The sequence below is a fragment of the Nicotiana attenuata genome, chromosome 6, assembly GCF_001879085.1.
Source record: "Nicotiana attenuata strain UT chromosome 6, NIATTr2, whole genome shotgun sequence".
Classification (NCBI taxonomy): domain Eukaryota; kingdom Viridiplantae; phylum Streptophyta; class Magnoliopsida; order Solanales; family Solanaceae; genus Nicotiana; species Nicotiana attenuata.
Genome location: NC_031994.1, coordinates 34,653,545 through 34,725,633, shown reverse-complemented (window position 1 = coordinate 34,725,633; position 72,089 = coordinate 34,653,545). Strand labels below are relative to the sequence as shown.

The following is a 72,089-nucleotide window of genomic DNA, read 5'->3' as shown; positions in this document are numbered from 1 at the left end:
TGCCTCAGGAGGCTGACCTCTCCACTGAACACGGACAGAAGGAAAACTCTTGGATCTCAACTACGAATCTGCCGGTCCAGAATTGCTACCGGCTCCTCCTCATAGGATAAGTCCTTGTCCAACTGGACAGTACTGCCATCTAACACGTGGGTAGGATCGCCGTGATACCTCCGAAGCATGGATACATGGAAAACTGGATGCACGGCTGATAAGCTGGGCGGCAACGCAAGTCTATAAGCCACCTCTCCCACTCGATCAAGAATCTCAAACGGACCAATGTACCTAGGGCTAAGCTTGCCCTTCTTCCCAAATCTGATCACGCCCTTCATAGGCGACATTCGAAGCAATACCCGCTCACCAACCATGAAAGCTACATCTCGAACCTTACGATCTGCATAACTCTTCTGCCTAGACTGAGCTGAACGAAGCCTCTCCTGAATGATCTTGACCTTGTCCAACGCCTCCTGAACCAAATCCGTACCTATCAATCGAGCCTCTCCCGGCTCAAACCATCCAACCGGAGACCGACATCGCCTACCATATAAAGCCTCATAAGGAGCCATCTGGATGCTCGACTGGTAGCTGTTGTTGTAAGCAAACTCCGCCAAAGGCAAGAACTGATCCCACGAACCTCCAAAATCAATAACACAAGCTCGGAGCATATCCTCCAAAATCTGAATAGTTCGCTCGGACTGACCGTCCGTCTGGGGATGAAATGCTGTGCTCAAGTCTACCCTTGTGCCCAACTCTCGCTTAACTGCTCTCCAGAAGCGTGAGGTAAACTGCGTACCCCGATCCGAAATGATAGACACGGGCACACCATGAAGTCGAACAATCTCCCGAATATAGATCTCAGCGAACCCCTCAGAAGAATAAGAGACTGCCACAGGAATGAAATGTGCTGACTTGGTCAGCCTATCAACAATAACCCATATCGCATCAAACTTCTTCCGGGTCAACGGAAGTCCAGTAACAAAGTCCATAGCAATTCGCTCCCATTTCCACTCGGGAAGCTCAATCCCCTGATGTAAACCACTAGGCCTCTGATGCTCGTACTTAACCTGCTGACAATTCAAACAACGAGCCACATATGTCATGATATCCTTCTTCATCCTACGCCACCAATAATTCTGCCGCAAGTCCTGATACATCTTCGCGGCGCCCGGGTGAATAGAGTACCTAGAGCTATGGGCCTCCTCTAAAATCAACTCTCGAAGCCCATCCACATTGGGCACACAAACTCGCCCCTGCAATCTTAAAACTCCATCCATATCTAAGGTAACCTACTTGGCACCTCCTCGCTGCACCGTGTCTCTAAGGACACATAAATGGGGATCATCAAACTGCCGATCACGGATACGCTCCAATAACGAAGAACGAGCAACCGTGCAAGCTAACACACGACTGGGCTCAGAAACATCCAGTCTCACGAACTGATTGGCTAAAGCCTGAACGTCCAAAGCAAGCGGCCTCTGACTGACTGGAATATAAGCAAGACTGCCCATATTGGCTGACTTCCTACTCCAAGCATCGGCCACCACATTGGCCTTCCCCGGATGATATAAAATAGTGACATCATAATCCTTCAAAAACTCAAACCACCTCCTCTGTCTCAAATTCAGCTCCTTCTGCTTGAACAAGTACTGAAGACTCTTGTGGTCAGTGAACACCTCACATGCCACGCCATACAAATAGTGCCTCCAAATCTTCAAGGCGTGGACAATAGCCGCCAACTCTAAATCATGCACTGGATAGTTTTTCTCATGAATCTTCAACTGCCTCGAAGCATAGGCTATAACCTTGCCATCCTGCATCAATACTGCACCAAGTCCAATACGGGAAGCATCAATAGATCCGAGGAATGAATTTTTACGTGAAATTGTTTTCTAAAAATAATTAAAGAATTGGAAAGTGTTATTTGTTTAGAAAACTGTGCTGTTGGGCTCGTCTTTTGGTTCTGACGCCCGGCACAAGTCTTAAATATGAGTTAAGCAATTGCTGTGAAGTTTGGTTAGATTTGGACGTCATTTGACGTGTTTTGAGCTAGAAGCAGTAAATTTGATGGAAATTGGAAGGAATCCTGGGGCTTGAGGCCTAATTTGATGATTTTGATGTTGTTTGGGCGATTTGATCGCACGGATGAGTCCGTAGGATGTTTTTGAGCTTATATGTATGTTCGGTTTGGAGCCCCGGGGGCTCGGGTGAGTTTTGAGTAGGTCCCAAGAGGTCTTAGGCTAGAAAAATAGCAGATGATTGCAGGCCCCCAGCGCGACCGCGGTCATTTCCGCGCGACCCGCGCTGGAAGCCGCGCGGCCGCAGTGCATTTCTGCGCGGTCCGCGTGGGTAGGTTTAGAGGGCCAGTGAATTCTAGGTCGACCAGCGCGGCCGCGCACCAAATCAGTGCGGGGGTTATGCCGACATCAACTAGGGAGTGGGACCCTATATTGGGAAAGTCATCGGGTTATGTCGGCATCAACTAGGGAGTGGGACCCTATGTTGCAAAAGTCATCGGGTTATGCGGGCATCAACTAGGGAGTGGGACCCTATGTTGGAAAAGTCATTGGGTTATGCCGGCATCAACTAGGGAGTGTGACCCTATGTTTGAAAAGTCGTCGGGTTATGCCGGCATCAACTAAGGAGTGAGACCCTTTGTTGAAAAAGTTATCGGGTTATGCCATCATAAACTAGGGAGTGGGACCCTATGTTGGAAAAGTCATCGGGTTATGCCGGCATCAACTAGGGAGTGGGCCCTATGTTGGAAAAGCCATCAGGTTATGCCGGCATCAACTAGGGAGTGGGACCCTATGTTGGAAAAGTCATCGGGTTATCCCGGCATCAACTAGGGAGTGGGAATCTATGTTGGAAAAGTCATCGGGTTATCCCAGCATCAACTAGAGAGTGGGGCCCTATGTTGGGAAAGTCATCGGGTTATGCCGGCATCAACTATGGAGTGGCACCCTATGTTGGAAAAGACGCAGCTACGAATTGGAGACCCTATACTACCATGATTTTGAAATTTCTTCTTTTCATTTCTTTTGATTTCACTTTTAATTTTATTTAGGAGAATGAATAAAAGTTTGGCGGGGACTTCCCTTCTTGGGTTAACTTTTGCTGAAGAACCGTTTTGGTCTCTGCGTACTTTGCTTTTATCGCACCTGCTTCTTGTAAGGTTATTTTGGATTTCACCTGTTTTCCCCTGTTTTTTCAAACAAAGAACAATTTGTGAGTTTGAAACGGTGGTTGGTTTTGTGGCCTTGATTGTTTCAATCGTTTGATCTTGGCCCTACTCTTCCAGTAAGGATCTTCAGCGCTTGCTTGCTCTTTCTGGGAGTCGGCTTCATCTCTAAAACCCGGAGATCTTGACAAATTCCACATGATGATTAACTCGTGTGGGGCTTGGCCTTTTCCATTTTATTTTGCCTTTATGGGCACTTGACTTTGAATTCCTTTCTTCTCAAGAGTTTTGACTCTGGAGCATCGGCCATCATGGCCAGTCGAGGTCGACTTGATGCACCTGCTGAGGCTGGGTGTTTTCTTGAATATTAGTTTTGTCAAACAAAACCCTGTAAGACCAATCTTGCCATCTTTTCTTTGTATTAGTTTCGGAGGATAATTAGACCGAAAGGGATTCAAAGAAAAGTAAACAACGGACAGGATAATGAATTTAAACGAGAAGTGTCCCTTTTGGGGAAAGGAAAGAAGGACTTATCTGGAGTGCATGCAGACTTCAATAGACATGACATACTTCTTAGACTGGATACCCGATCTGTGCAAACCATACAACTATCATAAACCCATCATAACCCCTACCTCAAAACCGAGAAACCTTGCCAGGACTCTATCAGTACCGATGGTTGTAAGGGATCCTTTTTTCGATCAATGGCGCCCTTTGCGGGTTTTCACCACCTGACCTCTCTCATTTCTCTTCTCACCGTCTTCTTATAGTGCTCTTTGAGAGTTTTCACTAACAAGACTCTCTCATTTTCGATTTCTCAGCTTACCATCGCGCTATGGTGCCCGTGTGGGTTTTCACCAATAAGACTCTCTCATTTTACTTCTCTCAGTCAGATCGAAGTAACCATATCCTCCAATTTTGAACATCTTTACCGATTGATCGAAAGGAATTGAACAGGATTTGGGGTAAAAAGAGTTTGGATTGAATTACAACTTTGGAACCTTTTAGACGAACCATCGCCGAACCATTATTACTTCTGCAGCAGTTTCAACTTTTGGGAAATGTGGATTTTTGTTTTGGTGTGACTGAAACCCTGAGAGAGGTTGCCTACGTATCCTTTCAAAATCAAGTCGAACATAGTTCAAGGAACTTTGTCTTTTATTTTCTTTTGTTTTTATTAACAACATTTTCGGGTTCCAAAGAGGGTAATCAAAGAAAGGTAACCGACTCAAAGGGTTTGCAAAGGGTTAGCAGTGTTTGGGTAGCGAGAATGAAAGCCTTCGTCATCCCAATCGGAGAATATCAGTACCGCAGAAGGGTTAAACGTAATACCTTTTGACCGCATCCGCATTGACAACTGTTTTAGGGTCATTTCCTTCAATGTCTCCTAAGTACAATGCCCCTTTCGACAACAATTTCCTTATAATGTACGGACCTTTCCAATTTGGAGCGAATTTTCCTTTTGCTTCCTTATGATGCGGGATAATACGTCTCAAGACGAGTTGCCCCACTTCAAATTTTCTGGGCCGCACGCGGGCCGTTCTTTGTTGATACAACTGCCTGTGGCAAACATCGGCCGTCCGCTTTTCATCAATCAGGGTTAACTGTTCTAGACGGGTCTTGACCCATTCATTGTCCTCAATCTCATCTTGGACGATGATTCGAAGAGAGGGAATTTAAACCTCTACGGGTATTATGGATTCAATTCCATAGACCAATAGATAGGGTGTTGCTCCAACTGATGTGCGCACAGTTGTGCGGTATCCCAATAATGTAAAAGGCAGCTTTTCATGCCANTCTGAGTCTTTGCAAACTCCCGTTTAAGAGAACTACTGGCGAGTCTTCTAATGGTCTCTTTGATCTCGCTGGCTTGTTCGGATATTCCCTTGATTTCAAGAATCTTTTGATATCATGATACCATGGCTGAACATCCGGTTCCATCTCAACTATATTACAATAACCATGTCTTTCTCGAATTTGGATTTCTAGTGGGTCAATGTGGACATTGCCTGGATACGGCAGCATCGAGGCCAAAGTAGCTAGTGCATCGGCTAACTCATTGTGAAACTGAGGAATGTACCTGAACTCGACGGATTTGAACCGCTTGCTAAGATCTTCTACATGTTTCCTGTATGAGATAAGCTTGATATCTCGGGTTTCCCATTCACCTTGAGCTTGTCGAATAATCAGGTTAGAATCTCCCATGATTAACAATTCTTCCACATCCTGATCGACTTCCATGTTCATGCCCATAATGCAGGCTTCATACTCGGCAGTGTTGTTCGTAAAGAAAAACCGAAGCCGGGCTGTGGCCGGATAGTGCTGACAGTGGGCGAAATCAAAATTGCCCCAATCCGGACATCTTTTGCATTCACAGCTCCGTCGAAGAACATTTTCCAAGCATTGGTGTCTTCTGAAATTACCTCAACTGAATTTACCTCCTCGTCCGGAAAGTAAGTACTCAAGGATTGATATTCATCATCAATAGGATTCTCAACTAGGTGATCCGCCAAGGCTTTAGCTTTCATTGCCGTGAGGGTGACATAGACTACGTCAAACTCGGCGAGCAGGATTTGCCATTTTGCTAACCTCCCGGTGGGCATAGACTTTTGGAATATGTATTTTAAAGGATCCAGCCTGGTGATGAGATAGGTGGTATAAGCCAACAAGTAATGCCTGAGCTTCTGAGCGACCCAAGTTAAGGCGCAACAAGTTCTTTCCAACAAAGTGTACTTGGCTTCATAACTAGTGAACTTCTTGCTCAAATAGCATATGGTTTGTTCTTTCTTCCCAGTCACATCATGTTGCCCGAGAACACATCCAAAAGAATTCTCCAACACTGTCAAGTACAATAACAAAGGCCTTACAGGTTCGGGTGGGACCAACACTGGCAGATTCGACAGATATTCTTTGATTTTGTCGAAAGCTTCTTGACACTCATCTATCCATCTAATCACCGTATCTTTCTTCAATAGCTTAAATATGGGCTCACACGTGGAAGTCAACTGAGCAATGAACCTGCTAATGTAATTCAACCTGCCCAACAGACTCATCACCTCTTTCTTGGTTCTCGGAGGGGGAAAATCCCGAATAGACTTTATCTTTGTCGGATCCAGCTCGATGCCCCTCCGACTGAATATAAACCCCAAAAGTTTCCCAGATGGAACTATGAATGCACATTTTGTTGGATTTAACTTCAAGTCATACTTACGCAGACGTTCAAAGAACTTTCTCAGATCCCGCACATGGTCGTCTTGCGTTCTGGATTTAATGATCACATCATCTACATATACCTCGATTTCCTGGTGCATCATGTCATGAAAGATGGCAGTCATAGCTCTCACGTAAGTTGCCCCGGCATTCTTCAAACCGAATGGCATGACCCTGTAACATTAAGTACCCAAGGGTGTGGTGAAAGCCGTCTTTTCTACGTATTCTTCATCCATTAGAACCTGGTGATACCCAGCATAGCAATCCACAAAAGACTGTATCTCATGTTTGGCACAATTGTCAACAAGGATGTGGATGTTTGGTAATGGAAAGTTATCCTTGGGGCTTGCTTTGTTAAAATACCGATAATCAAAACACACTCGGGTTTTACCATCTTTCTTTGGCACTGGGACTACATTAGCCAACCATGTGGTGTATCGGACCACTCGGATCACACCCGCTTTCAACTGTTTGGTGACTTCTTCTTTGATCTTGTCACTAAATGCGTTTTGCTGTGGGGTACTCTGTTGAGTATTCGGTTAGCTGTAAGGATAGCTTCCCCCCACAAACTCTGCGGTAATCCGGAACTTATTAATAAAGAATTCATCATTTTTTTAATGTCCGATTTTCCTTTTCGCAATTCCGTTGGATTGAGGTGTGTAAGGTGCAGTAGTTTGATGGATAATTCCATATTCCGAACTATATTTCTGCAAACGGTGATTCATATTCTCCACCTCGATCACTTCTAATCATTTTGNTTTAAGTCCGCAATATTAGAACTGAAAAGAGAGATAAGAAAAAATAACAAAAATCAGAAAGAATAAAGAAAGAGATTCATAGTCGATGAAATATTGATTTCATTTCATTGAATTTGAAGAAAGGAGGGTTTACATTGGAGTTTTAGAAGACAATAAACTAAAAACATTCGAGTTACACCTTTAAATAACTCGAAATGCAGAAAAGATGGCAAGACTGAACTACCGGGATTCCCGCCTGACTGGGAATGGAGTAGCCTTCCAATTTTGAAGCTTGCATTTGGCCCCACATATTGCACCTCAGCAGTGCTTGAGCCTTCACCCGGTTGTACTATATGAGCCTCATATAGCATTTGCCTCATCGCCTGTAGATGTCCTCAATTTCTTCGGCCGTGAAAGCCTCATCTTCTTCTTCTATGTACCTTGGCTTAACAAACGTTTTGGCGAGATGCGGGACCGGCTGAGGCAGGACCCACCCATTACTCTTACGTTCATTAGCCCATTTTATGTCGGCTTCTGTGGCTCGGAAGCCTACACCGAAAAATTTCTCACTGGCAGTCAAAGTGATGGGCTCTGTAATGCCTTGAAAAGATGCCCCGAGCCCTTTCCCGGGCTTGTAGCCATGTTTGATCATTTCACTGGCAACCATGATTGACGCATTTGACAAGAAGGGTTGAGGACACGGGGTTCCTTCCTCACACTGGTCCACGACCACGATCTCAAAAGCTTGGTATACTATGTGCTCACTACCTTGCTTAGCCTCCAGACATGGGACTGACGGGTCCCTGTAGATTGGTTGCTCATCTTCTCCGTGGACCCCGATTTCTTGGTCTTCATGTTCAAACTTAACCATTTGGTGTAGAGTAGAGGGTAAGACTCCTGCAGCATGGATCCAAGTGTCACGCCCCAACCTTGGGAGGCGTGGCTGGCACCCGGTGCCGCACTGGCCCGAGCGAACCACTCTGCAACTCTTTATTATTTTTTTCTTTCTTTGAAACTATCATGGGCCAACATGGCCACAATTTGTAATGTATAACTATAAGTGGACAACACTGTATCACTGAATTATTTTTGTTAAATCATAAATACATATAGGCCTTCAAGGCCCCTGACACACTGTACAAAATGAACCTCTGTCTACAAAGCCTCTAAGATTATTTGACATCAAATGGGACAGGGTACCGGCCTACCCATAAATCTGTAGCAAAATTCTGACACGATGACTCATAGACTCGGCTGCACTCCGAATGAGGTGGAGTCTTATCGATCCTTCGCTGAATGCCAGTCTCGTCTACTATGAGGGCTCGTGAAACTGATTATCTATACCTGCAGGCATGAATGCAGCGTCCCCAACAAAAGGACGCCAGTACGAATAATGTACAGAGTATATAAGGTAGAACTGAAATATAATAATAAGTCAACATTAATTAAAGACATATATGAATCAACCTGAATCTGTGAAATGCCACCTTATCTGCATACTTATCATACTTACATATATAATGCTTCTCTTTGAGACTATTTTTATTATCCATATCGTATGATGCATGACTGCCCAATGATCAATGGTAATTGCCCGACCGGCCGTAGCGCGGTGGTAAATACGTAACTGCCCAACCGGCCGTAGCTCGGTGGTAAATATGTAACTGCCCAACCGACCGTAGCTTGGTGGTAAATATGTAACTGCCCAACCGGCCGTAGCTCGATGGTAAATATGTAATTGCCCAACCGGCCGTAGCTCGGTGGTAAATGCATGAGGATGCATGTACATGTATCACTATATTATAAACATTAACATTTCTATCATATACCTCAATAGGGACTAGATACATGCTTAGACATGCTTGAATATCACTTTACAGGAATGAATAACATGGACATCCTTAACTGCTAAGAGTAGAATCATTTATGGAATATCATTACGTTTACGTATCGTTACTTGGATCATGCCAAAAGAAGAAGGGATAGCCTTAACATACCTGAGCCGGTTCTCCGGACAATCCCTCTAACACACGACAAAACACGTGACGGCAAGACCGGAGTAGGAACAAAAAATCCGCATGATATTCTTGAAAGAGGTTGCACCGTACTCCTCTCTCAACTTAATACCCTCGTCAACATTAACTTCCTTGCAATATCCACATATCAACATTTTAAAAGTACTGACAATATCAGGATTTAAGCCTTTATGATGCATTTCATTAATTAATCCAGACACCACTTCTCATACCAAGCAAACAAAATCCTTTGGCAAGGACGTTATAAGTCACCACATTAGGCGCTAAACGGTGTTTCTCCATATCACCTTTGAACTCCAAGGCTTCTTCCATTGCACCCGCCATGCTTAACCCATGAATGAGAATATTTTAACTATATACATTGAGATGTAATCCATACTTAAACATCATACAAAAGAATGACTTTGCGACATCTATGTAACCCATTTTACAGGAACTTGACATAAGATTATTGAAAGACACAACACAAGGCCCAAGCTCTCTAATTCAGCCCCTCGATGAAACTCAACAGCTTCTTGCATCAAGAACTGTTTGCATAGGCCATCTATAAGAATGGAATTAGTATACTCACTCGGGTTTATCCCACTGGCTTTGATGTCATCATAGACATCCCGGATGATATCAGTGTCCCTCAACTTATACAACAAATTATTATATAAAATTATCGAAGCCCGGATATTGAAATCTTTCATCTTTGCAAAAACAAAGAGAGCATCGAGAACCATCTGACAACGAGAATAAGCAGAAGCTAGCATATCCCAGACAACATGATTAGAATCCCATTTCTGAAAGCGACTCGAAAGCAGCTCACTTAGCAAAGAAGCTGAACCCCGAGCTTGATGGAAATCAAAACAAATCTATATTAACAACAAAAATGAGCAAAGAAAGAAGTACTACACCTGTGACTGTAAAATTGTGTCCACGTCCACCTACTACATGGTGACTAGTCATCCTAGCTTCTTACATGTGGATTAATATACACACAATTAAAAATTATCCCAAATATACTTAAAATACTACTCACTTTTAGCACACTTTATATATCTTACCATCATGGTCATATGATACCATATAAAATTAATAATACACTTATTATTTCATTAAAATATCCATGTAAAAATACACATATTTTCTTAACTTATAATTTTCCTAATCTCATATAAAGAGTAAAAATTGACGTACGCTTAATTTTAAAATGGCAAAAATATAACCTTCTTTTCTTGTGAAAAAAATAATTCATATCTTTACAATAAAGAAAATCTCATAAACTTTCTCATATTAGGTGTATAATTTATCATATCTGAAAATAGTAATAATGGTAACTATCAAAAATTATACTTTTCAAACCTTTTTTTTTTTTTTTTATAAAAATGTTCAACTCTGATAATCAATTTATAAAGTGTTTCTTCATGTGTATGTAAGATTCAACCAAAAAAGACTTGACATAATTGGCGATTAACTTCATTATGAAGACAAAACGTCCTTCAGATGTAATTACATTTCATTGATTTACAACAATAAAACTTTCTCTTCGAAATGTACCCGTAGACTACCTCTATATCTAAAAAGCTTACCCTAGCCTTGGTGCTAATAAGTTATGCATAAATTCTTCAAAACTGAAACTGTATTTTTACTCCATTTAATAATCGTGTTACAAGCATGAAATTTACATAAATCAGTCTAAAATATTATCCCTTCCCTTTTGAAACCGCAAATATTGATTTTGATTTTGAGGCAATAGGAAATAGAGTCAAGAAGAACGTAAATCTTTCAACATAGAAGTTACAACCTAACAGGGTCTCATAATAATAATGTCTTAAACCCTCTATAACCTCCTAATAGACATAATCCCTTCGAACTCATGTGGATTTACTACGGCACATCATGATGCTAAGGTACGGGATGTAACACCAAGGCCTTCCTAGGAGAAAATTGTAGGAGGTGTCCATGTCCAAAACCTGAAATGCTACTTCAAAATCCACAGGGCCGATGGTTAGGATCAAATCAATCTCCCCTGTCGTATCCCTCTTGACGCCGTCAAAAATGCGTACGCAAACATTGTTGGGTCTAATCCTTTCAATCGCAATTTCCATTCTCTGTAAGGTCGAGCGAGGGAAGATGTCAACCCCAGATCCGCCATCCAACATAACTCTTTTCACGTAGTATCCTTCACATTTAACGGTCAAATGAAGAGCTTTGTTGTGGGCAGCCCCTTCCGGAGGCAAGTCATTTCGGTTGAATGAGATCCAGCTGACTTCAAAAAATCGTTCCCCCATTCTTTCCAATTGTTCAACAGTGGTCTCAACCGGAACATAAGCCTCATTAAGCGTCTTTAACAACACTTTCTGATGCTCATTCGAGCTTATCAGCAGGGACAAAAGTGAGACATGAGAGGGGGACTTTCTGAGTTGATCAATCACGGCGTAGTCCGAGGTTTTCATCTTTCAGAAGAATTCCTCTGCCTCTTCAGCACTGACTGGCTTTTTAAGCGGAAAACGCTTCTGTTTGGTCTTGTTCAATTCTTCTAAGTTGAGGTACTTCCCAGACGGGTTCGTTTCATTCACCTTCCCCATGATTTCCTTTCCCTTGTATGTCACCACTACTTTATTGTAGTTCCAGGGGACGGCAGTGGGAACCTTCATGGGTATCTATGGTGCGCGGCTGATAACCACGGGCTCAGTCAGCCTGGGTGAAATTATCGGCCGCCACGCCACATAAGTCCCCTTTGGTACGTACATCTTTGGTACCTTCAGCGTAACCTTGTTTTTCCCAAACCCTTTGGGGGGACTCAACACGAATTGTTCCTTTCTGAGCGTCGTGGGAACATAGAGAACGACATCTTTAGGAGGTAGTATCCCTGTCTTAGTTTCCACAACCTTTTCTATGCTTTGAGGAGTGGAGTTGCTCTTCTTCTCATCCTTAGCTTGCTTTGCTGCCTCTTTGGGTTTCTTTTCAAGGTCGACAATAGCAATGATAGCCTTCAAAGCCGGATCAAACTCTTTGTCCTCACAGATCATCCCAATAACTGGCCCGTTGTTGTGAGCCAGCAATGGGTTGTTGGTTACATTGGGGAATTCCTCATCCCTCAAGACTACTCGCTTCTGTTCTATCAGGATCTCGATCGTCCTCTTAAGGGTCCAGCAATCCTCAGTGTCGTGCCCTTCTTCCCCTGAATGATAAGCACATCGGGTACCTGGTCGGTGGGAGGGTGACTCTGTGTTTTGCCTGTTTGGAGGTACGGGCTGTAACAAACCCATTTGGACCAATTTTGGGAAAAGGCTGGAATATGATTCACGTTTTTCGGGGTAGTTCACGGGGATAGGCGTTATATGGAAAATTATTCTGTGATGGACGTAGATTATATGGGGCTTGGTGAGGAGGGTTGTTTCTTGGAGGTGGAGCTCGGTTGTGATTGTAATGTTGTTGCAGCCGAGCATATGGCTGGGCGTTCATTACTGCATAAGGCTGAGGAGTCATGGCATATGCCGCATCTTGGTGAGGGTAGTAATGTTGCGGGGTGTTGGAAGAGGAACCAAAGTAACCTCGGGGTTGGCGGGATTTCTCAGACTTGAGGCCATCATTGCTACCTCTTCTTTCTTCTTACGGTTTGCTACACCCCCGACCCACTCTAGATTGCTTGAGAAGCGGCTCTTATAGCTGATTGGCTTATGGTGCGACCCGTTTTCAAACCATTTTCCACCATTTCCCCAATCTTTATGGCTTCTACGGCTTGCCCATGGCGGACATTATGTTCTAGAAATAATCCACCTCTTGGGCTTGTAGGAAGACACTGACCATCTCGGTCTCATCCATTGGGGGTTTTACCTTGGCCGCTTGCTCGCGCCATTTGATAGCGTACTCTCGGAAGCTTTCTAAAGACTTTTTTTTGAGATTGGACAAAGAGTTTCTATCTGGAGCTATGTCCACATTGTACTGGAACTGTCTAACAAAGTCCCGGGCCAAGTCATCCCATATGTGCTAGTGGGAGATGTCTTGGTCCATATAACATTCTGATGCGATTCCAGTCAAGCTCTCTCTTAAGTAAGCCATCAATAGTTCTTCCTTTCCGCCGCCGTTCTTAACTGATTACAGTATCTTTTCAAATGGGCAATCGAGTCTCCATGCCTGTCATACTTTTTGAATTTTGGCGTCTTAAAGCCGATGAGCAGATGAATATGAGGAAACATGCATAGGTTGGCGTAGGAACCACTCTTTTGGACACTCGGGCCTTGCATGATCTTGAGACTCTATTCGATACTTTTCATTTTCCGAGTTATCTCTTCTTGCTCGGGGTTTTTCATAATTTTTTCTTGTTCCATGGCAGACTCATACCGAGGGTGCTGTGGGTAAGTGTTCGGGGTGACATGAGTCGTGTCTAGCTGAAATTGTGGTACTTGAAAAGTAAAGGCCGACGGCTCAAAACATGGACTGGGCAGTGTTGGCTATGCAGTAGCAGAAGTTAGTGGTGCGGTGAATATTGTAGAAGATACTCCAGAAAACAGTGCCTGGGGGCGAACCTCAGAAGGCGTTCCGATGAGATGAGTTGACCTAGGGGGTATCCGAATAGGGTGAACGGATTGGTTATAGGGACGTTGGAGGTTCCACCGGTCCTGGGAATCAGTTCGGGAAATCCAGGGATTGCACTTGGTGGTTCTCTACCGTTAGACCAGGCGTCCCATATTTCCAACACGTGGAGAGGCAGCATTCTGTTTTCTTCAGCCGCTGCTGACTCTGAGGTCGGGATAACTGACGCCGGGCTATCCTCTGAGGGGTTAATGATTGGTAGGTGACTCTCGGATGTAATTTCAACACTCCCTTTAGATCTCGTGAAGTAAGGGTGCGAAGCCAGGTTACCACAAAACCAACCACCTAAAACAGAACCTATTCTCAACAGCATACACAACAGACCGGTTAGTTTGAGACATTTAACTCATTGGGAATCGCACGTTGGGGGAATGCAATGCACCTAGATAGTTAAGCATTTTTCTACATGTTTTGCAACGGTTGCGTGTCTCATCCCGGCTTTTCTTACCTCCCAGATCTTTGAATCTTTTTCTTTTCTTCACGCTTTTTCATTATTTTCCCTCTTTTCTTTGCGTTCTCTCTTTTGCATTGTTTTCTCTCTTTCTCTTGTGCCCTCTTTTCATCATTTTCTCTCTTATTTGAGTTATCTAAAGCTATGACCGTATCCGATGGGGACAATCTACGTATCACGACGCCGCGTGAATCAGATCATTACGTAGTTCAGGGGATAAATGCGAAATAAAAGGAATTTGTTTTTTGGTTTTTTCAAACTTTCATTAAATAAAAACTTCTACTTTTGCTCTATTACAAAGACTCCAGTATACAGACTTTAGAAATAAAAAGAAAAAGTAGACTCAAAGTAGACTAACAGACTCTAAAAGAAAATTGAAATACAGACTCGAAAAGAAAAATCAGGAATACATAAGTGCCTCCAATACTACTCCATGGGCCCGCAGGACATCAGTCGGTCTCGACGCGGGCCTACGCGCAATATCTTCTTGAAGGCGATCCAGTTCGTCCATTATCTGGCGAACAAAAGTCATCACAGCGGCGAAGAAAGTGGATCTAGTCATATCCTCGCACTCATGGCATTTCATGACGATATAATCAGTAATTCCTCTAATCCTTTCTCTAATGATGCCCTTCTCTTGGAGTAGGCGTCCAATTTGTTGAGATCTAGCTTCCAGAACTTGGGTGTCCGTATAGTTTTGCTCCTGAAACTGTTGCATGTCCTCTTCCAGTCGAGACATCAATGCATAACAATGCTCTCTTTCTGCTTTGAAGTTCTTCGTTTGTTGAGCCATTTCATTCTCAAGGGTAGTTTGTTTCCTCTTTAAACTTGTGACTTCTTTGTCATATTTCCCTTTTAGATGTTGAACAAACCCCGCCCGTCCTTCTGCGTTCTTTACCAACTTTGCCCGGGCTTTTGCCAATTCATCTTCGGCTTTTTCTAAATCTGCCCCATAATAACACACTTTCCGCCTAAGACCGTTTATAAGTTTTCCATCTGTTCTGCTTCTTCCGGGGTTTTCAGCAGCTATCTTCATCCTCTGAATCTGGTCTTCATTTTCTCGGGCCAACTTTTTCTTCTCTCCTTTATCAGCAGCGGCCTGCAAACCACTATCAAATTTAATGTCTCTGATTTGACCTTCTAGCTTGCTTATGGTAGCCTATAATCATTCTCTTTGATCAACCAAGCCCAGTGTTCTTGTGATGCGTCAACAAACTCTTGGATGTGGGGCCTTTTGGTTGGCCTTTCAGATTCATCATTGGCCACGATTCTCTTCCCATACCAAGCAAGATAACCTGGTGAAACCTCACCCCTGGATAAATCACGCACTCGGGTTTTTGTCCCTAGATACTGGAATTCGCTCCAAATTTGGCGAACCACTTCTTCAGGAAATTGAGCCTCGGAGCGGATTTCAACTACATGAATACTAAGGTCTTCGTCTTTAGGGATTATCTGGCATCTTCCAAGTTGTCTCAGAACCCGGCATGGGGCATAGGGTTGGATGCTTCAGAGACCCATTAGCAGGAAGTAAGGACCGGTGGCAGGCATGTACACAATCTCATCAACGGGAAGCCAACCCAGTGTCCACTCTATCTAATCCGCAATTATGGAACAAAGGTGGGATATCCAATCTTTAACTCCTTCTGGTATTTCAAATCCAGTCACCCAGGTACCAAACTCTTCAATGCAGCTTTTTCCCGTAGACCCGTAGTTCATGTATCGGGGACGGTGATAAAGGTGTTCAATCATCCACATTTATAACAGCAGATTGCACCCCTCAAAAACTCTGTTCCGACCTTACAGACTGTGAGAACTCGGAATATTTTTGCTACGATCATGGGTGCGAGGGTGCTCTTGGCATTGGTAATCAAAACTTTGACGACTCCAGCTACTCGCAAATCAATATTCCCGTCCTTCCTTGGAAACACTAAAAGGCCTCGAAATGCCACCATGAAAACAAAGCATCTATGTATTTCCCACTTTGATCTGTCTCCCTTACTGCAAAGTCCACTTTCTGGGTCATCCAATCCTCTTAAATGCCCATACCGCTTGTACAGAAAGTGTAAGGTGGAAAATCCCTCTGTCATATATGCATTCTGGACTTGCCTGGTTATTTTTAATAAGTCCAGAAATTTGTGGGGAGTAACGGCCCTTGGAGCTATCAAGTATTTGTGTCTTAATCCCTCTGTACTCCCAATATAACCCGCCATTTCCTCCAAGGTAGGTGTAAGCTCAAAATCCGAGAAATGCACAACGTTGTGAGCAGGGTCCCAGATTGTTACTAATGCCCCTATTACATCACTCCTAGGCTTAATCTTCAATAATCCAGTGAGCGCCCCCAGGTACTGGTTGACCTTGTCTCGCCCTTGTTTTCCCAAATCCTCCCACCACATGTGGAGGTCCAACGGAATCTAAGTCATAACCTTTACCGGTGAATTTTTAATCGTGCTCATTCTGCACATTTAGATTAGGGTGATTGGTTTAAAACAAAAATGGGTTTTATTTAAAAACTAATAAAAAATGAAAAAAAGGTGTGTCTTTGCAAAATTCAGATAAATCATCGCTACTTTTGCAAATACGGCCCTTCAGCACTTCAGAAGGGAAGATTTTAGGGCTGTGCTTGTTAGGTGGCCAAAAATTAACAAAGAGACCGTCGGTGGCTATTCCCGCAAAAACAGCCTTCCGGCGTCCTGTGGGGACATATATGGCTATTTAGACAAAAACGACATCACCCACTTCATTTACAACAAAAATGACGACATTTCAATATTTTTGGTTGTTTTTTGCAAAAGCGGGGCTGGACCCGACGAGGGTTGCCTACGTATCCCACATCCGGTCACAATCAAACCCGCGTAGTTCGGTCAGTTTTTGACATAATTGGAAAATATGACTCATTTCGAAATGGTTTTTCCTCTTCTCTGTTAAAAAAAAATTTCGGTAGAGTTTCGGGATATTTTGAACACCAGGTTTTTCAGAAACGGGTGATTTCCTCTCTCACCTCAATTTTGGTTTTTCTTGATTTTCCTTCCCTATTCTAGAAACCGGTCAACATGAAAATCGAAGCAAATGATTGTACAAGTAGCACGTAAAAATGCATCAGGATGGTGTTTTGATTTTTGGGTACACCTGTCCTAGACGGACCCAACCCCTGTGTTGAGTCCCCAAAGTCAAATGCACGTGATGCAAACAAGCGTTCCTACTAGGGATCCGGCATGAGGCCGTGTTATTCTAGGGTTAAAACCTGGGTGTATTGTTCTAGATCTGGCTTACCCGAGCGGACAACTCGAGCCGAGGGGGGCAACGTACCGGTAACCAAAAGGCCATCCGGCTTTGTAACTGATCCGATCCTCGTTATAAATTAGGGTGTGACTCCAGCAGAAAATAAGTCGCGCCAGCGTGCACTTCCCAGAAGATTTAGAAGACAGATAGAAGAAGGGTTTTGTAATAATTTATACAGTTCAAACAATATCAAAGCGGTAAAAAGCGACATTTCGCACATTAGGCTCAAACAGGTAATAAACTCATATAATAAATAAAAATCCAAGTATAACAGTTATTCTAAGCTCGAATTCTTGAACCCTAAACCAGAGATTCTGGGTTCTATTCCCCAGCAGAGTCGCCAGAGCTGTCACACCTCCCTTTTTACCCAAGGGCGGATATAAGGTATTTTTTCCAATTTAAGTGACATTAATCGAAATGAGATTATTTTATTTATTTAGAGTCGCCACTTGAAATAATTATTTGGTGTCCCAAGTCACCGGTTTATTTTAAATCCCAAATCGAGAGAATTTTGACTTTATTTAAAAGTCAAAGAAACAAGAAAATCTAGGTAAGGAATTCTGTTAACCCGGAAGAAGGTGTTAGGCATTCTCGGGTTTCGTGGTTCTAGCACGGTCGCTTAACTATTAATAATTGGCCTAATTATCTGATTTACTATATTTTTCAAACCTATTGTGCATTTTTAACTTTATAATCGCTTTTAATTATTTTAACCAATGTTTTTAGGATTTATGAAATTATTTCTTGAACAAGTTACGATTATCGTACACTTGCCGTTTTGGAACACATTTCAAACCACGCTACATTAAATGGACCCGCGATTTGCAACATGTTTATCTTATTATTGTTCAAATTTGTTATGATCGGGTCACATGAAATGCACACCCGAATTTGGGAATTAGATATCATAATTATGTCACGGGAACCGTACCCATAATCACGTTGATTTAATTACGCGCCTAAAGCAAACTACGGTGTTCAAATGTTGTTCATCTCCTTCATTAGAGATTATGTGCAAGGTTATGGACTATGGAATATACCGTGGAAGAATGTGGGCAGAATGTCTAAAGCAATGCTTGAAAATCCCAAGCTTATGATTAACGTCTAATAAAACTTGTTGGTTCATGAGAATTCTGAAGTTGATAATAAAAGTCAAATTCACACAATCACCACTTGATTCATACGTTCCACTAAAACTATTTTTTTATAACACTGAAACTACCAAATCAACTAAACAACGGTGCTTCAATCTTAACATCACATAATGAATTAGTAACATTTAAGCAAGGGAAGCTCTCACTTTAAACCCAGACGAGAACATTGGTGATTTTAAATTGCAAAATACAACACAAGGTATATATGTTGTTCTTTTCCTAATGGTGTAGCAGAAGAATCACATATCCATCTCAGTTCAAAATTTAGGCCAAAGACCTGGGCCTCCTAAATGGATCCGGCAATATTAACTGTTAAATATTTACATACCAAAATTAATTAACAATCTAAATTGACAGAAAGGCAAAAGAAAATTTTCATCATGCACTTGGCTAGCCTTAACGTAAATTACATTACTCCATTAGCACAAATCCAAACTCTATGCTTTCTGTGTACGGTAGAAATCGACGGTTCGATTTCATGAGCATCAAGGCGTCTTTGGGGTTTCCTGTGTCGACTCCGAGAATTCTCGGTGGTTGACTTCGAGATAGTATAAGTACTGGCCGGCCCTGAGGCAATGTAAACTAGTAGTCTTGGAGGACCGAGGTGAAGTTCCCAAGGCGCGCACATATAGCTTGTCAGGTCTAGTGGGCTAGTAAAAAGGCGAATCAAGGGATTAAATGGCTATGTCAGCCCATATCTTTGTAAGTAATGCTTTTGTACTATATTGGAATTCCCCCTCATATATTAACGGGATCGTTATCATTTTGTAAATGGCTGTTGTTCAATACTAATTACACAAGAACATTCTCTCTGCTCTCTAACACATTCTCTTGAGTTCATTACTCCATGTATTGCTTACATTCATTGTGTTCTATTTATTGTTCATCATTTATTGCTTATTATTGGCCATAAAGAGCCGTCATTAATTTTATTCTAACTGTTAGTCACCCATCGATTACCCTCCATAGCTCTCAGCCGAGCTTCAGACTCGACCCCGAGGCCCTCGAATAAGCAAGCTCAAGGCCCCAACTATTACTCATTCAGTTTGGTTATCACCTTGTTCTCTAACTCCCATCTCGTTTCTAAGTCTTTCACATAGCATCAACTGCATAACAACTAGCATAAAAATGGATCACGTATTTTTAGAATCCCATAATCAAATTTAATTTTTATTACCATTTTCACGGTAAACAGTTTGGCGCCCACCGTGGGGCTAAAAATAATAGTGATTATTTTCTTGCTGGTTTAATCACGTAACGCAAGTTATCTTTCACACTTTTTCTTGTCCAAGATCTTTGATTTCAAGTAAAAATGTCTAACTCAGTAAACGCACGCAAAAACATCAACCTTGAAGACCATGGAGAAAATGGTGTTGACGTCCCAGGTGTGTTGGTGTACCACCATGAAACCCTTAGGACGCACCGGAACCGATTCCCGTGGACGCGATTTCACGCGACGCTCAACACATCGAAATAAGCTCCCACACCAACAGGAACATACACCAAGTCGACCAACAAGAAGCCCAGAAAACCCCAGCTCGGGAAGAAGGGGAGGTTAGACTTCATGTTACTTTGAAATGTTGCAGGCACAACAACTGGCTATTGCTCAGCTGCAAAGTCACCAAAAAACTCCTAGCACGGTAGCGTCGGGGACGGCTCCACCAGCCGAGCAGGTACTAGAGAGATCAAGCAACAACGGGTCGGCAGCCGACCCCGCCATCGTAAAGATGCTCGAGGACCTCACGAGGAGGATTGAATCGGGCGAGAAGAAGATAGAAGGCAACAACAAAAAGGTCGAGACCTACAATTCCAGGGCCGACTAGATTCCGGGAGCACCCTCGATCCTGAAAGGTGTGGATAAAAGAAGTTCGTGCAAAAGTCGTTCCCACAGGAAGCGGCTTCGAAACCCATTCCGAAGAAGTTCAAAATGCCAGACCTTCCGAAGTACAATGGAACCTCGGACCCCAATGAGCACGTTACTGCTTACACCTGTGCGGTGAAAGGCAACGACCTGAGGGACGATGAGATCGAGTCCGTCCTGCTGAAGAAGTTCAGGGAAACGCTTTCTAAAGAGGCAATGATGTGGTATCACAACCTGACCCCAAACTCAATAGGTTCATTTGCCATGCTGGCGGATTTTTCATTAAGGCACATGCTGGTGCCATCAAAGTAGTAAAGAGGAAATCCGACGTCTTCAAAATTAAGCAGAGGGAGAATGAGATGCTGCGAGAGTTCGTATCTAGCTTTCAAATGAAACGAATGGAACTACCACCAGTCTCCGACGACTGGGCAGTGCAGGCCTTCACTCAAGGTCTGAATGAACGAAGCTCGGTGGCTTCGAAGCAGCTAAAACAGAATCTGGTTGAATATCCTGCCGTGACCTGGTCGGACGTTCACAACAGATACCAGTCAAAAATCAGGGTCGAAGATAACCAACTAGGAGCCCCCTCGGGCTCGGTATACCTATGCAGGCTTCCGGTGAAGGAACCGAAGCCAAACAAAGAAAGGTACCAGCCATACACTGAAGACAGGAGAGACGCCCCGAGGCGCAACATAACCTGTAACGATCAAAGGATGAACCGAGGACAGAATCCTCGGGGAAGAGGCGACAGAGCCGGATTTGATGGGAACACAGGGCCAACAGAGGCACCTCGCTTGTCAGAATACAACTTCAACATCGACGTATCAGACATCATGTTCGCTATCAGTAAAATCAGAGACGCCAGGTGGCCTAGGCCCGTACAATCAGACCCATCACAAAGGAACCATAACTTAGTATGTGAATTTCACAACACGCACAGGCACAGGACCGAAGATTGCCGACAACTCCGGGAAAAAGTGGCCTGATTACTCAGCAAAGGTCACCTGCGGGAATTCTTCAGCGATCGAGCCAAAAATCAGTTCCGGGAAAGAGAGGTGACCAAAAAGAACGAAGTCGATGAGCCGCAACACATCATCCATACGATCTTTTGAGGTATTGGCGCCCTGCAGGAACCCGCGGCCAGGAAAGCAAAAACATTCCTCAACAAGGAAAAGCAAACTCGAGGCCCTATCTCGACTCTGCTACGGCGCACTGGTAACTTCTTTTCTTGTAAACACATTTCGAATCAGACATATGCTTGTGAATCCAGGTTGCTCGGCCAATATTATCAGGTCGAAGGTGACAGAGCAGCTTGGGCTACTTAACCAAATTATGCCTGCCTTTCGAAGTCCTGAACGGACCCAACTGGGCAAACAAAACAACTAAAGTGGAAACTGCCATACCAGTCAATATGGCCGACACAGCCCAAAACACTAGTATCCCAACCGTCAAGGGGGCTGAAGGATGAACAAATAGTGAAATAGCGATAGCAAACTACATCTTCGGTTAAGCCCGACCAAACAAAGCAAAAGACCGTACCGCATCCTCATCACAAGCAACTGAAACATATCAGGGCTCGAAACATCGCCGACACATTCTACACTAAGTTACGACCGTCTCCTTTCTCTTTTAATTACATTCTATACTGATCCAAGTGCAGGTATCCGATCGAAACGGCCAAAGCACTCTCCAACTCGAAGGCCCTAGGTTTCAAAAGCATGCGTTGCACTTTTTTCCTTCGACCGAGTTTTTATCTCAATAAGGGTTTACTGACTAGATTTTTAATGAGGCAACGCCCATATGCTACCTAAGGAAAACTCAATGAGTATTCAAGGTTTCTCTTACAATTAACCTCGAATACTGGGGGGCATCCCCCCCGAAGATCACCTTCTCGGAGAAGCTAAGATATGTTGAACAGGGCCTCGATAGAAAAAAGCAATGTACCGGGCCAAACGGTCGAACGAACCATGCCCGCATAGGATAACCGAGCCCTCAACAACAAAGATATGTATGCTCGCACCAAGCAATCGAAGAATAATTTCAAAAAGCATTTTGCGTTTCAAAGAAACTTGGTATTTTCGCAAAAACGGCTCCTTTGTCAAAATGTCCCGTACAATCGGGGACTGGCGTCAACAACTCAAAACAATGCGACCCTCGCGTCGGAGTTCCTAACTCATAAGCCCTCAATGAGGCGACATCTTGGTCACAAAATAGCTCCTGAGCCAAAAATATCCCGAACACTCGGGGACTGGCATCGAAAACACAAAGCCACATGACCTCCGGGTCGGAGACTCCGGAATTGTAAGCCCTCAATGAGGCAATACGAAGCTTGCAAGTAATGGCTCCCGAGCTGAGAAATCCTCGATAACTCGGAGATTGCCGTCAATCGCCATCTCCATTGCAATGGCTCCCGAGCTGTAAAATCATTGATAACTCGGGGACTGCCGTCAATTGCCACCTCCATCGCAATGGCTCCCGAGCTGAAAAATCCTTAATAACTCGGGGACTGCCATCAATTTCCACCTCGTGATCATATTCGCTCGGACACAATCGTTCGCACGAGCGTTTTGAATTTGCACTTCGAGGGCAGAAGCCTTAGCCAAGGCATCCTCCTTGGCCGCAACTTGGGCATCTACCTGAGCCTTTAACTCATTGAACTTACGCTTGACCCGGCCAACTTCGCCCCAAAGTCGCTCCAGCTCCTCCGTTTTGCTCTCCAACTAAAATATTGAAACGTTAATCTCCAAAAATGAAAGGGGGAGCATACAACAACAAGAAAGGAAGGTTACCTGTCTTTCGAGACGGCTCTCGCGGTTCCGACTACGATTTGCCTCACACCGCAGATACACCAGCTCACCTTCCTTTCTCGTACAGAGGATTCTAAGGGATTTCTCCCTATCCAAAGCTTTCCGCAGCCTGGCCTCATGGCGAAGCAGCTCGGACTTAAGCTTGTCAAAGGCATACAAAAGAAAACTCAATAAGAAAGAGAGGGCGCGAAACCGAGATAAGCCCATACTGGCTACCAAAGCTTACCATAAAGCCTAGGCGCTGAGCCTCACCAAAGGCCGAGCCAACGTCCGATGGCCTAGCATTCCCCGAAGTGCCTTCGGTAGGAATAAAGGAAGGTGACGCATGACCCTTGTCCCTCGAAGTACCTTCGACGGGAGCAGGAAATGTTCTTTCAAAAACAGGGGCCTCCGAAGCCTGAAGATTGGACGACTCGCCTCTTTTGAACCTCAGAAAAGGACTCGCCCCGCCGCGAGCATTCTCACACCTCGGAGATTCTTTCCATTTTTTATCAACTCTCGACCCCGAGGTGGACAATCTCTCCTCCTCCCCCAGGGGGCACGGCCTCATCTCGGGAAAACCTCCAACACCTGCAGCAACAGAGTTAGTGTGCTAAAAAGAAAGTACCTTTTTGAGGAAATAAGCCACTAAAACACCTACCGTGATGCTTTTCCTCCCATCTCCCCTTGGACAGGTCTTGCCACTTGCGTTTGCCATAGGTCGAACAAACTGCCAGCTTATGGGACCACGCAGCCAGATCAGGGACCTCGTTCGGTAACCAAGGAATCGCTACAAAGAATGAAATAGAAAGATGCCTTTATGGAGCCCGCTTCCACTATGGACAAAGCGATAAAAATGCAGGTATGCCACTTACGTATGAAATTCCACTTCTCATGAAATGGCAAAAACTCTCCAGGGATAATATCGACTGTCCGCGCTCGAACGTACAGGCTCATCCACCCTCAGTCCTTGTCCTCTTCATTGTTAACGGCAGGGGACCGAGTGGATCGATGCTGCAGAGTAATCAAGACCCGGTAATGCAGATGCCGATATAACTTAACGATATGGCTGAGGGTGAATTCGAGTTCGGCCTTATCCGCAAAGTACCTTATCGTCAGCACTATCTTCCAAAGGGATGGGTGACCCTACGCCAGGGTAACCTGATATCTCCTACAGAATACAAGCACGACACTGTCGGGGGGACCCGACGTAAAAGGATACGTATACATGCTCAAAAACCCCTCAACATGAGTCATGATGCTCTCCTCCGGGGAAGGTACCTGCAGTACCACTCCTCCCCATCTGCAGTCTTTTCTAATCATCTCGAGTTGTTCCTCCCTTATTGAAAAGATGAACCTCGATGCATGCTCCTGATGCCCTTGGACGTTGAGAGGCTTCTCCAGCGTAAAATCTCTCCTCGAGACAAAGCACCTCGAGACTCGCTCATCGGGTGCCGTCGGTGTACCACCGATCGGACACAGAATAGAGGCAGAACTCCCCTCTCCTCGATGGGCGGATGCCGACATAGCATCCATGGCTACGGTATATAGGGATATGAGGATGAAGACCTGGGCGAAGGCTTTGAGTTGAAACGACGGGAGAACTAGCACAAAGAGCAAAGTTCTATGAAAAAAATAATTACTCAAAGTAGCAGAATCTCCATTTGAGAACTAAGCAAGTGAATATATAGTGGCAAGCAGCGACTGCTCGCCTACCCAGAAGACCAATTAATCCTGGCCATGACAGCGTCACCCTTTTTGGGAAATGTACTGGTAGGACCACCTCGGGGGTTCCACTATCAGGTCGCATGAATGCTGCTATCACGCAAAGTTCGGGAGGAATTCGGACCCCGAGGGTCCCTGCTATCATAAGCATCGGCCCCAAAAGATCTTTCGGCCTAATTGCGAGATGGTACCCGATCTCGAAGGCCCCGATTACTCCAAGTATGGGCTCCAAAGAGCCAACATCAAAATTCAAAGATTAACTCTGCATGAACGCTGGAATATAAAGAATGGCAAGACTTGAAGCAGGAAAAAATCTTTTGCATTGCCAAAAAATATATTTACAAGGGGGCGTCTTCACAAGACTTGTTTCTCAGGGAATACGTACACAAAAAGAAAAAAGAGAAGCAAAGGCGGAACATGCCTACTCTTCATCTCCGCTATCCTCCGAACTATCTCTGGGACCTTCGTCCAAAGCAACTAAGAACGCCTTTTCTTCCTCCGACTCTCGAGCCTCTTCGATCTCAGCTGAGAGATCGACACCTTTAGCACAAGCTTTCTCTAAGGCTTGCCTCCTCGCCTTTGCACTAGCATGAGCAACAGCCCGAACCAGTTTTTGCTCAGCCTCCACCTATATATATCGGGCTATTTGATTCGCAGTGGTCGACCTACTTCACTTTATAAATAATTTGGACACCTATTTGTTTTCTCAATTTTGACTCAACATTGTCTCCAAACTTATTATTATCCTCCTAAACAGATGCCATAAGGTTTTGAAGTGATTCCAAACTGATTACACCATATTTCAACATCAAAAGTTAGTTCTACTGAAGAACAACACCTCTTTGAGGTTGTGTTGTCATTAAGGATAGTTGTGGGCTGTGTTTGGCCGAATTTTCAAGTGGTTGCTGCTGGTTAGTATGCATGATACTTTAATACATGTTCTTAAAGTTGTTTGTATGTTAGTTGCATTATTTGAGCAAGATACTACAAGAGAAGACTTGAAAGAGTTTGAGATGTTATTGTTCTTAATGAAATGTTTTGGGAAGGTTGTTTCCCTGAATTATAAATGGTTGGAAACCTTCGGGAATGACTTGTTTATGTTGTTATTTTCATGAATATATTGTCTACATATCGAACTTGATATTGGTATTGTGAATAAGAAGATAAAGGACAATATAACAATGGAAAGTTGTACTTGTTGTTGTTATTAGATTGTTGGGTTGTTTGAATGTGGATCAGGTGATTAAGAGGAGGTTGTAAGTCCTTCGGTTTTACTTGATATCATTCTGGACATGTTTTTAAGTTAACTAATGTATGATGATGGGGTTGAAGGGAGAAAAAGGGATTCAATTCGAGCTTCCCGCTCGTCGTGATATGTTGATGACTTGTTAATAAAATATTTTGAACCCTATTGTTGATGTTGTTCTTATTGTATTGCTCTGGTTGTTGTTGTTGGTATATGGTATTGGAGGAGCCCTTGTTATAGGGGAGATGCTGCCTAAATTTACATAAACGAGCTACTAGTGTAAGTTGTGGCTTAGCCTTTACTCAACACTGATTTTGAATCTCCTTATGCTATGGTAGATTTAGTTGAGTTGTTTGAAGAATTGCTTGGAAGGTATCAAGGACTCAACGGAGTTAAGGTTTGTTAAGGCTATCCCTTCTTTCTTTTTGGCATGATTCATATTGTCACACCTCATTTTTTACCCGAGGGCGATATAAGGGAGTTTTTTCAATTTAAGTGACATTAACCGAAATGGGATTATTTTATTTATTTAGGGTCACCACTTGAATTATTTTATTTAGTGTCCCAAGTCACCGATTTATTTTAAATCCCAAATCGAGGAGAATTTTGACTTTATTTAAAAGTCTGAGAGACCAGAAAAACTAGGTAAGGGATTATGTTTACCCGCGAGAAGGTGTTAGGCATTCCCGAGTTCCGTCGTTCTAGCACGGTCGCTTAACTATTAACAATTGGCCTAATTATCTGATTTACTACATGTTTCAAACCTATTGTGCATTTTTATGTTTACAACCGCTTTTAATTATTTTAACCGCTTTTTTTTAGGATTTATGGAATTATATCTTGAACAAGTTACGATTATCGTACACTTGCCATTTTGGAACACATTGCAAACCACGCTACATGAAATGCACCCGCGATTTGCAACATGTTTATCTTATTATTGTTCAAAGTTGTTATGATCGGGTCACATGAAATGCACACCCGAATTAGGGAATTAGATATCACAACTATATCACGCGAACCCTACCCATAGTCAGGATGATTTAATTACGCGCCTGAAGCAAACTACGATGTTCAAATGTTGTTCATCTCCTACGTTTGAGATTATGTGCAAAGTCATGGACTATGGAATATACCGCGGAAGAATGTGGGCAGAATGTCTAAAGAATGCTTGAAAATCCCAAGCTTATGATTAACGTCTAAAAAAACTTGTTGGTTCATGAGAATTCTGAAGTTGATAATAAAAGTCAAATTCACACAATCAACAATTGATTCATACATTCCACTAAAACTATTTTTTTAATTACACCGAAACTACTAAATCAACTAAACAATAGTGCTTCAAACGTAACATCACATAATCAATTAGTAACATTTAAGCAAGGGAAGCTCTCACTTTAAACCAGACGAGTACATTGGTGATTTTAAATTGCAAAGTACAACACAAGGTATACATGTTGTTCTTTTTCTAATGGTGTAGCAGCAGTATCACACATCCATCTTAGTTCAAAATTTAGGCACCTGGGCCTCCTAAATGGATCCGGCAATATTAACTGCTAAATATTTACATACCAAAATTAATTAACAATCCAAATTGATAGAAAGGCAAAAGCATACACTTGGCTAGCTGTAACATAAATTACATTGCTCCATTAGCACAAATCCAAACTCTATGCTTTCCCTTTTTGTTCGAATCTCCAGGACAGAAGCCACCTCTAATGGTGTAATACTTCTTTCTCAAAGCCCCTGTTTGATTTACAAGGATATAGCCACTGGGATATCCTTGAAAATTAACTTGGCTGTATCCACAGACATACTATAACATATTAATAAAAAAAGCACTTTAAAGCATGAATTCCATTTTTAAGCAAGTAGACCATGGTTTAGAACAAACAAACTTAAGCAACATTCAAGATATTATCTCCAGTAACCTATTATGGAGAAACAATTTCAAACAGATTCAACAACTAACATATTGTATGTATGAAATCAATCACTAAGAGAGCATGAACCAAATTCAGATTTCACTATTAAACTCAAAATAAAGCAAAGTAAATTTGAATCTACCTACCTAACAGCAGAAATAACTGAACAACAGCTGAATAAAGTATGGAGAGTGGAAGACGAGTCTTAACAGCAATACAAAATCAGTAGAGAAATCAGGAACTTCTTAACCCAAACAACTTTGAAAAAAACTTTAGAACTTATGCAGTAACTAATAAAATCAGAAACCACTTTTAATCTTTTTGTTTTTGTTTTTCTGTGAGAAAACAATGAAGATGAAAGGATATGCCTGAGAAATGCCGAGAAAAAATAAGTGTGTGTTCTCTGAAGGAATGCAGGAATTTTTGTGTCCCTGAGATTGAGTGAAGGTCTATCCTTTTATAGGGTAGACAAAAACAGCATCAAAAAGAATATTTTACCCTAAATTCCCTAAATGTCAGATAGTACAACATATTTGAACAGCTGTCTGTCCCTTTTTAGCCTAATTTCAGCATTTTTCATGTTAAAAATAAGGACAACTGTACAATGCTAGAACATTCTGATATTTTACCCATTAGAAATTCCAATTTTACCCTTTTAAATTCTGCTTATTGCATTCTTAACCCAGTCTGACCTAAATTCTGATTGTTTGTTACCATTAACCCCTCCTAGAAGCTTCTGATATCAAACCTCTATTTCATTTTCCAATTGGCCCCTTTTAGGTTCTTGTTATTACCTCTTTAACCTCCTAATTCCTAATTGCTATTCAAAACTCTAAACTTAAATAATTTAAAGCATAAATCAGAGATAAAACCAAGTAAAAATCTGAAACAGAAACTAACCATGAACTAATCTACCAGGACTGACTTAATTAACCTAAGCGCATGAAATTAACTAAATACCTATTTTACTGAAATTTAAACAAGTCAATCAAGCAGACCAAACAAGACTGGCACCTAAATGGTGATTCAAAAAAATAATAAAAAAAATAAAAAAGAAACGAAGAGATAAGAGGAGGAAAATATACTGATTTTGGCCATGAAAGAGTGGAGAAGAAGCGATGACAGTGACGAATCTTTGGCCAGTCAGTGGGGACACTGCCGGAATCCGGTGCACTTCGAAATGGGCCAAAAATGATATTAATCGATTGTTCTTACTGAGAACAATAGATTGGTATAAATTTCAACACGAATCGAACCTTTTTAACTATTGAAATCAGAAAGAGGAAAAAGTTAGGGTTTCTATTTTCTTAGATCCGTGATTCGAGGAAATCAACAGGGAATTTAGGGAAAATGGTGGTAGGATGGTGGTGAAGGAAGGATAGGGGTTGTTTGGTATGATTTTGGGTTTTTCAGGCGGCTTAGGGTTTGGGTGAAATCTCAGATTTGAGATTGACGGAGATTGATGGGAATTTCGGTAGAATTGTTGATGGATTTGCACTTAAGGGAGTGTGGGGTGTGAGTTTGGGGTGGTTTGGAGGTGCTCCGCCTCCGTAGTGCGATTTTCGGGCGGCGGAGAAAGGCGGAGACGGTGAGGCATAGAAGGGCGGCTGGGGTTTGGTATCTTTGAGAGAGATGATACAGAATGAGAGAAGGTGGGGGGGGGGGGGGTCTATGGGGGTGTGTCTCGTTCAGACACTTTTAAAGGGGGGAGGGGAGGTTAGTTTAGGGCCGTTAGATCAAGATGATCCAATGGATGGGGTGAAGGAAAGATGAAACGACGCCGTTTCATCTATTGGGGGGGGGGAACAGATTTTTTTAAAAGGAATTGGGCTGGACCAGGCGGATTTGGGCATTATTTTTGGGCTAATTAAAATTTTGGCCCAATTTCGAGCACTTCTTTAATTCCCCCTTCTTCTTTTTTTTTTTGTATTTTCTTCTTCTTCTTCTTCTTCTTCTTCTTCTTCTTTTATTTTAAAAATCCTAAATTAATTTAAAAAACCTAGATTTGGTCCTAAATCAAATCTAAATTATGAAATAAATCTAATTAACTATTTCTAATTTTTGAACAATCAATTTTAAAACTAATGAAATTACTAATATAAAGCTAAGGCTAAAATGTAACATGACCAAATTTTTTGTGATGTTCTGTTTAACAAACAATAACCAACAAATTAATCCTAAAATATGAACACAAAACCTAATATGCAATGCATGAAATTTTGACATTTTTAAGGGCATTTTTCATGATTTTAACAAAATTAAACGTGCACAAAAATACAAACAATTAACAAAATCCTATAAAATTAAAAATAATTTGGAAAAAAACCTATTTTCTTTAATTTTGTAGGAGTATTTTTAGTAGGGCAAAAATACATGCTCACAATATGATACAACGAAACGAGCAAGCTCGCAACTTTCACAAATGATTCTATTCTTAGAAGTACTAGAGTTGCCTATGTTCTTGATTCCCCATATGTCCTACTATCATATCGTCTGTTCACAGGTCTCATGACATCCCAAGAGATCTTATTGACTTACTTCATTATGCATTGCATTCATTTATACATGTATATTGACCCATGACCAGATGGCGTTATATATATATATATATATATATATATACGCACTACCACCTAATACTCTGGTATACGTTGATGGTTTTGCCCATAGAGGCCGAGATGATATGATGGGATGTCATCAGAGGCTTGATGATGTTATGTACGCATATTCCTATGCATGGTATGACATTATACTCATATGCATGCCATTATAAATGTGCTATGATTCACAAAGTTGTTCAGACTTACAAGTTGAGTCCTTTACTCCATGTTTCTTTCATGTCTTTTGTATACTACTTTTCATGCCATACGGTACATTATTTGTACTGACGTCCCTTTTGCTTGGGGACATTGTGTTTCATGTCTGTAGGTCCTGATAGACATGTTAACAGTCCTCCTAGTAGGCTATCAGCTCAGCGGAAGGTGTTGGTGCACTTTTGCTCTGGAGTCGCCTATTTGGTTAGTATGCTTAGGACATGTAATGATTGGTATGGCGGGGTCTTGTCCCGAACTTTATAATATACTCTTAGAGTCTTGTAGATATATGTCATGTATGTGGATGATTGTATGGCCTTGTCGGCCTATGTTTTGAGTGTACAAATGTGATGACCCAAAAGGTCATCACTTGTTTTAGAAACAAATTCAGTGTTTCGAGGCCTAAAAACCTCCTTTGTACCTCACCTCGATTTGCGTGCGTGGTCTGAACCTATATCCGGAAAGCCTTCTATGTAAAAATACGAGAAATAGAAATTTCTAGAGTTAAAATTTGATTATGGTTGACTTTGGTCAACATTTTTAGCAAACGGACCCGTATCCGTGTTCTGACGATCGCGGGAGGTCCGCAGTAAAATATGGGACTTGGGTGTATGCCCGGAAATGAATTTCGAGGTCCCAAGCATTAGAAATCAATTTTTGAAAGAAATTGTTTTGCTGAGTTATCTAAGAAATGAAGAAATTAATGTTTGCAACCATTGGTATCGGGCCCGTATTTTGGTTCCGGAGCCCTGTACAAACTTGTTATAGTAATTAAATGATAACTGTGAAATTTGGTGGAAAATGGAGTTTATTTGACGTAAAATGGACTTCCGGTTGAAGAGTTATGAACTTTAAGTGTTCTTGATGAAAATGATGAGTTTTGAGGGTTAATTCATGGTTTTACATTTTATTTTGATGATTTGATCGCACGAGTAGGTCCATATTATGTTTTAGAGTTAGTATGCATATTTGGTTTGGAGTCCCGACGGCTCGGGTGAGTTTCGGATAGGTTCCGGGATGTTTTAGACTTAAAAACATAGCTGTTGCAGGTTCAGAGTTCAGAGAAGTTGCAGATCTCTGAACCTACCTGTGCGGTCCACAATGATTTTGTGCGACCGCGGAAGGGGACTTTGCGGCCGCAAAGTATTTTGTGCGGTCCGCGGTGGAGGGACCCTGCGGCCGCACTCAATTTTGTGCGGTCTGCGGTGAGGAAGAATCTGCAAGTTCACTGGTCTGGCTTCGGAAGCTTATATCTTTTGATCTACAAGGAATTTTGAGATGATCCAAACACGAAAGTTGTATTCCTTCATGTCTATTTTCCAGAATGGTAAAGAAATCAAAATTTGGACATCTGTAGGGAAAGTTATAGCCAAAGTACTAAAGCATGTCACTGCAGTCAACATTGTGAGCTCTGTGGCCGCACTCGATTTTGTGCGGTCCGCACAGAGGGTCTGAGATGGTTATATTTAAACGGGATTTTCAGTTATTTTTCATTTTTCAAAACCCCAAAAACATAAGAGGCGATTTTCCAAACACACTTTCTTCTCCAAAATATTAGTAAGTGATTTCTAACTCATTTTTTTAGTCCTTAACTTCCTTTTACAAGATTTCATCCTAGAATCTAGGGTTTTCATGGTGAAATTGGGAATTTTGGGAAAAACCTAAGAATATTGAAATTTGGGGATTTAGACCTCAAATTGAGGTCAGATTCCAAAACAAATTATATATCCGGGCTCGGGGGTGAATGGGTAATCGGGTTTTGGTCCGAATTTCGGGTTTGGACCAAGCGGGCCCGGGGTCGATTTTTTACTTTTAGGGAAAAACTTTAGAAAACTTAGTTCCATGCATTAGAATTATTTCATTTAGCATTTATTGATATAATTAAGTAACTTGTGGCTAGATACGAGCGAGTTAGTGGTGGAATCAAGAGGTAAAGCGATAGTTGAGGCTTGAATTGTGTTTGTGGCATCGAGGTAAGTGTTTGATCTAACCTTAGCTTGAGGTATTAGGAGTTGTGTCTTAATTGCTATGTGTTAGTTGTGGAGTACGACGTATAGGCATGGTGACGAGTATCTATACGTCAGTGTCAAGCATGCCCGTGAGTCTTGTATTGTAATTGTTATGACTCTGTTGTGGTTTATTCGTGCTTCATGTGAGGATTATCATTATTGTTCCCTTGCCGGGATGTTGGTGTTATATTACTGTTCCCTTGCCGGGATGTAGTTATTATATTATTGTTCCCTTGCCGGGATGTTGTTGTTATATTATTGTTTTCCTTGCTGAGACTCTTTTACAATTGGTGTTGCAATATGAAATGGGAGCGGGTTGCACGCCTGCAAAACGGTAATAAATGAAATGGGAGCGGGTTGCACGCCTGCAACGGTAATTATATGAAATGGGAGCGGGTTGCACGCCAGCAACGGTACAATATGAAATAGGAGCGGGTTGCAAGCCTGCAACGGTATTATATGAAATGGGATCGGGTTGCACGCCTGCAACGGTATTATATGAAATGGGATCAGGTTGCACGCATGCATCGGTATTACATGTGTACTTGTTTCTTATTTCCTTATCTTTTGCTGGTATTTGATTTATGGCGTTCCTTACATTTTTCTATTGTTATTCTGTTGTTACCTGTTACTCCCCGCAGCATGTTTCCCCCGCCCAACTTTAGTTGTAATCATCTACTTCTACTTCTGTTGTATATGATTTAACTGCACAGGTTTATTTGGTTGTCTAGTCCTAGCCTCGTCACTACTTCGCCGAAGTTAGGATAGGCACTTACCAGCACATGGGGTCGGTTGTGCTGATACTACACTCTGCACTCTTTTGTGCAGATCCCAGTGCTGTAGATTTCGGACCGCAGTGAGATTGATTCTTCTTGTTCATCAGGCGACCCAAGGTAGTCCTGTAGGCGTCTGCAGGCCTTAGCGTCTCCTTCTATCTATTATTCCTGTTTCCTTCTTGATTTCCAAAGACAGTGTTGTATTATTTCTTCCAGACCTTTATTTGTAGTAATCTTAGACAGTGTGTGAAGTTGTCACACCAGTCTAGGGTAGATTTGTTATGAAATGGTATTAGCAGTATTATTAAAACTTGAAATTAAATCTTCCGCTTGTTAAATTTTGTTGATTATTAACTGTTGATTTATAACTGTTAACGAATTTTAAAATGGAAACAAGGTAAATAGTTCAATTGGTTGGCTTGCCTAGCTTTCACTAGTAGGCGCCATCACGACTCCCGAGGGTGGGAAATCCGGGTCGTGACAAGTTGGTATCAGAGCTCTAGGTTACATAGGTCTCACAACTCACAGACAAGCTTAGTAGAGTCTGAGGGATCAGTACGGAGACGTCTGTATTTATCCCCCAGAGGCTACAGAATTAGGAAAAACTTCACATCTATTCTTTCCTGTCGTGCGATTTTGTTCTCTCAATGCTAAATTGAAACTTCTACTCTTGTTCTTTCGCGAATGGCGAGGTCACGTATCGCTTCTTCAGCCGAGTAGCCGCACAGACTAGTGATGGATTAGCTACGTCTTCGGAGGCTTTGTGGAGGTTGGATAGGTTTCACCAAGCTCTATCCTAACTCTTGGTGGTACATCTTCTGAGGATCCCCAGGATTATTTAGACAGTGTCACGAGGTTCTTAGGAACATGGGGATAGTGGAGACCAATGGGGTCAACTTTGCTACCTTTCGCTTATCTGGATCCGCCAAGACTTGGTGGAGAGATTATTGTTTGGCTAGACCATTGGGTCACCAGCTCTGACTTGGGATCAGTTTTCACAGCTATTCTTGGAGAAGTTTCTTCTCGTCACTCAGAGAGAGATCTACCGGAGGCAGTTTGAGCGTCTCCAGCATGGTTCCATGACTGTTACACAGTACGAGACCAGGTTTATTAATTTGGCCCGTCATGCTCTACTTATACTTCCCACTGAGAGAGAGAGAGTGAGGAGGTTCATTGAGGGACTCATTCAGCCTATTCGACTTCAGATGGCTAAGGAGATGGGGAGTGAGATTTCCTTTCAGGAGGCGGCCAATGTGGCCAGGAGAGTTGAGATGGTTTTATCGCAGGGAGGTGGTTAGGGGTCTGACAAGAGGCCTCGCCATTCAGGCAGATTCAGTGGCGCCTCGTCTGGAGGTAGGGATTCGTATGGTACAGGCCATCCTCCTAGGCCTTTTCAGTCGGCACTTCAGGTTTTTCACGGTGCTTCAGGTGGTTGTGGTTCTCACATGCAGTATTCTGATCAGCAGTCCTACAGTGCACCACCAGCTCCTATCAGTGCACCGCCGCTTCAGAGTTTTCGAGGTGGTCATTTAGGTCGGCAGGGTCAGCAGCCGAGGGCTTGTTATACTTGTGGTGATATGGGTCACATTGCTAGATTTTGTCCTCGAGCAACGAGCAGCTCCCAGCATCCGGGTTCCCGTGACATGGTTCAGGCACCGAGTGTTCCACAGCCCGCCCAGCTAGCTAGAGGTGGAGGTAGAGGTGCTAGAGGTGGAGGTAGAGGTGTTAGAGGTGGAGCTCAGGCCACTAGAGGTGGAGGCCAGCCAGCAGCAAGCCGTCCTGGAGATGTAGTCTAGGGTGGTGGGGCCCAGCCCCGATGTTATGCTCTTCTAGCCAGGCCTGAGGCTGAGGCTTCCGATACTGTTATCACAGGTACGGTTCTGGTTTGTAGTAGGGATGCTTCAGTGCTATTTGATACAGGGTCTACATACCCTTATGTGTCATCTTATTTTGCGCCGTATCTGGTCATGCCTAGTGATTCTTTGAGTGTTCCTATTTATGCGTCTACACCGGTGGGTGATTCCATTGTAGTAGATCGTGTTCATTGCTCTTGTGTAGTTGTGATTGGGGGTCTTGAGACCCGAGTAAACTTATTACTACTGGACATGGTTGATTTTGATGTCATGTTGGGGTGGACTAGTTATCACCTTAGCACGCTATCTGGGATTGTCATTCCAGGACTGTGACCTTAGCCTTGCCGGGTCTACCTTGTCTTGAGTGGAGATAGACTCCTGGTCATTCTACCCGTAGTTTTATCTCATATATGAAGGCTCGGCGTATGGTCGAGAAAGGGTGTTTGGCTTAATTAGCATATGTCCATGATTCTAGTGCTGAGGTCCCTTCTATTAATTCTGTGCCTGTTCGTGAGTTCCCTGAGGTATTTCCTTCAGACCTGCCGGGTATATCACCCGACATGGATATTGACTTTTGCATTAATCTAGCCCCGGGCACTCAGCCCATTTCTATTTTGCCATATCGTATGGCCCCGCCTGAGTTGAAAGAGTTGAAGGAGCAGTTGCATGACTTGCTTGGTAAGGGCTTCATTAGGCCCAGTGTCTCGCCTTGGGGTGCCTCAGTGTTGTTTGTCAAGAAGAAGGACGGATCGATGAGAATGTGTATAGATTAACGGCAATTGAACAAGGTCACAATAAAGAATAAGTATCCACTGCCGAGGATTGATGATTTGTTCGACCAGCTTCAGGGTGCCCAAGTGTTTTGTAAGATCGATTTGAGATCTGGCTACCATCAATTGAGAATTAGGGCATCCGATGTCCCTAAGACAGCTTTCCGCACTCGGTACGGTCATTATGAGTTCTTGGTGATGTCATTCGGGTTGACAAATGCCCCAGCAACTTTCATGGATTTGATGAACCGAGTGTTCAGGACTTACTTAGATTCGTTCGTGATAGTCTTTATTGATGATATTTTGGTTTATACCCGCAGCCGGGAGGAGCATGAGCAGCATCTGAGAGTGGTTCTTCAGACTCTGAGGAATAGTCAGTTGTATGCTAAGTTCTCGAAGTGTGAGTTCTGGTTGAGTTCAGTTGCATTCTTAGGTCATGTGGTATCAGCAGAGGGTATTCAGGTAGATCCAAAGAAGATAGAGGCAGTCAAGAACTGGCCTCGACCCATATCGGCTACAGAGATACAGAGTTTCTTGGGGTTGGCATGCTATTATCGTCGCTTTGTGGAGGGGTTTTCATCTATTGCAGCCCTGATGACCAGGTTGACCCAGAAGGGTGCTCAGTTTAGGTGGTCGAACGAGTGTGAGGCGAGCTTTTAGAAGCTCAAGACAGCTTTGACTACGGCGCTAGTGTTGGTTTTGCCTATAGGTTCAGGGCCATATACAATTTATTGTGATGCATCCCGTATTGGACTTGGTGCGGTATTGATGCAGGATGGCAAGGTCATTGCTTATGCTTTGCGTCAGTTAAAGATTCATGAGAAGAACCATCCAGTCCATGATTTAGAGTTAGCGGCCATTGTTCACGCGTTGAAGATTTGGAGGCATTATCTGTATGGAGTGGCATATGAGGTGTTCACGGATCACAAGAGTTCGCAATACTTGTTCAAGCAGAAGGAGCTAAACTTGAGGCTAAGAAGGTGGTTGGAGCTTTTAAAAGACTATGATATCACCATCTTATATCACCCGGGAAAGGCCAATGTGGTGACCGATGCTTTGAGTAGGAAGTCAGCTAGTATGAGCAGTCTTGTGTACATTCCGGTCGGTAAGAGACCGCTTGCTTTGGATGTTCAGGCTTTGGTCAATCAGTTCGTGAGGTTGGATGTTTCTGAGCCCAGCCGTGTATTAGCTTGCACAGTTGCTCGCTCTTCTTTATTGGAGCGTATCTGAGATCGCCAGTATGATGATCTTCATTTGTGTGTCCTTAGAGACACAGTGCAACACGGAGGTGCCAAGCATGTTACATTAGGAGATGATGGAGTTTTGAGGCTGCAGGGTTGAGTTGTGTGCCTAATGTGGATGGGCTCCGGGAGTTGATTTACAGGAGGCCCATAGTTCCCGGTACTCTATTCATCCGGGCGCCACCAAGATATGCCAGGATTTGCGGCAGCATTATTGGTGGAGGAGAATGAAGAAGGACATTGTTGCATATGTGGCTCGGTGTTTGAATTGTCAGCGGGTTAAGTACGAGCATCAGAGGCCTGGTGGTTTGTTCCAAAAGATTGAGATTCCTGAGTGGAAGTGGGAGCGTATCACTATGGACTTCGTTGTTAGACTCCCACGGACTCAGAGGAAGTTTGATGCAGTGTGGGTTATTGTTGATAGGCTGACAAAGTCAGCGCATTTTATTCCTGTAGCAGTCTCTTATTCTTTCGAGAGGTTAGCTAAGATCTATATTCTGGAGATTGTTCGCCTTCATAGTGTGCTCGTGTCTATCATTTCTGACCGAGGTACGCAGTATACCTCACATTTCTGGAGAGCAGTTCAGCGGGAGATGGGCACACGGGTTAAGTTGAGCACAGCGTTTCATCCTCAGATGAACGGGCAGTCCGATCGGACTATTCAGATTTTGGAGGATATGCTCCGAGCTTGCGTTATTAACTTTGGGGGCTCGTGGGATCAGTTTTTTCCTTTAGCGGAGTTTGCCTACAACAACAGCTACCAGTCGAGTATTCAGATGGCACCTTATAAGGCTTTATATGGTAGGCAGTGTCGGTCTCCGGTTGGATGGTTTGAGCCGGGAGAGGCTCGGTTGTTGGGTACGGATCTGGTGCAGGATGCCTTGGACAAGGTCAGGATCATTCAGGATAGGCTTCGTACAGCTCGGTCAAGGCAAAAGAGTTATGCCGATCGTAAGGTTCGTGATTTGGCATTCATGGTTGGTGAGCGGGTATTGCTTCGGGTGTTGCCTATGAAGGGCGTGATGAGATTTGGGAAGAGGGGCAAGCTTAGCCCTAGGTTCATTGGCCCGTTAGAGATTCTTGATCGAGTGGGGGAGGTGGCTTAAAGACTTGCATTGCCGCCGAGCTTATCAGTCGTGCATCCAGTGTTTTATGTGTCCATGCTTCAGAAGTATCACGGCGATCCATCCCACGTGTTAGACTTCAGCACTGTCCAGTTGGACAAGGACTTGTCATATGAGGAGGAGCCGGTAGCTATTCTAGAACGGCAGGTTCGTCAGTTGAGATCGAAGATTTTCCCTTCTGTTCGTGTTCAGTGGAGAGGTCAGCCTGCTGAGGCATCGACCTGGGAGACCGAGTCCGATATGCGGAGCCGTTATCCCTATCTTTTTCCCGACTCAGGTGCCCTTCTTATGCCCGTTCGAGGACGAACGGTTGTTTTAGAGGTAGAGGATGTGATGACCCAAAAGGTCATAACTTGTTTTAGAAACACATTCAGTGTTCCGAGGCCTACAAACCTCCTTTTTACCTCACCTCAATTTGCATGCGGGGTCCGGACCTATATCCGGAAAGCCTTCTATGTGAAAATATGAGAAATAGAAATTTCTAGAGTTAAAATTTAATTATAGTTGACTTTGGTCAACATTTCTAGAAAACAGACCCGGATCCGTGTTTCGACGATCCCGGGAGGTCCGCAGTAAAATATGGGACTTGGGCGTATGCCCGAAAATGAATTCCGAGGTCCCAAGCCTTAGAAATCAATTTTAGAGAGAAATTGTTTTGCTGAATTGTCTAAGAAATGAAGAAAAGAATTAATGTTTGAAATCATTGGTATCAGGCCCCTATTTTGGTTCCGGAGCCCTGTACAAACTTGTTATAGTATTTAAATGATAACTGTGAAATTTGGTGAAAAATGGAGTTTATTTGACGTGAAATGGACTTCCGGTTCAAGAGTTATGAACTTTAAGTCTTCTTGATGAAAATAATGAGTTTTAAGGTTTAATTCATGGTTTTACATGTTATTTTGATGATGTGATCGTACGAGTAGGTCCATATGATGTTTTAGAGTTAGTATGCATATTTGGTTTGGAGTCCCGAGGGCTTGGGTGAGTTTCGGATAGGTTGCGGGATGTTTTAGACTTAAAAACATAGCTGTTGCAGGTTGAGAGAAGTTGCAGATCTCTGAACCTGCCTGTGCGGTCCGCAATGATTTTGTGCGACCGCGGAAGGGGACTTTGAGGCCGCAAAGTATTTTGTGCAGTCCGCGGTGGAGGGACCCTGCGGCCGCACTCAATTTTGTGCGGTCCGCGGTGAGGAAGAATCTGCAGGTTCACTGGTCTGGCTTCGGAAGCCTATATCTTTTGATCTACAAGAAAATTTGAGATGATTCGAAAACAAAAGTTGTAGATCTCTGTGTCTAGTTTCCATAAAGATAAAGAAATCACAATTTGGATATCTGTAGAGAAAGTTATGGCCAAAACACTAAAGCATGTCACTGCAGTCAACATTGTGAGCTCCGGTATATTTAAACGGGATTTTTAGTTATTTTTCATTTTTCAAAACCCCAAAAACATAAGAGGCGATTTTGCAAACACACTTTCTTCTCCAAAACATTAGTAAGTGATTTCTAACTCATTTTCTTTACTCCTTAACTTCTTTTTACAAGATTTCATCCTAGAATCTAGGTTTTCATGGTGGAATTGGGAATTTTGGGAAAAACCTAAGAATATTGAAATTTGGGGATTTAGACCTCAAATTTAGGTTGGATTCCAAAACAAATTATATATTCGGGCCCGGGGTTGAATGGGTAATTGGGTTTTAGTCCGAATTTCGGGTTTGGACCAAGCGGGCCCGGGGCCGATTTTTGACTTTTTGGGAAAAACTTTAGAAAACTTATTTCCATGCATTAGAATTGTTTCATTTAGCATTTATTGATATAATTAAGTAACTTGTGGCTAGATACGAGCATGTTGGTGGTGGAATCAAGAGATAAAGCGATAGTTGAGGCTTCAATTGTGTTCATGGCATTGAGGTAAGTGTTTGGTCTAACCTTAGCTTGAGGGATTAGGAGTTGTGTCTTAATTGCTATGTGTTAGCTGTGGAGTACGACATATAGGCATGGTGACGAGTATCTATACGTCAGTGTCAAGCATGCCCGTGAGTCTTGTATTGTAATTGTTATGACTCTGTTGTGGTTTATTCGTGCTTCATATGAGGATTATCATTATTGTTCCCTTGCCGGGATGTTGGTGATATATTACTGTTCCCTTGCCAGGATGTTGTTGTTATATTATTGTTCCCTTGCCGGGATGTTATTGTTATATTATTGTTTTCCTTGCTGAGACTCTTTTACGATTGGTGTTGAAATATGAAATGGGAGCGGGTTGCACGCCTGCAACGGTAATTATATGAAATGGGAGCGGGTTGCAAGCCTCCAACGGTATTATATGAAATGGGATCGGGTTGCACGCCTGCATCAGTATTACATGTGTACTTGTTTCTTATTTCCTTATGTTTTGCCGGTATTTGATTTATGGCGTTCCTTACATTTTTCTACTGTTATTCTGTTGTTACCTGTTACTCCCCGCAGCATGTTTCCCCCGCCCAACTTTAGTTGTAATCATCTGCTTCTACTTCCGTTGTATATGATTTAACTGCACAAGTTTATTTGGTAGTCTGGTCCTAGCCTCGTCACTACTTCGCCGAGGTTAGGCTAGGCACTTACAAGCACATGGGGTCGGTTGTGCTGATACTACACTCTGCACTCTTTTGTGCAGATCCCAGTGCTGTAGATTTCGGACCGCAGTGAGATTGCTGCTTCTTGTTCATCAGGCGACCCAAGGTAGTCATGCAGGCGTCCGCAGGCCTTAGCGTCTCCTTCTATCTATTATTCCTGTTTCCTTCTTGTATTTCCAGAAACAGTGTTGTATTATTTCTTCCAGACCTTTATTTGTAGTAATCTTAGAAAGTTTGTGAAGTTGTGACACCAGTCTTGGGTAGATTTGTTATGAAATGCTATTAGCAGTATTATTAAAACTTGAAATTAAATCTTCCGCTTGTTAAATTTTGTTGATTATTTACTGTTGATTTATAACTGTTAACGAATTTTAAAATGGAAACAAGGTAAATAGTTCAATTGATTGGCTTGCCTAGCTTTCACTAGTAGGCGCCATCACGACTCCCGAGGGTGGGAAATCTGGGTCGTGACAACAAATGGTCATTTCGGTCTTATTGGCCCATATGTCACATGTATAAGTTGTGTACCATGTTAGGTCTTCCTATGTCGAGTTTTCTCTTATGTTTAATTATGGTTATCTCACGACGACCTTTCCATATCATTTCTCCATGATAGTATGATAAGGAGGATATGTTACGTTGATACTCGGTGAAGTTAGGCACCGGATGCTCGTCGCGGCCCTTCGGTTTGGGTCGTGACATTCTATTGCCATCCTACCAATCTGATGTTGTTCCGTAGGATTATGTGGTAGAAGCAAGAAGGAAAGGGAAATCCAAGATGGAAGAAATGGGTGTCGATCAGGGAATGACTATAACAGGCTGGGTCTACACGCCGAAAAACCTTGCTCAGGGAGGAACAAGTAAGGAAACCGCGTCAAAACCACCTGTTGTGGAAACAGGTACTGATGATCTTTGAAAAAAGGTACAAGCGAAGCAGTATTCTGTAGTTGATCACCTAAACAAAACTCTTGCTCAAATATCCATCTTGTCACTGTTGCAAAACTCAGACGCGCACAAGAACGCCTTGATAAAGGTGTTAATCGAAGCCTATGTACCTGTTGGCATCACTAGTAGAGAGATGGAAAATATGGTGGGACAGGTGCTGGAGACACACAAGATCAGCTTCCATGAAGATAAGTTGCCACCGGATCGTTTGAGTCATAACAAGGCATTGCACATCACCGTGCAGTATGAAGACAAGTTCATTGCTCGAGTCTTGGTTGGTGTGGGTTCGAGTCTGAACATATGCCCTTTGACTACCTTGAAAAGTTTGGGCATAGGTATACCAGAGATACAATTGGGAAGCATGAACGTGAAAGCATTTGATGGGTCCTAAAGAGCTACAATTGGAGAGATTGACCTTGGTTTGAAGATAGGCCCGACCATGTTTAATGTCGAGTTCTAGGTGTTAGATATCTCTGCCACCTACAACCCGTTGTTGGGACGACCGTGTATACACATGGCTGGGGCATTTGCTTCTACATTGCATCAGGCCGTGAAGTTCGAGTGGAACCATCAGGAGGTAGTTATTCATGGAGACAAGAACAATCCTATTTATACAAACCAGAACGTACCAATAGTGGAAAATAAAAGGAAGTTGGGAGGAGAAACGTTCTACAGTATCGAGCAGATAAATACAGTCGAGAGAGAACGATAGTGGAGCAACAAGGTGCTAAGCATGCTGCTTTTGGTTGGGGTATGAGCGGGGCAAAGATCTTGGTCCCAAGCTTCAAGGGATACCAGAACCAATATGACCACGTACTCAAGGCAAAACCTTTGGTCTCGGGTATGAATATACAGTGCAAGAATATGAGGATTGGTCATCACCGTGGCATGACTTCCCTTACCCATTGTCTAAACCGATACCACCGCTGCACCAGACATTTCGCATGGTCGGCGTGATTTTGGGTTCTAAAGAATATGAGTTCTAGCTGACATGAGGAGCTTGTTTCTGAACGAGGAAGATGTGGATTGCAATGTGATATTGGGGGAGGAGGAGGAAGACCTTACCATCCAGATGGTTGGAGATGGAGCTGTTCTCAGGAACTAGACCGCCGCACCATCCCAGGCTTGCCGAGCATCGAGGTAGCTTTGGCAGAACTAGCATGATTTGATCTTAAATTTGTTTTTTGGCATATAAGACATTTAAGTATTTTGTTTTTAAATAAATACTAGAGACGTCGAATCGTGTTTGTCTGACAGTTTAAAGTTATAATCAATGTATCATTAGTTTTCATTTATTTATATTATTATCTCTGCATTCTTTTTAGAAGAACTAGTTCCTGTCCTATTAAATCTATAATTGTGACATGTAATGAGACAACGCAACACAGTGAGAGCGATTCAGAAGAATGAAGCGATTCAGAAGAGCAAGTCCTAAGGATAAACATTTGATCGACAACTGTGCTAAGCATGAACTCCAATCCTTTGTTGATTGTTTCGCAGGATACCACCAGATCTAGTTGGATGAAAATAATGCAGAGAAAACAATCATCATTATTCCATGGGGGGTATACTGTTACAAGATGATGTCGTTCGATTTGAAGAACGCCGAGGCAACCTATATGAGGGCCATGACTACCCTCTTTCATGATATGATACATTAGGAAATAGAAGTGTACGTGCTTCTAAGAAAATACCGGATCACACAGTAGATTTGAGAAAGTTTTTTGACCGACTACGAAAGTATAACCTGAAATTGAACCCTGCAAAATATGCTTTCGAAGTCCCTGCCGAAAAGCTACTAGGATTCATCGTCAGCCGCCGCGGCATTGAGCTAGATCCGTCAAAGATCATTAACACATATTAGCATGAAGGTCAGATAATATGACAAACTACCATTTCTAATTTTACCAAATAAAAAACAGTTCAAGTCTTGCTTAAAAATCATCTAAGTTCCTTTTCCTTTTCTTTTTCCCTTTCAAAATATCACTATATATACTTCAAAAAAATTCCAAAGAAATAAATACTAACTTACGTGGAGCTCCTTAAATAATTTCAATGGGTTCCGTTAAAAATAAATAAAGAAATAAATGAGGTCTGAAGTTATGTCTAACGTATTATACGCGCAACTTGATTTCAAACTTGTTTTTCCAAACTTCCGAAACTAAAATTAGATTTCAAAGAATACAATTGAGACACAAGATGATATTATATCACTCAAATTGTTAAGGAATGAGAAAAAGCAATTTACAAGTTATTGAAGCTGAAACTTAGAAGTAAGGCATGCTTAGATCATTTTGCTAAAAATAAACTGCAAACAAGAGACCAATTAAAGTTCACGATATACTCTCATAAACAAAACTAAATCGATAAAAAAAAGTAGGGGCAGAATTCTTAACGAAAATTAACCAGACAAGACATGTAAGCAAAGGACTACACCCGTTAAGGAAATAATCAAATTGCCAATAAATAATCACACAAGAAATGTCCACAGAAGCTTTAAGTAGGAAAGCTCACCCTCGAAGCGTGAAAACAAATAGAAAAAAAAAAAAAGGAATTTAATTGGAAGAAATGTCACAGAAGCTTTCTGTCCGTATGTGTTTCTCTCCTCCCCTAGGGTATAACTTGTTTATATAAAGATTGAGAAAGAGGATATAAATATTTGGGGAAGGGAAAAGAGTCGTTGGTAGAGGATGTGAGAAAAAGGAAAAAACTACTAGATCACGAAAAGAGTAATATTTGCCCAAAAGAAGGAAAGATTTTTCTCAACTATGGGTGAGTATTTTGTGGAATTTAATTGGAAGATTCACACTCAAAATTGGAGTGCCTTTCGGTTGGATTGGTGGGCTAAATGGAAATAGATACTATTTTAATGAAAAATTTTCATAAAGTACTATTTTTTAGGTGTAATTAGCCATTTATAGATACCTTTTGCTATATTATGTATTATAGATACCTTTTATGTGGTTATAAGATGTATTTGATGTATTTAAGCTATTGTATTCATTAATACAATAGCAAAAATAGGCGTGAATCAGGGAATTCCAACTAAGCTTGAGATGTATTTGAATGTATTCACGCGGCCATATCGTGAATACAGTAACATATTTCGCGTAAAATATGGAAGGTTGAACTTGTTTAAAACGGAAAGGAAATCAATTCACCTGATATTCTCCTAATTTAATTCAACTAACACAAACTATTACCCATTAATCTGTATTCCTCCATTCACGATTCAACAAGAAAAATAGCGAAATCAAGAGCAACATCTGGAATTTGAGTTCTCCCTTTTCTCTATACCCAGTTCTCTTTTCAACCACGGAAAAGTGCGATTGATAGAATTGTATACAAAATACGGTATAATTCAATTATACATATGGCAAGTTTAACAGTGTTGTTGCGTCATTCTGGAAAGTGGAACGATGAGAGCAATTACGTCAATTTTCAATTGAGGAAATACTGATAAAGGAGTATGCGTCGTATAATGATTTGATTGCATCAATTTCTAATCAACTGGGCATAGATTTGAGCTCAAAGTCCATTAAAATTCAATACAAAGCAGAAGGGAATAGCACGCCAATGGAAATACACAATGACGTGGGTTACAGGGTATATGTAGAGTTGAAAAAAGAGAACAGAGAATTCGGGATGTATCCTTTGTGCATAACAACGATTGAAAAAGAACTTGTATCCGGTGGTAGTTTAATTCAAGGCGATATTGTGCAAATAGACGAATCACTTCAAAGGTATGATTCAGGTACAGATGATACGCTTGCTCTAGATTTTGTCAATTCAGGAGAAGCAATTGGGGTGTTTGAACTGGACAAGGATTTGATAATTTCAAAAACTAATCAAAGGGAGGTTATGGTTGGACAAGTATATAAGGATAAGGCTACATTGAAAGAGGTGATGGAGAATTATGCTATATCTCAAAGGTTTGAATTCCGAGTTGATAGGTCTAATGCTGTCAGGTTTGAGTGTATTTAATTTTTTTTTTTTGTATATTGAATTATTGGTTGGAGTTGTAAGTTATACGTTGATATATTTATGCGTATTTGTGGATTTTCACTTGATCTTCACTGATGTGTTTAACATCGTTTGTTTATGGTCTTTAAATACATGTATTCATATGTATTTTACTGGTATAATTACATTACAGTGGCTCTAATTATTTTCCTATTTTGTTTACTGGTTGGAGTTGTAAGTTATAAGTTGATGTATTTATGCGTATTTGTGGATTTTCACTTGATCTTCACTGATGTATTTAACATCTGTTTGTTTATGGTCTTTAAATACATGTATTCATATGTATTTTACTGGTATAATTACATTACAGTGGCTCTAATTATTTTTCTATTTTGTTTACTGTTTGTATTTAAGTGTATGCATATAACTATAATTGTATTCAGTTGTATTTATTGTATAAATGCATATAACTATAATTTTATTCAGTTGTATAATAATTTATATATATAGATGTCAGAATGTATTCATGTGTATACGAGTGCATTTTTGGTAAACATTTATGCTAATCATATGTATGATGATAAATTCTTTGCAGCTATACATTATTATGTATGTCAGAAGATTGTGAATGGATGTTTAAGGCTTCGAGCATTAATAAATCAGAACTATTCAAAGTGAGAGAGTTCATTGATAACCATATATGTCCGCTGAAGGACAAGGTGTATGAGCAGCGACAGGCAAGTAGCAGCCTTATAGGTGGTATGATTAGGCCTAAGCTTACTAATCATAAGAGGAAATACACCCCAAAGGATATTATTGATGATGTGAAATCAGATTTAGGTGTAGATTATAGCTACATGTTGGCGTGGCGGGCAAAAGAAAAGGCAATAAATTTTTTGAGAGGTGAATCGGCTGATTTATACAAAAAATTACCAGGATACTTATATACAATGGATATGACATATCCAGGTTCACACATCATAATGGTAAAATCGCCCAAAAATGAGTTCATGTATGTGTATATATCTTTGTATGCCTTTATAAAGGGGTTTGATCATTGTAGACACATTGTTGTTGTGGATGGAAGTCACCTAAAATCTTACTACACCGGAACATTCGTCTCGGCAAGCACGTTGGATGGTGCAGGTGAGTACGTGAATTATAATAAATTTTGTTAATATTTTAAAGATTGAAATACATGTTTTAAAAATATGTATTCAATTGTCTTTACAGGTCATATATTGCCACTAGCATATGGTGTTATTGATTCAGAGAACGATGCTGCTTGGACGTGGTTCTTTGAGCAATTCAAGATAGCATACGGTGACAGGGAAAATATGTGCATCGTTTCAGATAGAAATGAGAGTATCATTAAATCTGTATCGAGAGTGTATCCAGATGTACCGCATTTTGCCTGTATATGGCATCAATGGAACAACGTATATAAGAAATTCAAAAAGAGCCATGCAAAGTTGAGCGAGATATACTTCTCGATGGCAAAAGCATACACACAAGCTGAATTTGACAGTCTGACGGAGAAGGTGGAGAAGGTAGATATTAGGGAGAAACAATACTTGGAGTTAGCTGGATACGAAAAGTGGGCTAGGTTGTATGCACCTGTTAACAGGGGATGGACTATGACGTCAAATATTGCTGAGTCAATAAATGCCGCACTAGTGTCAACAAGGGAATTGCCAATATACAACTTCCTCGAAGAAGTTAGGAAGATGTTTGGACGTTGGAATTGCAGTAACCGCAAAGAAGCTACACAGACATACACAACGCTTGGAAAAAAATACCAGGAGATGCTGACTTTGAATGAGGCAATGTCTACACGCATGACTGTAAGTTTTATTTTAATGTCACTGTATCATATATTAAGCTTTTTTTTAGATAGCTTAATTGTTTTCTGAAATAACTTATACAGAATTTTTTAGATAGACGTATTCAGTTGTATTGTCATGCAGTAGCCTTATAATGTTTTTGTTTCTTTTCAGCTGCCTAAAGTTAAGCAGATCTTTGATGTATGTCATTGTATTCATAAGCTAAGACGTAATTATAGTTTATAGTCTGTCGGTCTACATATATGATGTATTCTTCTGTATTCAAACATTTCAGTTGTATTTAACTGAATAGTTCAGCATTATACATAAAGAAATTCATTTATGTGTGCTCAAAACTTATAGGTCTATGTTTAAATGTAGGTGGTACCATCGACTGAATACTTATATACGATTAACGATGGAGGGAGGCATTACAACGTCTGCCTGTTAGAGAGAAAATGCGTTTGTGGGAGGTTCCAAGTTGATGAATTATCATGCCCACATGCTTGGGTTGTATTGAAGAGCAAGTTTCTAATGCCAGAAGATTATTGCTCTAAGTATTACAAACCAAATTCTGTTGTAATGACATACGATGTGCCTGTGTACCCGCTAACGGACAGAAATGACTGGAATATACCATCATTGCAGAGGAAGTTGTATTACCACCCAAATGGAAAAGACCTCCTGGAAGGCCAAAGAAGAAGCGCGATAAATCTTTCAGTGAATTGCTGCAGCCGAAAAATCAACATTCATGTAGCATATGTGGGCAGGGAGGACATAACAAGCGAACGTGTAGAAATGCTCCACGTAGGATTTAGTTAACACTCTGACATGTATTAGTGCTCCAACGATTTGTCATTACTTCTGATGACATTGTGAAGTAATAAATTTTAAAATGCCTTTCGTGAATAGATTCTGGATACATTTAGTTGTAGTATTCTGTTGAATACATTCGAATACAACCTTGTCAACATATACTTAGCCAATTTATTATAGACAGTGCCTGAGTTGTATATACATAACTAATCAAAATACATTGAAATACAACTATATACTCAGCTATAATATAACAATTTCAATAAATACATATAACCTGAGTAAGTATCGTGTTGAATACATTCGAATACAACCTTGTCAACATATACATTCAATAACAATTTCAATAAATACATACATCAAGTTGAGTACATACGTATAAACCTGAAGCATACAGTTGCTGACTTTGATATATAAGCCAAGTGACTGAATATTAATACACATTTATACGCCCTGTTTAATAAGTATGAATATATCCTGTAAGATACATACGAGTAGAAACTATAGATTAAGCATGAGTACTTATGAACAAAACAATGAAACATAGATTGAAAAGGTGCAATTGTCATACATGAACACTGTTCATAAAGTGATTAGAACATTGGTTTTTCTAGCTAAATACCATCTTCTGTCAAAAAGATATTCAAAAAAACAGTATTCACCTAAAACTACATTCACCTAAAGCTACTCTAAGACTATCTGTAACTTTGAATCTGACTCCGTGATTTGCCTAGCAATCTTTGAGGGTGCTTCATTCTCACATATGGCATCAGCGTCTATCTTCCGCATAGCATAGTCCCAGAGGAGAGCACCACATCTTTGACGGAGTAGATTAGAATCAAATGTTGTTTGTGAAATCTCACCAAGAGTGCTCAGAAACTCTGCGTATGCCGGAACATGCACCCCACAATCCCTGAAAAATGTTGATTGAAACAATTAAAAATAATTCATACAATTAGAGTTTTAAAATGATACAAGAATGATGATTGAATACATACATGCTCCCAGCTTTTTGTTGAGGCATATTTGATATGAAAACAACTTCAAAGGGATCAATATGTGACTTGTCAGTGTATGCTGAGTAAGTAGACCAATCTATGCCTTGACTATCTCTGTAAAAGCCACTGATTGATAGATACAGAGGTACAAGCTTAGCTAGCTTATCTATCTCAGAAGCTACATAGGCATCATGACCTGCAGATCTGTACGAGCCATACACTTTGATACATCTCTCCTTGAATGAGACAACAGCCAATATCCAGTGTAGTTTGTCCTTCAAGTTGACTGGTATCAAGACATTGTCAACAGTATGCCAAGATATATTAGCTATCAATCTGTAGCCCCTTATGTACTCACATACCACATCCTCATCTTTGGCTATATTTGTATTACTATCGTATCAGCATACCTGTCGAAGATTTCAGCGATTCTTGTCTTGAATATACAATCAACAGTTGTACTTGAAGTTGCTTGTTTGGTTGTACTTTCCCTTCTTTCTCAAATAGTAGAATATGACGTCAATATGCTGTACACAAATTTAATGACATAGTGTTAGTGCAATTAATCAAATTAAGAAAAAGAAACTGAAAATGGTAAGTGAAAACTCAGTTAAATACATCGCACAGATTCAAGAATAATACATCTGAATACAGTAAAATACATCTGAATACACTTAAATACAGCAGATATTCAAGAATAAAGAGGCCATTAAATACATCATAGATATTCAGTTAAATACATCTGTTATTTACAACTACCGAGTAATGTTAAAATACATATGAATACATTTAAATACATGTTGTTATTCAAGATTAATGAGGCAATTAAATACATAGTACTGAAATACATCTATTAGTTACAACATACTGAGAACTTTTAAAATACATCTGAATACAACAAAATACAGCAGTTATTCAAGAATAATGATGCCATTAAATGCATCATACAAATTCAGTTAAATACTATTTACAACTACTGAGTAATGTTAAAATACATCTGAATACAATTAAATACAGCAGATGTATAAGATACATCTGAGTACAATTGATTACATAAAAGTAATGTAAGACAAATTTGTGTGAGAGCTCAATTTGTGAATTATACAATTAGACAAACCAATACTAAAAAAATAAATTATAGTGGAGTTGGGAGGGGTAAAACTTACATTATCATCCCATAGTTTATCGTCAAACGATAGAAGATAAAACCAATTTTTTGAATTGACTTGATCAACTCCAAAATCCAATGATATATGAAGTGTTGACTTGTTCTTCTTGTAATGGTCTTCCAAATTACTTCTACAAGTATGAGATAAAAAACATTATATCCATTTTTAAAAATATAAATACGTAATAGACATACTGGGAAAAAACTCACTTCTGTTCATGTCTAGCGAGAAGACCATCACGAACCCATTTGTCGTATTCCTGAATGATTAATGTAAGATGCGGCCCTGTTATTGAATCATCCTCAAAGGGATGTCTTTTTTCAAAAATGGGGGTCAACTTTACTGAGGTACCTGTTGTACATTGAATTCATGAATAAAGACTTTTAATTATAAAAACCATGGGGAAATGAATCATTAGTTTATAAAATACTAACCTGCGGAGTCGAAGTTAGACTCGTAAGGCGAAGAATACCATCTACTTGGTCGTCGATTCCTATGAGATGGTACTGGGGTTGATTCAACTTTTTTTGCACTGTTGTGTATCACAATTCTAGTTTCTGGAATTTGACTAGGAAGAAACTTTTCGTCCAGCTCAAATTGAGATACATAGTAATCTGTAGATACACCCTCTTGGCCTATAGGTGGTATGTTGCACGGCACCTCTGATGTAGTATTCCCCTCAACTCTTGACTCCACACAAAGAGCATTAACCACTGTATTCTGTTAGACGTATGCATCAATGTTAGTGTAGTAACTGACTGTATGAATACAGTTAAATACATATAAATACAATACATATTTGATCTTAAATTTGTATTTTGCTGAGGCTGTATTTACGTGGAGAATTTAAATACATTGGACAACATATTAAGAATACATCTGAATACATATAAATACATTACATATTTTGGGTAGAATTTAAATGCATCTAACTGAAAGTTATAACATTACTATATAGAGGAAGCTTAAATGAATACAAGTATCATGTTGTAATATATATGAATACATGTAGATACAACATGCGAAGAGCACAATAATTATGTAGAAATAAAGTCAGAAAAATACAAATACATATAGGATTAAGATAATTAAAAATCCTGAATTATTCTGTATATACTTGTATTTCACAATGTTACAAAATTGTTTTATATATGATTAATCCGAATAAGAGCAAACAGGAGATATAAACATATACTAAAGAGGTTAAAAAATATTAAACCTCAACATTATCGCCGACAACTGTATCAGTCTCTTTGTGACCTTTTGGAATATCTTGCAAGTTGGTATCATATGGCATTTCAATACCATCATGACATCTCCCTGTGGTTTCCTTTCTCTAGTGTAAGCTTTCTTTTTGCTGATTGTCTTGAAGATGGTCAGAAAGCATCTTAAAGTTATCATTGATCAATGATCTCAGAGACTTAAACTCGCCCACAACCTTAGCAAGACAGAAATAATTAGAAAAGTGCGCCAAAAATATACGAATATTAAGCACTAAATTGTAATGTTTAATGTGTGGATAAAAAATTCACGTATTCTTTGAATGAATTTAGGTCTTTCCTCAAAGAAGATACTTCATCATTTTTGGAATCTGCCAGCTGATTGTGATGCAAAACATTTTGTGCAATTTCAGATACACCAACAGGAGGAATCTTGGATTGATTCTCTGTATTTGAGTGATGAATAATCTGTTCCTTGCGCTTTTTATGGGGCGGTGATGAAGATGGACCAACACTTGCAGCATGTTTCTTCTTACACTGGAGATCAGGTGTAGGAGAAAAGTCATCCGAATCCTCTGCCCACTTGTCTGAATGAGTAGGAGTAGGACTGTTCTCAACAGCAACGCCTACTGGAGGAATCTGAATAACGGCAAGCTCTATATCGGTTGGATGGATGTCCTTGTAAAGAATCTGAAAAACGAAAAACGATCAAAGTCTTGCTACAATGGATGTATGCAAATCTGGAATCAAAATGTAATGTGTATTCAAATGAAGGCAGTAGTAATGATTAGTAAATTATATGCAACTATTTTCAACTGTATTAATGAAGGCAGCAACAACTGTATTCATGTTTCAATTAATGAAATATGCAGCAGTACTAATGAAGGCAGCAGCAACTGTATTCAACTGTATGCACTTGTATGCAGCAATAACTGTATGCAAATATATGCAGCATTAATGATTAGTAAATTGTAAACTAGCCAGGATACAAATTGTAAATTATCATGTTTCCCTTGTCATTCAACATGCCGTTCATCAGATAAGCAAAGTTTGGCTGATTTCCGGTGGATCTCCAATTGAGTATTCTGGGGACCACGTTATTAACTCGGAGTGCAATTTTGGGATCAACATTTGAACAGCACTCATAAAACCACACTTGCATAGCTAGAGGCATCCCAGCTATCCTGTAGTACTTCTTCTGAGCACCCATATTCTTGCTAATAGATTTTGTCAGGCTTTCAAATGCTTTTATACCCCATGGATATTCATAATAGCGCCCACTCTCGACCAAGTCAAAATATAGCCATGGGATGGTTATGCTGTTCTTCTCGGATGAAAAAATGAAAGTGTGTATTAAATACAACACAGCTATCTTTAAGGCATCCCCATCGTTGTCGTAACCCCAATTCTTGTCAACAAAGCATTCCATCAAATCTTTCTTTTTGACAGGATTGGCACCTCCAAAGTAAGTCTCAATAATCCGGTTAGGAACCTTTTCATTGAACTCAAAATCAGCAGGGTTACCAACACATTTGAGGCTAGTCACAAGTGCAAACTCCCTTATTGAGAAAGATAATGAAGTACCATTGACGTGTATTGCAAATACATTGTCAGGACTTCCTTCTAACTGGAGAGCCATGAAGCATCTGAAGAGTTGATGTTGGAATTCACAACGCTTCATTTGAAGGTTTCCAAAATAAGTATTACCCAGTTGTTTGTACTGCTCTGGAGTAAGATTTTCTTTTAGCTCGGAGACTATGTCAGTGTTAGTATATACACTGATATGCGGTGCAAATACAGGCTATTTTTTCACAAAGAACTTAATTCCCTGCATTTAACAAGAATAAATACATATAAATACAACTGAATACAATACATATTTCATAGTACAACTGACATGAATACATATGAATACAACTAAATACAGACTGCAAAAATAAATTGGAGTAAGATATCAGTGATAGAAATATATGTACTAATATAATACATACACATACAACAAATAAAGACATTGCAATTAGAATAAAACAGTGATGGAAACTTTGAAAATCATTATAAATACAACTATAAGAATACATCAGAATACATATACATATCTGTATCATTGATTTTTATAAGTACAAAAATACATTGAATATCCTTTTTGAACAGAGAATTCAACAGGTTTATACATATAAATACAGATGAATATATCAATAATACAGATGAATACATCAGAAATTACCTTTTTATCCGAGCTTTTACTTGCTTCAACCTCCTTCCCCTTGATAGATGAAGCTTCAAAAACATGTTTTTTCCTCTTTTTTGCAATGGAAAATCTTTTTTCCTTCAATGATTTCTCGACTTGGGTTTCTTTGAAATTGTCATGTCGAGATTTTGTTCTCTTCTCCAATGCCATATTTTTGGCTAAACCTGCATCCAATTCCCCTTGAGTGATTTGCAAGGAGAAAGAGGGTCCATTGAAATTGAGAATTTTAGTGGGTATACCTCTAGTAATCAACTTGCGGGGTGTATTCTCAGACATTGTGAAAATACGCTTGGATACTGTTGATTAGAGAAAATTTAGTGAGTAGAAATGTTGAGAATAAGCAAAAATAGCGAAAATCAAAAAAATTAAATACTTACCATACTAATTATAGAAACAAATGAGTAAAATCTAGAGGAGATTAGGGTTTACGTCGAGATTGGGGAAGGAGGAAGCAGCGGTGTGGGTGAGGAGGTTTCTCTGGTTTTGAGCGTGTTTACAGGGAATGAGAAAGAAAATAGATTGTATCAAAATAGAGAGAGGATGAACGTGTATTGAGAAGTTGTATGAAAAACAGTAACTATGAGAGAGAAAACTCTAAGAAGGGAGAGAGAAAAATAAAACATAGCGTCTTTAGTGGCTTAAGTGTAGGAGATAACCAAAATTAGAAATTTTGCTATAAACCATAAAAGGTATCAATAGAATATAATTTATTTAAATGGTATTTATTTTAAATAAATAAGGTGTTAACCTTTGCTAAGGAGGTAAAAATTCCTATTTTAATTAAAATGCCATAACAATAATAATAGAAAAACGTAAATTAATAAGTACTAGACAAATAAAAATGCATGAATTGAGAAATGAATACTAGAATAAATATTGTTCTGTGAAACTATCTCAATGTGCTTAAAATAATATTTTAAATATCTAAAATTGGTAAATTAAATTAACAAGTTATGCGGTGAAAATTATAATATATGGGGTAACATAGCAAAATAAGGTAATAATACTTGTAGTCGTATTTTAAAAATGCTATAAATATTATTATGACTTTTAGATATAATAGTAGCTCAGTAGCTATGGACAAAATTGGGTGCCAGCAATTATTGTATACATTTATATTCACGAACTGTACTTGTTTGAATACTGAGTAGACCAGTGAAATCCGAGTTATGAAATCAGTGAAAGCATAGCATAACTGAGTGTAAATATTATCAAAAACAATGAGGAAACAGTAGTAAAGCCCCTAAGGGTCCAAACAGTCGGCACAAGGCCCAAACACGGCATTCAGCCCCAAACATAGTAATATTTTTCAAAACACAATAATATCAAACAGTTTTCAATCAAATACGCGACATAATAGTCGTGCGGGATGGACCAAGTCACAATCCCCAGCGGTGCACAACCCCACGCTCGTCATCTAACGTGTGCGTCACCTCAAAATAACACAACTATGTGAAATCCGAGGTTCCATACCATCAGGACAACATTTACAATCATTACTTACCTCAATCCGGTCAAAACTCTAGCCCGTGATGCCTTTGCCTCTTGAATCGGTCTCAACTCGCCCTGAATCTATCCAAAATCAGAATCATAACATCAAAATGGGCTAAAGGAACAAAACCCACGCGAAAATATTCAAATTACGTCGAAAATCCCAAAATTGGCCAAACCCGACCCCCGGGCCCACGTCTCGGATTTCGATAAAAATTACAAAAACTAGAATCCTTACACTCTCACAAGTTCATACATACCAAGAGCATCAAAATCCGACCACAAAAGACCCCTCAAATCCTTAAATCCAAGTCTCCAATTTCAAGGCCTAAACCTCCAATTTTAACCACTAATTTCCATAAATTCCATGTTTAAACAATTGAAAATCAATATAGGACCGAGTTTTTGGTTCAATAATCTTACCTCCAAGTGTTTCCCTTCGAATCCCTTTTCAATCTCTCCCAAAAAGCTCCAAAACCGTTCAACAATGGTGAAATATGGCCAAAAATTGCGAAGTCCCCTATTAAAACATTCTGCCCAGGGATTTAAATTTCCTTCATCATGATCGCGGAAACAGCCTCGCGATCGCGGAGCACAAAACTGGACCGCCATCATTTAACCCTACGCGATCGCGCAAACCTCCACGCTAACGCGAAGCACTGCCTTTGCTAACCCACGCGATCGCGACCTCTCCCACGCGATCGCATAGAACAACCTTACCACTTTACACCAGCTCCTTCTCTTCTACGCGAACGCGACCCTGACCACGCGTTCGCGAACTACATCTTCACCGCCAATCGCGATCGCGTCCTAACCTCTGCGATCGCGTAGAAAAAATCTCACCTCTTCCTAACTAGGCCTACGCGATCTCGGACTCTTCTGCGCGATCGCGAAGAACAAAATGTCTGCAACAGAATACCAGAAAACCTGTTATCTCCTCAAGTCCAAAAATGCCCCGTTGAGCATCCGAAACACACCTGAGGCCCTCGAGACCTCAACCAAACATGCCAACACATCCCATAACATCATTCAAACTTGTTCCAACCTTTGGAACACTCAAAACAACGCCAAAACATCAAATCAACCTCGGATTCAAACCTAAGAACTTAGAAACTTTCAAATTCCGCAAACGATCATAAAGTTTATCAAATCTCACTCGAATAACCTGAAATTTCGCACACACGTCACAAATAACACAACGGACCTACTCCAATTTGCGGAATTCCATTCCGACCCCTATATCAAAATTTCCACTATCAACCGGAAAACGCCAAAATTCCGATTTCGCCAATTCAAGCCTAAATCTACTACGGACCTCCAAAAAATATTCCAATCACGCTCCTAAGTCTCAAATCACCTAACAAAGCTATCTGAACCATCGGAATTTACATACGAGCTCTTTTTCTCATAAGTCAACATCCGGTTGACTTTTCCAACTTAAGCTCAATCAAAAGAGATTAAGTGTCTCATTTCTCTACAAAACCACTCTGAATCCAAACTAACCAACACGATACCACATAATACGGCTGAACAAGACATAAAGAAGCAGAAATGGGGGAAAAGGGGCGGTAACTCATGAAATGACCGGCCGGGTCGTTACATCCTCCCCCTCTTAAACAAACGTTCGTCCACGAACGAGTCAAGAAACATACCTGAAGCCTCAAATAGGTGAGGATATCTAATCCGCATCTCGCGCTCGGTCTCCCAGGTAGCCTCCTCCATAGGCCGACCTCTCCACTGCACTTTCACCGAAGCGATATCCTTTGATCTCAACTTTCCAACCTGACGCTCCAAAATAGCCACTGGCTCCACATCATAAGTCAAATCACCATCTAACTGAACCGTGCTGAAATCCAAAACATGAGACGGATTGCCAATATACTTCCGGAGCATAGAAACATGAAAGACCGGATGCACACTCGACAAGCTGGGTGGCAAAGCAAGCTCATAAGCCACCTCCCTAATCCTCCGAAGCACCTCAAAAGGTCCAATGAACCGAGGACTCAATTAACCTCTCTTCCCAATTCTCATAACACCCTTCATGGGTGAAACCTTCAATAGAACCTTCTCCACAACCATATAGGACACATCACGAACCTTTCAGTCAGCATAACTCTTTTGTCTCGACTGTGCTGTACGTAGCCGCTCCTGAATCACCTTCACCTTGTCCAAAGCATCCTGCACTAAGTCTATACCCAATAGCCTAGCCTCGCCCGGCTCGAACCAACCAACTAGAGATCTACACCGTCTCCCATACAAAGCCTCATATAGAGCCATCTGAATACTCGACTGATAACTGTTGTTATAAGAAAACTCCGCAAGCGGTAGAAACTGATCCCATGAACCACCAAAATCAATGACACAAGTGCGCAACATGTCCTCCAATATCTGAATAGTGTGCTCGGACTGCCCGTACGTTTGAGGGTGAAAAGTTGTGCTCAACTCGACCTGAGTACCCAACTCTCTCTGCACGGCTCTCCAAAACTGCAAAGTAAACCGAGTACCTCTATCTGAGATGATGGAAACTGGGACACCATGAAAACGAACAATCTCTCTGATATAGATCTCCGCCAACCGCTATGAAGAATAGGTAGTACACACAGGATTGAAGTGCGCGGACTTGGTCAGCCGATCCACAATCACCCAAATAGCATCGAACTTTATCAAAGTCCGTGGAAGTCCAACCACAAAATCCATGGTGATACACTCCCACTTCCACTCTGGAATATCCATCTGCTGAAGCAAGCCACCCGGTCTCTGATGCTCATTTTCACCTGCTGACAATTGAGACACCGAGCTACAAATCCCACAATATCCTTCTTCATTCTCCTCCGCCAGTAATATTGTCTCAGATCCTGATACATCTTCGCGACACCTGGATGAATGGAATACCTCGAGCTATGGGCCTCCTCTAGAATCAACTCCCGAAGCCCATCCACATTGGGCACACATATCCGGCCCTGCATCCTCAACACCCCATCATCACCAATAGTCACATCTCTGGCATCGTCATGCTGAACTTTGTCCTTAAGGACAAGTAAGTGAGGATCATCATACCGACGCTCTCTAATGCGATCAAACAAGGAAAACCGAGAAACCACACAAGCTAAGACCCGACTAGGCTCCGAAATATCCAACCTCACAAACCGATTGGCCAACACCTGAACATCAACTACAAGAGGTCTCTCCCCAACAGGGATATATGCCAATCTACCCATACTCACCGCCTTCCTACTCAAAGCATCGGCCACTACATTGGCCTTCCCCGGATGGTACATGATAGTGATATCATAGTCCATTAGCAGCTACAACCATCTCCGCTACCTCATATTGAGATTTTCTGCTTGAACAAGTGCTGGAGGCTACGATGATCAGTAAACACCTCACAAGACACGCCATACAGATAATGCCTCCAAATCTTCAGCGTGTGAACAATGGCAGCCAACTCTAGATCATGAACAGGATAGTTCTTCTCATGGAGCTTCAACTGTCGAGAAGCATAAGCAATCACTCTACCCTCCTGCATCAACACACACCCGATACCAACTCTCGAAGCATCACAATACACTGTATATAAACATGAAGCTGATGGCAAAACTAACACTGGAGCTCTGGTCAGGGCAGTCTTGAGCTTCAGAAAGCTCGCCTCACACTCATCCGACCACATAAAAGGCGCACCCTTTTGAGTCAACTTGGTCAAGGGTGATGCAATAGATGAAATTCCCTGAACGAACCGACGGTAATAACCCGCCAAACCAAGAAAGCTGCGAATCTCTATGGCTGAGGACGGCCTGGGCCAACTCTAAACCGCCTCTATCTTCTTCGGATCAGCCTGAATACCCTCGCTAGACACCACGTGCCCCAAGAAAGCCACTGAATTGAGCCATAACTCACACTTGGAGAACTTTGCATAAAGCTTCTCCTCCCTCAATCTCTGCAACACAACTCTTAAATGCTCCACGTGCTCCTCCTGACTACGCGAGTATACCAGAATATCATCAATGAAAATAATAACGAACGAGTTGAGATAAGGCCGGAACACGCTGTTCATCAAATGCATGAACGTTGCTGGGGCATTGGTCAGCCCAAAAGACATCACAAGGAACTCATATTGACCATATCGGGTCCTGAAAGCTGTCTTAAGAATATCTGAGTCCCTGATCTTCAACTGGTGATACCCTGAACGGAGATCAACCTTGGAGAACACTCTCGCCCCCTGAAGCTGGTCAAATAAATCATCAATACGAGGCAAAGGATACTTGTTCTTGATCGTGACCTTGTTCAACTACCTATAATCAATGCACATCCTCATAGTGCCATCCTTCTTCTTCACAAATAGAAAAGGCGCACCCCACGACGACACACTAGGCCGAATGAACCCCTTATCAAGGAGTTCCTGAACCTGCTCCTTCAACTCCTTCAACTCCACGGGTGCCATACGATATGAAGGAATAGAAATGGGCTGAGTGCCCGGCACCAAATCAATACCGAAATCAATATCCATGTCCGGGTGCATGCTCGGCAGGTCTGCAGGAAACACATCCAGAAAGTCCTTTACTACCGGAACTAAATCAATGGTAGGAGTATCTGCACTAACATCCCTCACGAAGGCTAAGTAAGAAAGACAACCCTTCCCAACCATACGCTGGGCCTTCATAAATGAAATCACCCTACTGGGGACCAAATTAGTCGAACCTCGCCACTCGATCCGTGGCACACCCGGTATAGCTAACGTCACTGTCTTAGCACGACAATCCAAAGTAGCACGACACGGAGATAACCAATCCATGCCCAATATCACATCAAAATCGACCATATAAAGTAAAAGAAGGTCCACTCGGGTCTCTAAACCCCCAATAGTCACCACACACGACCGATACACACGGTCTACAACAACAGTATCGCCTACCGGAGTAGATACACGAACAGATAAAATAAGAGACTCACGGGGCATGTCCAAATAACGAGCAAAATATGATGACACATAGCAAAAAGTTGAGCCAGGATAAAATAACATAGAGGCATCTCTGTGACAAACCGAGACGATACCAGTAATCACAGCATCTGAAGCAATAGCATGGGGTCTAGCTGTAAGTGCATAGAAACGGGCCTGACCACCACCTGATCAACCTCCCCCTCTAGGGCGACCCTTAGCTGACTATCCTCCACCCCTAGCTGGCTGGGCGGGTGGTGAAGTAACTGGTACTGAAGCTGATGGCTGACTCCTCTACTGAGATGAACCTCCAAGAAGACGAGGACACTGCCTCCACATATGCCCCAACTATCCACACTCATAACAACTCCCTGGTACTGGAGTCGGGGACTGAAGGGAACCCCTAGCACCGGGATGACTAGCAGAAGAACCTGGCATAGAAGAACCCTGAACTGACGGAGCACGGGATGAACTCTAGGCTGGAAGGGCACTGAGTGAGGAATGACCCTAATGAGAACCGTGAGAACCATGGCCCGATGATGCCGCACGATAACCTAGGCGAGCTGACTGAGCATGACTGAATGGGCGGCCTCTGCCGTGCTGAAACTGGCCCCCATGATGAGTACCACCGAATCCACCCTGACCACGAGGCCTCTTAGCCTCCCTCTCGAACCTCTCCTGATGACGAACTATCTCAATTTGTCGAGCTATGTCCACAACCTCATTGAAGGTAGCACCGGACACTCTCTCTCTGGTCATATGCAACGGAAGCCGATAACCGAGGCCATCTATAAACCTCCTGATCCTCTCTCGATCTGTATGAACTAACCACACCGCATGACGAACCAACTCGGAGAACCGCATCTCATACCGCGAAACAGATTTGTCACCCTGACGAAGCTGCTCGAACTGCCTGCGCAGCTCCTCTCGACGAGACTCAGGTACAAACTTCTCCAGGAAGAGAATGGAGAACTGCTGCCAAGAAAGGGGCGCTACGTCAGCCGGCCTACGCCTCTCGTATGCCTCCCACCATCTAAGTGCAGCCCTTGAAAACTCGAAAGTAGTGAACAAGACCCCACTGGTCTCCAAAATACCCGCGGTCCGAAGCATCCTCTAACGCTTGTCCAAGAAACCCTGGGCATCCTCGCCCCTTGCACCACTGAAAGTCGGAGGCTGAAGTCTCCCAAACTTCTCCAATCTGCACTGCTTGTCCTCTGGCGTAACAGGAGCTACATAGCCCTGAGCAGCTGCAACCGGCTGGGCTGGAGGTGCCCCCGGTGTCTGAAGTCCCTGCACGACCTGCTCAGGTGTGCGAGCGACGGGAGTCTGAGTGCCTCCCCCGGCCTGAGAAGTAGTTGCGGTTGTAGTAACTAAGACCGCCTGAGCTAGGCCAGTGCATAGTGATAGAATCTAGGCCAGGGCCTCCTGAAGGCTTGGGATGACAATAGGCACAGCCGGTGCCTGAGCTGGTACTGCTGGAGCTTCCGCCACTGGGACCTGATCCTCAACTAGGGCGGTTGGTGGATCTGTAGGTGTTGCCCTAGCTGCTGTGTGGGCTACACCTCTGCCCCTACCACGGCCTCGACCGCGTCCTCGGCCTCTAGTGGCCCCAGCTAGTGGTACTGGTGGTTGTCCATCCTAACCGGTAGTGCGTGTCCTCACCATCTGTGAGAGAATAGAATAACAGAAGTTTAGTACTAGAATCGACAGATTCGCATGACAGGAATTCAAAAACAAGAAGTTTTTCCAAAAAGGTTCTGCAGCCTCCCGAGGATAAGTACAGACGTCTCCGTACCGATCTGCGAGACTCTACTAAACCCGTTCATGACTCGTCAGACCTAAGTAACCTAGGCTCTGATACCAACTTGTCAAGACCCTAAAACTGACCCGGTCGTGATGGCGCCTAACGTGAAACTAGGCCAGCCGACACAAACCCCAAAACCAACCAAAAATTTATAATAAGTCATTTAAAGCCATTAATTGGATTAAATCCCATAATATAAAGTTAAAATAAGCAGTGCGGAAATATAACACAAGCCCGACACCGAGGAGTCACCAGTTATGAGCAACTACAACTCGCCTAGGAATAAGAAAAGACAACATAGTCGGAAAATAAAATACTACGACATTCTGAATAAGATAGGAAGGACAAGCACTGGGCTGCGAACGCCAAGCACCTACCTAGTCAACTCCGGAGACCTGCTGGAAGACTGATCAGCACTTACTATCGCGTCCTGAGACTCCTGGATCTGCACACAAGGTGCAGGGAGTAATGTGAGTACGCCAACTCAGTAAGTAATAAAAGTAAAAGCAGTTGAGCAGTAAGAAAATAGGTAATTCCACGTCATAGCACTACAGCAAAACAGTATATGTCCAAAACAATACAGTAAATCAATTAACTCGTAAAAAAACAACTCAGTTCAGTAAAACCTTTTTAAATCATCTTTCAATAGTTTCAAATGAGTGATGAAAATAGTGAGTAAAAGGATAGAAACGTAAACAGCCCCTTGGGCAAAACAAGTACCATAAATCGCCCTCGGGCATAATATCAACAGAACCAGCCCCTCGGGCTACCTCACAATCACTCGTAATCAGCCCCTCGGGCAATAACATGAAACAACAGCAGCCCCTCGGGCAATATCACAGTACTCACACTGGGTACCCGCGCTCACTGGGGTGTACAGACTCCGGAGGGGCTCCTACAGCCCAAGCGCTAACATAAGCCATCTCGTGGCATAACAAATCAGGCCCTCGGCCTCTCATATATCATATCTCACAAATCAGTACAACCTGCTGCGGTGCGCAGCCCGATCCCATGATATCCTCACAACACAGGCCCTCGGCCTTACTCAGTCAGAACTCACTCAGGCCCCTCGGGCTAACAGTAAAAAAGGTACTCGACTCAAAATATCATTTACAAATTAAATGAGTAAATGAAATCCGAGTTATGAAATCAGTGAAAGCATAGCATGACTGAGTGTAAATATTATCAAAAACAATGAGGAAATAGTAGTAAAGCCCCTAAGGGTCCAAACAGTCGGCACAAGGCCCAAACACGGCATTCAGCCCCAAACATAGTAATATTTTCCAAAACACAGTAATATCAAAAAGTTTTCAATCAAATACGCGACATAATAGTCGTACGGGATGGACCAAGTCACAATCCCCAGCGGTGCACGACCCCACGCTCGTCATCTAACGTGTGCGTCACCTCAAAATAGCACAACTATGTGAAATCCGGGGTTTCATACCATCAGGACAACATTTACAATCATTAGTTACCTCAATCCGGTCCAAACTCTAGCCCGTGATGCCTTTGCCTCTAGAATCGGCCTCAACTCACCCCGAATCTATCCAAAATCAGAATCATAACATCAAAATGGGCTAAAGGAACAAAACCCATACGAAAATATTCAAATTACGTTGAAAATCCTGAAATTGGCCAAACCCGACCCCCGGGCCCACGTCTCGGATTTCGATAAAAATCACAAAACTAGAATCCTTACACTCTCACGAGTTCATACATACCAAGAGCATCAAAATCCGACCACAAACGACCCCTCAAATCCCTAAATCGAAGTATTCAATTTCAAGCCCTTAACCTCCAATTTTAATCACTAATTTCCATAAATTCCATGTTTAAAAAATTGAAAATCAATATAGAATCGAGTTTTTGGTTCAATAATCTTACGTCCAAGTGTTTCCCTTCGAATCCCTCTTTAATCTCTCCAGAAAAGCTCTAAAACCGTTCAACAATGGTGAAATATGGCCAAAAATCGCAAAGTCCCCTATTAAAACATTCTGCCCAGGGATTTAAATTTCCTTCTTCGCGATCGCGGAAACAGCCTCGCGATCGTGGAGCACAAAAACTGACCGCCCTCATTTATCCCTATGCAATCGCGCAAACCTCCACGCGATCGCGAAGCACTGCCTTTGCTAACCCACGCGATCGCGGCCTCTCCCACGCAATCGCATAGAACAACCTTACCACTTTACACCAGCTCCTTCTCTTCTACGCGAATGCGATCCTGACCACACGTTCGTGAACTACATCTTCACCACCAATCGCGATCGCGTCCTAACCTCTGCGATCGCGTAGAACAAATCTCACCTCTGCCCAACTAGGCCTACGCGATCGTGGACTCTTCTGCGCGATCGCGAACAACAAAATGTCTACAACAGAATACCAGAAAACCTGCTATCTCCTCAAGTCCAAATATGCCCCGTAGAGCATCCGAAACACACCCGAGGCCCTCGGGACCTCAACCAAACATGCCAACACATCCCATAACATCATTTAAACTTGTTCCAACCTTCGGAACACTCAAAACAACGCCAAAACATCAAATCAACCTCAGATTTAAGCCTAAGAACTTAGAAACTTTCAAATTCCGCAAACGATCAAAAAGTCTATCAAACCTCACCCCGAATGACCTGAAATTTTGCACAAACGTCACAAATGACACAACGGACCTATCCAATTTTCGGAATTCCATTCCGGCCCCTATATCAAAATTTCCGCTATCCACCGGAAAATGCCAAAATTTTGATTTCGCCAATTCAAGCCTATATCTACTACGGACCTCCAAAATACATTTCGATCACGCTCCTAACGAAGCTATCCGAACAATCAGAATTCACATCCGAGATCTTTTTCTCATAAGTCAATATCCGGTTGACTTTTCCAACTAAGCTCACTCAAAAGAGACTAAGTGTCTCATTTCTTTACAAAACCACTCCGAACCCAAACTAACCAACACAATACCACATAATATGGCTGAACAAGACATAAAGAAGAAGAAATAGGGGAAACGGGGCGGTAACTCATGAAACCACCGGCCGGGTCGTTACATTACTTAATATATCGGGTCGATTGTATCATACTACACTCTGCACTTAATTGTGCAGATCCAGTAGTTAGACCCAGCTCAGCATTCAGGATTCGTAGTTGTTGCCGTGGAGACTCGTGGTAGAGTTTCACCCTGGTCGCAGTCCCTAGTGTCTCCTTCTATCATTTTACTATTGTATTTGATTTAGGTAGTGTAATGTAGTATCAGACTTATATTCGTATGTTAAAGCTCATGACTCAATGTTATCAGTTTCTCGGGAATTATTGTATTTGTTATTATTCATCTATTCTATTCGACTCTTAGATTTGTTAATTTCTATATTATTATTGTTCTTATGCTATTTTTTTATGTTTGGCTTGCCTAGCAAGTGGTTTAGGCGCCATCACGACCAGAGAGGATTTTGGATCGTGACATTTTGTCCAACTCCATCATTAGATTGTGAACTCAAATTTTATACTTATAAAAATCGATGATTTAATCTTCCGTGTATAAGCTAAACTCTATACGCTAAATCCTATACTATATAAGTAATGGACACATAGAATACATGATCTATTAAAATTGAGTGAATAATTATTTTATAATAAATATTATACCCAACCACATGGTTAATAGTATATATCCCTGTAATGAACCAGCCAGTTGATTAGTGTATTTGCGCCCCCTTTCCCCATTTGATACTTCCCTTGTGCTTAGTTGTTATTTTATGACTTGCAGGGATGGTTGGTTTGATTCCGGGAAGGTTTTGTAGTAAATTGAAATACATAATTCCATTGTTGGAAGCTTGAATTATAATAGTGGACTAAGGTTTGACTTTTGTGCTAACAATATCGGATTCATGTTTTGATGGTTCCAATATGTTCTTAGTGATTTTGGACTTAGGCGTATGTCCCGATTTGGATTTGGAGGTACCTAGGGTGATTTGGCTCCTTTTGCCAAAAGTTGACAATTTGAGATTTAGAAATTTCATAAGTTTGATCATGGGTTGACTTTAAGCATATCGAGTTCGAATTATTGTTATGAGACTTGGAATAGATCTGTTTTGTCATTTGAAACTTGTGTGAAAAGGTTTGGTCTCGTTCCAAATTTGTTTGGTAGGAACCGTACTCTTGGTTGTGAATATTGAAGTTCTTGAAATTTAACAATTGCATGATACATTTTAGGGTTCAATTTGCTGTTATGGATGTTATTTTGATGTTTTAAACTTGCGAGCGAGCTCATATGAGGTTTGTGTACTTGTGTTGATGTTTAGTGTAGGCCTCGAGGGATGTGGGTAAGTTTCATATTAATTTCAGAATGATATGGTGAAGCTTCAAATTTTTGTGGTGCTACAGACCTCACAATTGCGAAGGTCTATTCCACAGAAGCGGGGCCACATATGCGATTAAGTGAGCCGCAGGTGCGGGATCGCTAGTCAGAACATAAAAATGAGGGTTTGGTCATATTTCTCATAATTGGAATTTTGGAGTTTGGTCATATTTCTCATAATTGGAATTTTGAAGCTCGGCTAGAGGCGATTTTTGGGAGACGATTGAGGAGGTAAGCGAAGATTATTCAATTCAATGATAGATATTGATTACCCATTCATTATTTCACCTAGATTATGTGAATACAAGGTGAGATTTGGGAATTTTATATTATGTTGTTGGAGAGTGAGATTTGATGATTTGAGGGTCGACTTGTAGTTTGAATTGGATGAAATTGGTATGGCTGGACTCAGAATTGAATGGGTGTTCAGAATTTGTGAGTTTGACTGGGTTCTGAGGTGTGGACCCGGGGTTGACTTTTTAGCTTGACTTTCCGTTTTTTTATTAAAGACCTAAGCTTTATTACGTGGAACTGTTTTCTACGGCTCTTATTGATGATATTAAGCTGCTTTGGCTAGATTCGTGTCGCTCGAAGGCCGATTCACGTGGCAAGGACTTTTGGGAATATTGATTTACGCGCATTGAGGTAAGTTAACATATCTAAACTTGGATTTGAGGGTATTTAACTTTGGAAACTATGCTTTATATGAAATACGCTTAATAACTTTGTGACTACATGAACTTGATTGCTACAACTGATTTAGCCGTTGTCATGCTTGATATGTCGAATATCTGTCCGCATTTTATTATTGGCATGTCCTTGTGTACCTTGCTGATAAATTATGGGCTTATATCTTTGATGAAAAATTGGCATATTGCTTTGTGTTGATGATGGAACATGTAGACATATGGGGCAATTAATTGGGCGTTGGCACGATATCTTTGCCATTCGATTGTGATTATTAATATGCACATGTGGCGAAATAAGAGTGGCACTACGGTTTGTACATGTGGCGAAATAAGGGTGGTAATCTTGATTATGCGCATATGGCGCAATAAGGATGACATTTCTAGATTATTTCACATGCGGCCAAAAAGGATGACGTTCTTGACGATTTTTACGTGATGGTTCGGGGGTGATACTCTTGATCATGTACAGTCTTTCTTTAAACTTCGTTGCAAGCTGTATTTGACATGCTATGATATGCCTTGTTCCAGCTTGTTGATTTGTTGTCAAAAGTGAATTTACCTACATTGAGTTGTTATCAGATATTTTAACGAGTTTGTGGGGTTGTATTTCGTCATATATTCTTGTTGCCAATTATTGATATATTGCGCAGGCTCTTTGATTAGTGAGTATCACATGACTTGAACATCGTGACAACTTCACCGAGGTTAGTGATCTTGATACTTACTAGGTACATACCGATTGTGGTGTACTTACACTACACTACGCATATGTCCATTTTTGTGCAGATCTGGATGTTCGGGGCAGCGGACCTAGAGAGTGAGTGCATACACCGATTGCGAGGATTCATGGTAGTGCTGCATGACAGTCGCAACCCCTTGGAGTCCCGTCCGTTATGTTGATACTGTTATTTTCATATTCAAATAATATTTTGTTTTGAGACTTCTTTATGTATCCAGTTTAGAGCTCACGACTCTATACCATCTAGTTCTGGGGAGTTGTATTGTGTATTATCATTTTTGGTCTTATGCTATCACTTTTTCTGCTATTATTTAAAATTCAGTCTTATTATATCATGTTTTGATGATTAAATGTTGTTAACGTGATTGAGTTATCTAGTCTTGGAGTTTAGGTGTCGTCATGATCCCAGTGAAAATAACGATAGAGGATATGACTATTTTATTTCCTGATGCAAGTACCTGAACAAGTAGGAAAAGTAAAAACTAACAGAACTCATGTGCTTTTCTTGGTAATACTTTGAATATTGTAAGCAGTATACATCACTAACGCATCACCACCAAATTTTACCAACAAAAAGAAAATACTAAAGATAATTTTGATTTTTAAACCTGGTTTACAAATAACTGCCACTTCTGAACTTTCATTCTGTATTAATATAATGTCTACCGGCTTTCCTGTTTATAATTAGCAAATATCAACTCATTATCCAAATGCACGATTTTGCACAGATGTAGACTTAATCTCTATTTTCTAACCTAAGCAACTAGTTTGTTTTACAGAACCAGAAGCTCTTCCTCCAGCATTAACACAAGAAGTTTCAGCTGGTTGATCTCTATAACTAAGATTTATATCTTCTAGTGCTATGCCACTGCATGGATATTTTTTGCTACAATCAAATTTCACTGCAACTTCCGTAGCAGATGTACCGCGTATGTCTTGATACTTTACGTTGCTGATTTTCACACCCGAGCCCTAAAAATATTTAAAAGAAAAAAACAGCGTTAGTTTTCCAGGAGAAGTCCTCAAAAGAAAAAAGAAAATAAAAAGGCTGAATTTATTTGCTTGTATCACTTACCTGATGAGGGCAATTTTCATTGTTAGGGCAATAATTTTGGTCTATGATGATAGGGTTTTGAACGTTAGCCATAACTATATGCTGGAAGAGAACATTTCTGACAAAGCCATTGCTTGATCTTGCCCATGTTTTTACTCTCAATCCATTTTGTGTTCCACTGAACGCGACTGTTTTAACTGTAACATTTTGAACTCCAGGCTCTTCTAGTTCCCAGCCTAAACTCCCAATGCTGCAGTAGTAGTTAAAGTTAAAAAACAAACTAATTAGGTGAAGAAAATAAACCAGTATAAAACATATTTATAGAACATGAATAGCCTAATTTAGTTGCAATTATGTTGACTTTGTTGCTATTCATAGCCTAACTTTAGTTCCAATTAAGTTGACTTTGTTGCTACTCAGAGCCTAATTTAGTTGCAATTATGTTGACTTCTGAAATTTACAATCCCAAAAATATCATAAAATTTCCGTGTTTATAAAATTATACTCCCTCCGTTTCATATTAAATGAGATACTTTCCTTTTTAGTCTGTTCCAAAATAAATGACACATTTCTAAATTTGGAAATAATTCAACTTTAAACTCTTTCATTTTACCCATTAACCCTTAATGAGAAACTTTTATAGCCACACGAATGTCATGACCCCACAAACTTTTTACCCCTTAAGCTTTTAAGACCACAAGTTTCAAAAGTGTTCTTCTTTTTTCTTAAACTCCGTGCTGAGTCAAACTACCTCATATAATATGAAACGGAGGGAGTACTATGTAAAATGAAAAGTTTAAATTTATATTGTTTCTTAATATAAAAATGTATCATTCTTTTTGGACAGACTAAAAGGGAAAACGTATCACATAAAAATAAGATATATAGAGGAAGTACTTTTTTTTAGGAAGTAACGAATCAATTAGATCTCTTAGTAGAATGAACTCCTGAAACATACTCAGGAACGTAACACTATAGAAAGTAGTGTTACGTAACACCATACTGTCCAATAAATAAAGAAAATGCAGAAACTAAATCATTAAGCAAATAAAGTGAAATTATAAAATGTTTGATTCTTATATGAGACGTAGAAAGTAGTAATAATTGGAAGTAAACTCTTATATTTTTCCAAACCTTATTCCATGGCCAGGGCCACAGGCAATGTTTTCAATCCATAAGTTGGAGGTTCCAGGGCCAATTGAGATACAATCATCTCCAGTTCCAATATGAGAGTTCATAATGGTGACTTTAGACGAATATTGGACGTGAATACCATCGGTGTTGGGACTGTTTCCTGGAGCTGATACCTTTACTCCTTGTAGCTTCACATTATGACAATTATCTACCAATATGTGGAACATTTGACTGTTTTTCGATGTTAATCCGCTTATATCTATGTTGCTGGAGTTGGAAAAAGTAAGTCCCTGCAGAACGAAAAAAACGATGTGAATGCATAGAGTGAAATATTTAATCTTTTTATTGTTTGTGGTTAATTTGCATTATACTACAGTTTCCAGAATTATGAATATTATATCATCAGATGATTTATTTCAAGTTAGTTGAGACTGCTCAACCTCACTTACCCACGTAAATACTAAATAAACTAACTTTTAGTGTTTCATTATTTTTTAATTATATATTTTCATAAATAATACTTTTGATAGATTTAAATTAAAAAAGGAATAACGAATACTACTAATTTATTGTTCCTTGAGGTAACTATTCTTGCAAGAGGTTTTGAAAACGAATGTCAATGAATTGAGTGAAATTTAATCTATTGCGTGTGTGTGTGGGTTGTTGTGGTGAACAAGAAGAAGATCATTTACTTACAAGTTAGTTGAAACTGCCCAACCCCACTAACGTACCCAAGTAAACACTAAATAACTAAACTTGTAGTATTGTTTCATCTTTTCTATTTTTTAAAATTTACTTTTAATAGTTTAAACAAGAATGATGAAACTTAATCATACCATTGTTCCTTGAGGACAATTCTTGCTAGAGTTTTTGCAAGCCCAAAGACTAGCACCTTGTCCATCTAAGGTTCCACGATATATGGAAACTCCAGTAACTCTTTCAAATTTGATCCAATTTTCTTCATTCCGAATAACATTATAATCCGATGGAGCTAATATAGTGCCATCAATGTGTAAGGTAATAGCATTACTCTTGCATGTTTCACCTAGAAAATATGCACTTTTAAGCAAGTAACTTCCCTTTGGCACGTAAATGGTGGCAGGGCTAGAAGATGCACATGCTGCAGCCCATGCACTCAGAAAAGCTTTGGATGAATCGATTTTTCCATTTGATTTTGCTCCATAGTTTTTGACATTATATATTGCAGTTGCAGCAATGGAAGAGTTCAAGATCAAGAAGAAGACTATGAAAAAAAGTGGGAGGTTTTCTAGTAAACTCATTTTCCTCATTATCTTGTTTCTTTAGGTTTGGTTGGGGGGTGGGGTGGGGGTAGATGTTACAGG

General features: G+C 41.2%; 2 protein-coding genes across 2 annotated transcripts; one reads left to right on the top strand and one right to left on the bottom strand.

The window, feature by feature from the left end:
* Positions 45,888-48,919, top strand: LOC109227766 (protein FAR1-RELATED SEQUENCE 2-like). The gene is made up of 5 exons (XM_019392964.1): positions 45,888-46,279; positions 46,870-47,420; positions 47,508-48,118; positions 48,272-48,298; positions 48,479-48,919. Exons 1-5 carry the CDS (start codon positions 45,888-45,890, stop codon positions 48,917-48,919), a joined length of 2,022 nt encoding a protein of 673 aa, XP_019248509.1.
* LOC109226823 (polygalacturonase-like) lies at positions 69,139-72,071 on the bottom strand. The gene is made up of 4 exons (XM_019391689.1): positions 71,583-72,071; positions 70,747-71,036; positions 69,634-69,862; positions 69,139-69,530 (listed from the first exon to the last, which is right to left on the bottom strand). The coding sequence occupies exons 1-4, from the start codon at positions 72,033-72,035 to the stop codon at positions 69,309-69,311; spliced, it is 1,194 nt and encodes a 397-aa protein (XP_019247234.1). The 5' UTR covers positions 72,036-72,071; the 3' UTR covers positions 69,139-69,308.

Bases quoted from the DNA above. Each gene is read 5' to 3' on its own strand.
- LOC109226823 (XM_019391689.1), bottom strand. From the start codon at position 72,035: ATGAGGAAAATGAGTTTACTAGAAAACCTCCCACTTTTTTTCATAGTC. The intron at 71,037-71,582 runs GTATGATTAAGT...TTCGTTCTGCAG, and splicing joins ATTGTCCTCAAGGAACAATG to GGACTTACTTTTTCCAACTC. The intron at 69,531-69,633 runs GTAAGTGATACA...AAATATTTTTAG, and splicing joins ATGAAAATTGCCCTCATCAG to GGCTCGGGTGTGAAAATCAG.
- LOC109227766 (XM_019392964.1), top strand. From the start codon at position 45,888: ATGGAAATACACAATGACGTGGGTTACAGGGTATATGTAGAGTTGAAA. The intron at 46,280-46,869 runs GTTTGAGTGTAT...AATTCTTTGCAG, and splicing joins GATAGGTCTAATGCTGTCAG to CTATACATTATTATGTATGT. The intron at 48,299-48,478 runs GTATGTCATTGT...GTTTAAATGTAG, and splicing joins AAGTTAAGCAGATCTTTGAT to GTGGTACCATCGACTGAATA.